This window comes from Impatiens glandulifera, chromosome 6 (assembly GCF_907164915.1).
Source record: "Impatiens glandulifera chromosome 6, dImpGla2.1, whole genome shotgun sequence".
Lineage (NCBI taxonomy): Eukaryota > Viridiplantae > Streptophyta > Magnoliopsida > Ericales > Balsaminaceae > Impatiens > Impatiens glandulifera.
Window position 1 is genome coordinate 42,124,332 of NC_061867.1, and position 72,089 is coordinate 42,196,420.

At 31.4% G+C, this 72,089-nt stretch overlaps 2 protein-coding genes across 3 annotated transcripts; both read right to left on the reverse strand.

The window, feature by feature from the left end:
- Positions 1 to 26,030: 26,030 nt before the first annotated feature.
- On the reverse strand, positions 26,031 to 29,186 carry LOC124942180. Its single transcript, XM_047482638.1, has 2 exons — positions 29,022 to 29,186; positions 26,031 to 27,848 (listed from the first exon to the last, which is right to left on the reverse strand). Exon 2 carries the CDS (start codon positions 27,787 to 27,789, stop codon positions 26,158 to 26,160), a length of 1,632 nt encoding a protein of 543 aa, XP_047338594.1. The 5' UTR covers positions 27,790 to 27,848; positions 29,022 to 29,186; the 3' UTR covers positions 26,031 to 26,157.
- Positions 29,187 to 46,776: 17,590 nt separating this feature from the next.
- On the reverse strand, positions 46,777 to 58,726 carry LOC124941475 (diacylglycerol kinase 1). 2 transcript variants are annotated; one of them, XM_047481811.1, is made up of 8 exons: positions 58,597 to 58,726; positions 57,301 to 58,473; positions 55,716 to 56,082; positions 54,220 to 54,296; positions 52,981 to 53,100; positions 51,564 to 51,728; positions 49,537 to 49,674; positions 46,777 to 47,274 (listed from the first exon to the last, which is right to left on the reverse strand). In XM_047481811.1, the coding sequence occupies exons 2-8, from the start codon at positions 58,462 to 58,464 to the stop codon at positions 47,125 to 47,127; spliced, it is 2,181 nt and encodes a 726-aa protein (XP_047337767.1). In that variant the 5' UTR covers positions 58,465 to 58,473; positions 58,597 to 58,726; the 3' UTR covers positions 46,777 to 47,124. The 2 variants fall into 2 exon arrangements, with proteins under 2 accessions (XP_047337767.1, XP_047337768.1); XM_047481812.1 differs by lacking the exon at positions 46,777 to 47,274 and having other exon boundaries at positions 49,576 to 49,674; positions 51,559 to 51,728.
- Positions 58,727 to 72,089: the final 13,363 nt, after the last annotated feature.

The window sequence follows — 72,089 nt, forward strand, 5'->3', positions numbered from 1 at the left end:
ATATCTAATAGAGGAATGCTTTATGCTAACATGTAATTTCTTATAAGACATTGTGTTAAACATAAATGAAATTGGGTCATTTCAAATGAAATAAATGAAATCTAGTCATTTCAAAATAATTTTGTTGAAATCTGGTAAATTTTGGGGGAAATATAGTAATTATGCATGTGTTCGATTGAGATTTTGAAACTAATTAACAATTCAAAAGATTAAAGCAAAAGAGTTAAACTAATTGTCAATAATTAATATATATATATATATATATATATATATATATATATATATATATATATATATATATATATATATATATATATAAACAATGAAACTAGAGATGAACTAACAAATATTATTAAATTTGTTAATATATATAAATATAATACATTTTATAATATTTATAACCGATTCCCCGGTCTATGTCATGTTTCATAGTTTATCACGTGTTTGTGAGACACATGGCAATATAGAAAGACTACCGCGAGGCAGTTCAAGTTTTGATGATTTCAACCTTGAGTTGCGTGCCAGACATCTTTTAAAATAAAACATTTAGTTTTTAAAATATTTTGAAAATATCTAGAGCAGTAAGAAATAAATTATGTAAAATAATTAATCTTTTGTTCAAACATTAATAATCTAGGAGGCTAAATAACAATTTAACCTGACCCGATTTAAATCAATTAAATATAATCAATTTAAAGATTATTTATTTGAAAATTAAAATCGCCAAGAGATTTTATGAAAATCAATAAAATGATACGTGTACAAACGTATTTATACCAGAGTTTCTGAAAAAGGTGTTTCGTTGTCTATTTACGCTCGGGAAAGGGCTTTCACGCTATGTCCTCTATGCCCGCCTAAGAACGGTTTTCAAAATCCTTCTAAAATAAACAAAGTCTGGCTTCTATAAATCTAATTATAACATTCTTTATCTTTAATTAGTAGTTCAGGGGTCCTAAATGAGGATGGACTTTAAATAATTGTATAAAATTATTTAAAGAAGGTGGGTACCTGTTGCGTTGATGTTCAGATAACAAAAAACCTGAAAATATCAAAGAAAAAGTGTTAGAGAGTATAACCAAACAAGGCCTTAGCAAAAAAATTACTTTGGGAAACATCCCGGAAATTTTGAGAGTTGTTTTCTGACCTCGAGAATACTATTTTGAGAAAATGGGGTTTGGTTCCAAAATAGTTTTGGATATTTGAAAGTTGGAATCAAACTGACCTAAGGATTAAATTCTAGGTTCGAGTCTGATCTTGTCAATCTAGGCTTAGTAGGGTCTGAGAGGTTCAATCTTGAGTAAGGGTTCGGACTTAGGCCTAGGGCTGGGGTTAGGCGTAACGGTCTTAGGCTAAGTGGGGGGTTTGATTCTAGGCTAAGGCTAGGGTTTGGCTTTCTCGGTCCTAGGCTAAGATGAGGCTAGGCTTAATTGTCGATCCTAGGTTAGGTGTCAAGGTCAATCCTAGGTCAAGTGGCAAGGTAAGTCCTATGTTAATTTGCTCTAGGATAGTTTTGTCGGTCCTAAGCCAATTCCCTCGGTCCTATGTTCACACTCCTGGGCAGATTCCCCCGGTCCTAGGTCAAGTTCCTAGGTCCTTAGGCAAAATTTCAAGACCGGGTGTTCTTGTTTTGGTCCAAAACTTTAAATGCCTATAACTTTTGATTGGGATGTCCAAATTACAATCCATAATCTGCAGTAGGTTCATATGATCATGAAGAACAAAATACATAACATAAATCACGATTTTGAAGATCTTAAGAGGATCAATTTCAAAACACCATTTCTAGGTCAAATTTTGGGATCTTTTAAATTAGGCCATTTTAAGGCCTGATTTTTTTTTTTTTCATTAGCTTTGAAATGATGAATATAGTTAATCCATACCAAAACAAGAACATCATTACATAATTAAAATGGTTTTTGAAGATTAATTCAAAATCCAACTTTTTTTCAAAAATAAATTTGATCAAACATGATCAAAAGAGTGAAACAGTCACTTGAGATTCATCCATACATGTTAACAAACATGTATAACTACTAATTGAATTAACAAATACAATTTAGAAGCAAGAACACAAAATTTCAAAAATCCAGTTTTTTAAACTTTTTTTCAAAATTTCAATTTGATCAAACATGATCAAAACATGATTACAATCAATTAGAAATCATCCAAACATGTTTATAAACATGTAATACAACTAATTGAACCAACAAAATCATATTAAAAGCAAGAACATAGAATTTTGAAAATCCAATTTTTCAAGATTTTTTCTCAAATTTCCGTTTGATCAAACATGATCAAAATTTGATTAAAGTTGTATATAAATCATTCAAACATGTATACAAACATGTATATCAACTATTTGGACCCACAAATCCATATTTAAACCAAGAACACAACATTTAAAAAAAAATTAATTTCAAACTAATTTTTGCAAAATCTTGAGTCAAGATGATTTGATCGGTTTTCTTTCAACAAAAAACTCACACATGATGTAAATCATGGTTCTTAACAAAGAAATTGTACAATCAAGCACAAGAACACGATCAAACAATAAAATTTGAAGAAATTCAAAATTTTCAATTACAAATCAAAATTCAAGGCTTATGGAATCATACCAACAACTGGAAAATATTCATGGACAGTGTTGGAAACGATCCAGAAGCCTGGATCGAAGCTTGGATCACTGGAGAAAGTTTTGAAAAAAACTACTTTTCACCGGAAATTGAAGGTTTTCGATCGGGGCGATTTGAGGTGTAATTTGTGGTTATTGTTTGATGGATTGGTAGTAGAGGGGTAGGGGGTATTTATATTTGGGGGAAGGTCGGCTGAGGAGGGTTAATTTGAGACGAAATTGACCTCCGACGAGCTTATCCCTAAAATCATATCCGATAGTTGACAGCCTTACCTACAGCGTGATAGGGCTGGAGGATAAGGGGGGAAACGTAGGCGCTGACGATAGGAACGTGTAGGCAAAGAAATCAACGGATTTGATCACCTGTGGTCGAAGCTAGAGCTTTTGGAAGATTGAACGCCGACGATGATCGCGAATCCGGCGACCCCTACATCCCAGCGAAGAAGACGAACAAAACGGTGTCTTTTTGTGTAACAGGACGCCGAGTCCCGTTTGGTTCTGTCAGCGGTCAGCCTGGTTGACTAACGGGGTTAGTATATCCCGTTAGTTGATCCGGTACAGGCGCGCTTGCGTGGTTTTGCTACAACTGGGTGTCTAGCACGCTCTGGGCTATTAGATGAGATCTGGGCACTCATCTGATGGTCCAGGATCCTGCTGCAAAGTTTTAAACATAAAATTAGCTACACAGGATTATGCCATTATATTTTTATTTAAAAGGTTTATTGAAAATCGAATTTAATTCTTTTTAAATCTATTTTTATGCCAAAAAATTCAAAACAAATATTTCTAAAATCATAATTACAATTATGATCATATTTTATTTTTTGAGATTTTTTGAAAATTTTGGGGTATTTTATTTAATTGGTTTAAGTCATGAATTAAACATAAATCATGAATAAATCCTAATTAAATATTTTTTAACCCCTTCTTTACTCTAATTTGGGTAAAATATATACAAATATTTTATCCTCAAATTATTTTTGGGAATTTTGGAAAGTTTCATTAATTAAGGTTTAATTATGACAATAGTTAATCCTTAATTAGGTTTTAATTCCTTCTTTGAAGTTATTTTGAATATAAAAATACAAAATACTATTTTAATATTATTAAACATAATAATATTATTTTTTAAATAGGGTAAGTCAAATTTTCATGTTTACAGAAGGCCCCTCTCGAACCGATTTTGAATAAAACAATATTAGTTTTTAGAGAATGTGGATTCGAGATTTGATCATAAAAATTTCCACCATAACCTACAGTGAGGTAGAAGGATAAAACCTGGATGGTAGTGGCTGCTAGTGGACAGTGATCACAATAACTCGTGGTTGGGGAGATTACATGATCTTCTTTTGCATGTTGTCTTCTGTCGAGGATAGACTATCACAATAGTTTTATCACGCATCGGGAAAATGCTAGGGTGTTGATGGGGGATGAGTCATGATAATGACTCATTCTCTTTTTTGTTGAATCTTGTATAGGATAGACTATGACAATAGTCTTATCCTGTTGGAGGAGTAAACGTGACTCCAATTGGGGATTTAACACTCAGGGAAATTTCCCATAGAGTTTCCTCCTTTGGCCTTGTAAAGTGTCCTTCACAGTTGGGTGAAATTGTCGACTCTTTGGGGAGGAATGGTTTAGTAGAAACTTTTATCCCTTTGGATTTACAAAGTGTTTTTCATAACTTGGTTGACACATTAACCAATTGTTTTATCACTCTGTAAGGTGGGAAGCTTTAACAAAAGCTATTTGGAGAACGAACAATTCCCAATTTTATTTCAAACAAGGTTTAAAAGCAGAAGAAACCTTGGTCTTACCTATGTAATAGGCTGACTTAGATTCAAAACGTGTTCTGGGCTAAGACACGAGCATTCCTGTGTTGAAAGGGATTGTCTCGTTTCTGAAAGATCCTGAGCTCCTTATTCTCCTATGTGAAGATATGGATGATAAATTCGATCTCGTGCAGACGATTATCCAAGATGTTAGCTTGCGGGGAAGATGACCATGAGAATCATATTCAGTTATATTTTTGGTTGTTTTTTCCGTGGGCCGCAATTCTTCGAAAGTTCGACTTTTCTGAGTATCATCACAGAAAGAATTTCAACTTTCCGATTGGGGAAAATTTCTCTTTTTTATATCTAGTGGAATCGATACGTTTTGCTCTTGCGATAGTTATCGGGACAACCGCCCGAGTGAGCATAAACGATAACTTCAACACCTCAACCTACACGGGAGTGTTTTCTATTTTATTTTTTGGGGTCCCTGAGGGTATCGGGAGGACGACACTCTCTACTCTTGTGATAGTCATCGGGGAAGCTGCCCGAGTGAGTATGAACAATGACTTCACCTCAACCTATAGAGGATTTTTGTATATATATATATATTTTGAGCTTGAGTTTAGTTCTCTATTCTCTTATATAAAGGGGAATGAGACGTCCTTTCTCAAATTGCGGCTTTGGCTTGGGTTTTGGGAGTTTATTCCATTTCTTTTTCAAAAGTCTTCCCTTGAGAGTTAGTTTTCTGGTTAATCGCGTAGCACGAAAACAAGCTTATTAAGGATATCCATCAATATGAGTTTTCTAGAAACTTGGGGTTTTGATTAGTGGGATCAATCGTAATTTGATTAAAGGAGATGCCCTTGACTTTTGCCCTTACTTGTTTCCTAAAATCCTTATCACTAGTTGGTGAAAAGATCTAAGGTTCCCACTGTCCTAAGACTCTATGGAGATAAAAGTAGAAATAGTTCATTTATTTTGAGTTTGAGCATCTTGAGCTCATTGAGCTTACTGAGCTCATTGAGCTTACTGAGCTCATTGAGCTTACTGAGCTCATTGAGCCTACTGAGCTCATTGAGCCTACTGAGCTCATTGAGCTTACTGAGCTTCTTGAGCTTACTGAGCTTCTTGAGCTTACTGAGCTCATTAAGCTTACTAAGCTCATTGAGCTTACTGAGCTCATTAAGCTTACTAAGCTCATTGAGCTTACTGAGCTCATTGAGCTTCCTGAGCTTACTGAGCTCCCTAAGCTTCTTGAGCTTACTGAGCTTCTTTAGCTTATTGAGCTCATTGAGCTTACTGAGCTTCTTGAGCTAACTGAGCTCATTGAGCTTACTGAGCTTCTTGAGTTTACTAAGCTTCTTGAGCTTATTAAGTTCATTGAGCTTGTTGAGACCGGACTTGTACAAAGGCTGCCTACATATCTTCCTTTTGTTCTTGATATATTTTTTTAATTTCTTTGGAAGAATCAGGTCTCACGTAGTTCTCCCATTGTTGATGATGACATAGTTGTACAAAACTAGAGGTCAACTAGTCCACCCGAAGTTCAGGACTAGTTGAGGATTTCCAACATAGTAATACAATACTAGAGGTTGATTAGTCCACTCTCAGTTGGGGACTAACTGTTGGGGAAATGCCTTACAATGCTAGATCTTCGATTAGTCCACTCCTGATTAAGGACTGGCTCTGAGAAGGTATGACATAGTCGTACAATGCTAGAGGTTGATTATTCCACTACTAATTAGGGACTAACTCTAGGGATTGTAATATGGTCCTAAAAGACCAATGGTTCGATTAATCCTTTAGAGGCTGGGGACTAATCCTTGTGAATGTTGACATAGTCGTACAAGACTAGAGGCCAATTAGTCCGCTCTTATCTAGGGACTAACTGATGGGAGTTATGACATAGACATACACCATTGGAGGTTGATTAGTCCAAGAGGACTTAATTCTGGTAAGGCTGGATCAGGAGTCGTCGTGATCCTGTTAAGGCTAAATTAGAGTCGTGGTAATCCTACTAAGGCTAGATTAGAGCCATAGTAATCCTTCTAAGGCTAGATTAGAGCAATTGTAATCCTGCTAAGGCTAGATTAGAGTCGTGATAATCCTGTTAAGGCTAGATTAAAGTCGTGATAATCCTGCTAAGGCTAGATTAGATCCATAGTAATCCTGCTAAGGCTAGATTAGAGCTGTGGTAATCCTACTAAGATTAGATTAGAGTTGTTGTAATTCTAATAAGGCTAGATTAGAGCCGTGGTAATCCTGCGAAGGCTAGATTAGAGCCATTGTAATCCTGCTAAGGCTAGATTAAAGCCATGGTAATCCTGCTAAGGCTAGATTAGAGTTGTGATAATCTTGCTAAGGTTAGATTAGAGCCGTGGTAATCCTGCTAAGGCTAGATTAAAGTCGTGGTAATCCTACTAAGGCTAGATTAGAGACATTGTAATCCTTCTAAGGTTATATTAGAGCCGTTGTGGCGAAATGATATTAGACATAATATCATTTTAGGGTGTCTACATTGCTTGGAGAAATAAATTCTCTGCCTTCAACTGTCGAAAGGTGAACTTCCCCTCTAGAGAGGATTTTCTTGATGAGGAAGGAACATTCTCATCGTGGTCGGAACTTTCCCCTAGGGTCTAACAGTTCATAGGTTACTTTAAGCACCAAGTCACCTTCTTTTAGGCTTCTGGGTTTGACCTTTCTATTAAAGGTATCGGCCATACATTTCTGGTAAGCTTGGGTTTTGCATAACGCATCTAACCTATGGTCTTCCATCAACGTCAACTGGTCGTATTGAGCTTTTACCCAATGTTCTTCAATGACGTGAGATTCCAACAAGACTCTCAGCATGGGAATTTCAATCTCGATGGGTTGTACGTCATCCATACCATATACTAGAGTGTTTCTTCCAATACAATGCTAAAAGGATTGTCGTTTGCTGGCCTGATGAAGTAGTGAGCAAGCAGGATAGACATCGTGAATATGGATGATCCTGCTTTTATCGGGACTTCTTTGTCCTTGATCTCTAGTTCGGCCCAAACCGGAAAGTTGATGCTCATGTCGTAGATGATGGTATTAGAGGTTTCTTTGGAGTAGTGGTACTCTTTTTGTAGAAGTCTTCCGATAGATATAGAATCTAGGAATGGCTTTAGATGTATTATTTATCATTAGAATAGCCCGAAATTCTTCTATGGTGGGGCACATGATCCTGTTACTGAGGATGTAGGCTCTTTGATCAAGATTCCACATTTGTTGCATTTCCATCATGAAGTTAGGGTTGACTTCGTATTTCAGAAACTTCAGGATGGATTTGAGACTATAGTCTTCAAATACCACCGGTTTTCACGAAAGTGCTTCGTCCAAGGGAGTAGCTCCGCATCCGTCAACATAGACATCGTGGATGACTGTGACAGTGGAAGAGAATGTATTACAAATATAGCCACAAAAGAAAATGCATATTCAAATAACATGACATATAGATAAACATCTCGTAAAGTTTTATACATATTTGCTTTCAAAAGAAAGAACTTCCGATGCTACATTTCAAAATTTCGGAGTTCTTTAGGGTTTGTCTAGTTGACTATACTAGGCTTCTAAGTTTGTGGTCGCCTTGTAAAAAAAGAGTGAAACTTAGGGCTCCACTTCAGGGGGAGCGAGTTCGACTACAGCAAGTGGAGGTAACAGAGCCTTCACTTTCTTCTTCTTCTTGTTGGAGGTGGAATTCGTCCATTATCTGGTCAATGTAGTCCTTGCGATCCTTGTGGATTCCCATTTTGACGCAATCATTCCAAAGATCCAGATAGTCTGAAAAGTGATTGTGCTGGATTGGCCTGTCTATGGAAACCACAGTCATGATAAGGGGCATGTAGTCACGTCTGAACTGTTTAAACAGTTCATTAGTGTAGTACATAGTAATCCACTCGAGGCCCATGAGTCTGATGATGGGTTGGTCACTCATCAGATGGACCATCTTCTTGATTCCATACCATGGCAGAAACTTTTGAATGGGATTTTCGTCATGGATAGGGAGCTCTGGTTTGATATTCCTGAAGCGTCGATTCTGGAGGGCAGTACCCATCATGTTTCCAAGAAGTGGAGGAGGATTGCGCTCCATCTTTTATAGGAGCCAGATTTAGAGGATGATAGGGGCTCCTCTTTGATTGAGAGTAGAAATAGTATGTTTCGTTGAGACCCATTAGTGTCTCTACCAGAATGATCCTAGTAGGATCCTTATTTCCACCTCTAAGATTATAGACCACCTCTAGGATCCTCGCAGATGAAGGGTGATTGCTCGAGGTGAGCTACCATAATGGACATGGTGAGCAAAGAAGCGCCAAAGATTAGTGAAGGGATTTATCCGTTTTGGGTCGCCACTTTGACCTAGCGGGGATTTTTTTCCATGGTTTTTGTGTATTCAAGCTCATCTTGGAGGAGTTGTATGAGAGACATGGATTCAGTGAAGGGTTTGAGTCTCAAGATGTTTTTGCTCTTGATCATCATGATGGACTTGAACTCTTCAATGATAGGGAAAATATGGCGATCCCCTAGCATAAAGGTGTGGTGCACCGGATCCCATCTGTGTTGCATATCCATCATGAAGCCATGGTGGAGGTGGTGATTAGTGTAGTTGAGAGCGGTGTTGATCCCGAAGGTGTCATAGTACCACAAATACTCATTGAAGTGGTGAGTCCACATAGAGAGGTCCTCGTTGTCTAACAAGGCCATTCTGCAAGCATAATCAACTTTGACAAACATGTCGAGTGATTTTGATGAAAGAAAACATGCTTAGAGATGTTTAGTATATCTATTATAAATGTATGCAAGTATAATAAATAAGCACGTACTGAGTTGACTTGTCGGGGCCTTGTTGTTTGGGCACGTCCAAACAACGGTTGGATAAAGTAATCAGGTTTTGTGTGCTAAGGTTTTTTGTCGAGGTTTGGGTGGGAATCTCTCCCCACCATCGCTAAGATCGCATCCCGAAGGATGTATCAAAGCCGATAGGAGGGATCCACTTTGGGTTCCTAGTTTTTCCTCACGCAACATCGCTCGGTCATAGACTAGAATGATCGATCTTCACATAATTGTAGGAGTACAGAATTTCGATCTGGTACTCCTTCACGTAAGTCTGGATGATGTACCCATCCGAGGCAAGTATTAGGGTAAAACTTATGTACAGGGTAAAACCTAAGTACCTATTGGGATGATGAACCCCATGAGGTGGACTATTGTGAGAGTGGAACGTTATAAATGTCAATTTATAAATAGTCAGGGTTTTGTTTATTTTATTCATTTTGTAATAACAAATGGTCCACAGCAGAGTCGCCAAGAAAGCTGTAACCGACCCCCCCCCAGTTTATGTCTTGTTCGATAGTTTATCACGTGTTTGTGAGACACATGGCAATATGGAAGACTATCGCGAGACGACTCGAGGTTCGATGATTTCAACCTTGATTTGCGTGCTAGGAATCTTTTAAAATAAAACATTTAGTTTTTAAAAGATTTTGAAAATACCTGGAGTAGTAAGAAATTAATTATGTAAAATAATTAATCATTTGTTCAAACAATAATAATCTAGGAGGCTAAATGACAATTTAATCGGGCCCAATTTAAATCAATTTAAAGATTATTTATTTGAAAATCAGAGTCGCTAAGAGATTTTATGAAAATCAATAAAATGATACGTGTACAAACATATTTATACTAGAGTTTCTGAAAAAGGTGGTTCGTTGTCTATTTACGCTCGGGAAAAAGCTTCTGCAATATGTCCTCTACTCCCGCCTAAGGACGGTTTTCAAAATCTTTCTAAAATAAAAAAGTTTGGATTCTATAAATTTAATTATAACATTCCTTATCTTTAATTAGTAGTTTAGGGGTCCTAAATGAGGATAGACTTTAAATAATTGTACAAAATTATTTAAAGAAGGTGTGTACCTGTTGCGTTAATGTTTAAATTTTACAAAACCTGAAAATATCAAAGAAAGGTGTTAGAGAGTATAACCAAATAAGGTCTTAGAAAAAACATTTGCTTTGGAAAACATCCCAGAAATTTTGAGAGTTGTTTTCTGACCTCAGGAATACCATTTTTAGAAAATGGGGTTTGGTTCCAAAATAGTTTTGGATTTTTGAATGTTGGAATCAAACTAGCCTAAGAATTAAATTCTAGTTCGAGTCCGATCTTGACAATCTGAGCTTAATAGGGTCTGAGAGGTTCAATCTTGAGTGAGGGTTCGGACTTAGTCCTAGGGCTGGGGTTAGGCGTAACTATCTTAGGCTAAGTTGGGGTTTGATCCTAGGTTAGGGCTAGGGCTTGGTTTTGTCGCTCCTAGGCTAAGATGAGGCTAGGCTTAATCGTCGGTCTTAGGTTAGGTGTCAAGGTCTATCCTAGGTCAAGTGGCAAGGTCAGTCCTAAGTTAATTTGGTCTAGGTTAGTTTGGTCAGTCCTAAGCCAATTGTCTCGGTCCTAGGCTCACGGTCCTGGGCAGATTCCCTCGGTCCTAGGTCAAGTTTCTCGGTCCTAAGGCAAAATTTCAGGACCGGGTGTTCTTGTTTTGGTCCAAAACTTTAGATGCCTATAACTTTTGATTGGAATGTCCAAATCACAATCCGTAAGTTGTAGTAGGTTCATATGATCATGAAAAACAAACGACCTAACATAAATCAAGATTTTGAAGATCTTAAGAGGATCAATTTCAAAACACCATTTGTAGGTCAAATTTTGGGATCTTGTAAATTATACAATTTCAAGGCCTGATTTTTGTTCCAATAGCTTTGAAATGATGAATATAGTTAATCCATACCAAAACAAAAACATCATTACATCATTAAAATGGTTTTTGAAGATTGAATCAAAACCTAACTTTTTCAAAACCCAAATTTGATCAAATATGATCAAAAGGGTGAAACAGTCACTTGGGATTCAACCCTACATGTTAACAAACATATATAACTACTAATTGAATCAACAAATTCAACTTAGAAGTAAGAACACAAATTTTCAAAACTCTAGTTTTTGAAAAAAAAATTCAAAATTTCAATTTGATCAAACATGATTATAGTCATTTAGAAATCATCCAAACATGTTTATAAACATGTAATACAACTAATTGAACCAACAAAATCAGATTAAAAAGAAAAACACAAAATTTTTAAAATCCAAATTTTCAAGTTTTTTTCTCAAATTTCAGTTTGATCAAACATGATCAAAACTTGATTACAATTCTATGGAAATCATTTAAATATGCATACAAACATGTATAGTAACTATCTGGACCCACAAATCCAGATTTAAACCAAGAATACAACATTTCAAAAAAATCAGTTTTCAAACTAATTTTTTCAAAATCTTGATTCAAGATGATTTGATCGGTTTTCTTTCAAGAAAAATCTCACACATGATGTAAATAATGGTTCTTAACAAAGAAATCGTACAATCAAGCACAAGAACACGATCAAACTGATCAAATAATAAAATTTGAAGAAATTCATTATTTTCAATTACAAATCAAAATTCAAGGCTTCTGGAATCATACCAACAACTGGAAAATATTCTTGGGCAGTGTTGAAAGCGATCCAGAAGCCTAGATCGAAGCTTGGATCACTAAAGAAAGTTTTGAAAAAAACTGTTCTTCGTCGGAAATTGCAGGTTTTCGATCAGGGCGATTTGAGGTGTAATTTGTGGTTATTGTTTGATGGATTAGTAGTAGAGGGGTAGGGGTATTTATATTATGGAAAGGTCGGTTAAGGAGGGTTAATTTAAGAAGAAATTGACCTCTGGGGAGCTTATCCCTAAAATCCTATTCGGCTGCTAGCAGCCTTATCTACAGCGGGATAGGGATGGAGGATAAGAGGGAAACGTAGGCGCTAATGATAGGAACGTGTAGGTCAAGAAATCAATGGATTTGATCACCTATGGCCAAAGCTAAAGCTTCTAGAAGATTGGATGTTGGCGATGAACGTGAATCCAGCGACCCCTGCATCCCAGCGAAGAAGACGAACAAAACGACGTCGTTTTGTGTAACGGGACGCCGAGTTCCGTTTGGTTCCGTCAGGGGTCAGTCTGGTTGACTAACGGGGTTAGTCTGTCCCGTTAGTTGATCCGGTGCAGACGCGCGCGCGTGGTTCCGCTACAGTTGGGTGTCTGGCGCGCTCTGGGCTATCGAATGAGATCTGGACACTCATCTGATGGTCCAGGATCCTGCTGCAAAGTTTTAAACATAAAATCAGCTACATAGAATTATGCCATTATATTTTTATTAAAAATCGAATTTAATTCCTTTTAAATCTATTTTTTCGCCAAAAAATTCACAAAACATATTTCTAGAATCATAATAATAATTATGATCATATTTTATTTTATTTTGGAATTTTGGGGTATTTTATTTAATTGGTTTAAGTCATAAATTAAACATAAATCATGAATAAATTCTACTTAAATATTTTTTAACACCTTTCTTAGTCTAATTTGAGTAAAATATATATACAAATATTTTATCTTCAAATTATTTTTGGGAATTTTGGAAAATTTCCTTAATTAAAGTTTATTTATGACAATAATTAATACTTAATTAGGTTTTAATTCCTTCTTTAAAGTTATTTTGAATATAAAAATCCAAAATACTATTTTAATATTATTAAACATAATAATATTATTTTTCAAATAAGGTAAGTCAAATTTTCATGTTTACAATATTATTTTATATAAATCAACACATATTATAAAAAAATATATATATTTTAAAATAAATTAAAAAATAATTGTCCAAAAACCAGACGTTTTCAAACAGTGCAAATAATTTTAAAGATTGTTGTGAATGACAAAACCGAGAGGTGGGATGTTGTTGCTATGACGACTGTGAAATATAGAATCATACAAATGCGGATGATGATTAAACGAAATGTATCAAAATGTGACCGACATATGACACCTTTTTAAAAATGAATGTCAAGTGATTGAGCATGCCACTGAATTATGTGATATGATGGATTTAATTTACAATTGGGATTTGTCGTTTGAAATGGGTTTAATTTAATTGGACTCAATTCTTATACATAAAAATAAATAGATCTTTGATTCTAGTGACCAATAATGCCGTGGTCGGTTCACGTTACTCATTTCTCTCGATTTTTCACATAATATTTCATTCTAAAGGTCATAACAAAAAAGATACAAACTTTTTGTTCCAAAAAAGGTCAAATAAAACTAAAATTATGCAGATACTTTAACTCCCATAAAAACAAACTTCGAGATGTCCAAACCTTTATCCGACCATTGAAAATGTAGAGGAATAAGTTACCAACCTCTCGACAAAATCTCAGCACAATTGAACTCCGTTTGAATCTCCGATCGTCATTTTGATGAACCCCGCGCGGCTGTAGTCGAAAATCAACTACTAGATTTTCTCTACCTCTCTTTTAATTTGACTACTTAAATAACCGTTTCCAAAGAAAAATTTCTCCAAACTCATTTTATCCGAGAATTTCTTCAAGTCAAAGCCCTCGACATAGTGAAATAATGTCACTCATGTATGCTAAGACAACAATCGTTTATAATAAAACCTACAACTAATTTTCAACAAGCATGAAGATATATCGTTTGTTCTTAACATTCTTCTAGCTAAATCCTGCATAAAAAATCTAACAAACCATGTATATGATTAGTGCACCCTCAACTCATACCCTAGAAATTATCATTCTTGGTAGAACACTTGAGGCATCAGCACCCAGTTGACAACTTCGCATCAGCACTTATTGGAGATTACCAATCAAAACCTACTCACAAGGTTTGATGCAAATCCAAATTCGGCCCTTATACATACATATCAAACTACACTCTTGCAAACAAATATTAAAGACACCCGCTTTAATTAAAAAACCATTTACATGTTGCAACAATTGTCTTCCATAATCTGCAACATCGAATAAGCACTCCACCTTCTTTTTCAACTCCAATTTTCAATCTACACATTGACGAATATCAAATCTCTTAGTAGATAAATCACAAATCTTCATCTTTGAGAAATTCAAGTCAAACAAGGCTCAATACAAATTCAAGATCAAAGCATAAAAAGCATTGAGAATTTGATTAAAATCAAAACAGGCATTAATTGTGAAAATTGGAATCAAATAAGTATTAAACCTATTTTATGAAATCAAACGAGACTTAAGGAAAAAGTCTTAATTGAAAAAGTCTTAGTTGTTGACCGCTTCAAAGATTCTTGGCTCCTTCTCAATATATATTATATTATATCATAATATAATATCTATATATATATATATGTATATATATGGAATATATATGGAGATATATATGGAAATATATATTTTTTTCTTTTTTATATTTTAATAGAACATATGTCCCAAATTAAAATAAGTAAAAAATTACATAATCTTCTTTATTATGGTGTCGCTGCCTACACGAAGACTTTTTGTCACATGACCCATTGGCGCCTTCGAGAAGAACAAAAAACTCATTGTCTTCTTCTCTCTTCTTTTCAAGAGAGCGTCACTCAAAACTAAGAAATAGTTTAACGACAATTGACATCTCCTTAGCAATGGACATCTCAAATCTTCACAGTGGCTAATTCTTCTGCAACCAATGTCGTTTTCTCAAATAGCCAACAATCTTTAACAAAAACACAAATTTGCAACAACTTCTTCAATGGTGGTTAGAGTTTCTATCATATCTTCACAAATATATTAAGATAAATATTCTCAAAATATGCTCTTATACCACTTGTTGAGAAAAGATCTAATCTAAACACACGATAAAATAATATATAAAGATAAAGTGGTAAATTGGTAAAGAATAATAAAGAACACAAAATATAACGAGGTTTGACCAGCAATGCCTACATCCTCGGAGAGTCGTCCATTCTATTGATTTTCCATGAAATAATGGTCCAAGTAACTCTAGGTTACAATGTCTCTATTTATAGAAGTACATCAAAAGTTAAAAGATTAAACTACTACTCATAAGCCCAATAAAAGTTTAAAGTTCAATTACAATATATAACTCTAATAAAATATGAGTCCAAAACCCAACAACAAAGAGAAGGAGAATAGGGCTCTCAGTTGGTTAAGAAATAAGCCTATAGCATGCATCGAATTCCTTTTGTATCTGTCATGATGGGAAGCGAATGAAAGGGAGAGTATATCGTTAAGGAAGGGAACGAGAGGAGGAATGGAAGTGAGGCTGAAGTTTCACTTTCTAAGATATGTAGAGAGAGATAAAAAAAAAAGGGAGAGACGGTCGAGAGTAAGAGGAAAGATAGGGAAAAATATAATAATTTTACCGAGAGCGTATCCAATTGCTCTCGATAATAATAATTATCATTGAGGGCAACTCCTTTCTCTCGGAAATATTAATAACTATCACCGAGGGCAACCATTTTCTCTCGGTGATATTATTATTACCGAGAGTATTTGTTTGCTCTCAGAGATCTTTCTCGGTAATTATATATTTTTATTAGTGGTTGTTTGTTTAGAAAGTAAATGGAGAGTCTCTAGTTTGTCTTTGTACAGATATAGGAGGCGAGTTTACCTCACAAAAGTATGATGCTTTTTATAATGAAAATGGAATAAATAGACAATTCACTACAGTTTACACATCCTAACAAAATGAAGTGGCGGAGAGAAAAAACGGAACTATGATGAATTCTATAAGGAGCATGTTGTCTAGTAGACAAGTTCTAAAAGAGATTATGCTAGAGTAGTGTCATGGTTCATTCATGTGTTAAATATAAGTATCACAAGATCTTTTTTAGAAAAGACGCTAGAGGTAATGTAGAGGAATGTAGATTTTATAAGACACTTGAGGATCTTTGGTTGCATAGCATATGTACTGATCTAAAAATCGTAAAGAAAGAAATTGGATGAGAGAAGTTGTGTTTGTATATTTTTTGGAGTAAACAAGGAATCTAAAGCCTATAGGCTTTATGATTCAGTCTCGGTGAAAATTATCATCAGCAATGATGTTTACATTGAATTGAATAAATGTTGGAATTGGGAAGTTGGAATAATAAATACAAACAAATAATTAATGTGTAAAAATGGTGTCTCTTGAAGAAAAAGTTGACACTTAATTAAGGTGAGAACATTGTTGAATTAGACTAACCTTTTGTGAATGAAGTGCCTGAAGAAGTTGAACATATGGAGAGTATTGTACATATAGAAAGTTCTTCAATTCAACATACTACTCTAGAAAGAAGAATTTGGAGAGCCCACATGAATGTAGTTCTGTAACTCTATATGTCCATGTGGATCCGATTTCTTTTGAAGAATCTTTTCTAAATGAAACCTAGAAGGAGACCATGAAACATGAAATACTTTTCATAAAAAGAATGAAACCTGAAAATTGATCGAGGAGAAGATAGAAGGGATTTTGTTTGTATCAAGTAATATGACATGTGAAATTAAATTAAAATAATTAATTTTCACGTCATTGAAAACAGTCGTACTAAAACGTTCATTTCTGAAAAAGCCTCAAATGATCAAATGTTTGATACTTTGAGCCTCAAATGGCTAAACTCAAAGTTTGATACCTATTTAGTAAAATTGTCTCAAGTTCGAACCCTAAATAGTTATTGGGCCATTAAGAAAATATCACAAAACATTGCACCCAATGAGGTTTTTTTTGAGGGAAAAAAAAGCTTTCACAATTAGGGTTTGAAAATTAATTTGGGATCCTAATTCCTAACGGCTCTCTTCTATGAAAGGACCATGTTGTTTATTGAATCCAGTCAATTGTAGGTTCTTTTGTTTTCTGTATATTATTTCTCTTTTTGTCTCAAAATAATAAAAAAAACAAATGCTTAATTGATGTAGTTAGTATTTGATGCTAAACAAGTGATATAGAAGTTATCTCATAATATAGTAAATTAAAGGAATTGTAAGATTACAATGGACATGAGTCTTAGGTCTTGTTCGGTATAGGTTATTTAAATCATCATTCTCCCTCCTCCATTACATCATTTAATTCATTACCCAAAATATTGAAATATTCTCTATTTTAAATTATTATTTTTTATTTTATTATATATTAATGCATTTTAATTCATTTTACCAAAATATAACCACCTCAAAATCATCGCCGGTCATTTAAATAACTCGAATCCGAACACCATATAATGCCAATAATTTGTAAGTCTAGCTCATTATTATGATTATTATAATTCCTTTTCTTATTGATTTTAGTTTGATCAAGTTTGAAAATAATTTGGACAATAATTATTTTCTTTTCTTATTTTCCTTCCCAGTTTTCTAACATTTTCTTTCTTCATAATCGTTTTAAAAGTTCCTATAATCAGAACAAACAATTGGTATCAAAGTACGTTGCTCTCTGGTGCTTACGAACTCCACAACGATTTGTCGGTTCTCGACACATTCATGGATGAAGTGGAACTGAGTGTCGATGTGTTCGCTACGTCTATGAAACACCAGATTCTTCATTAATGTTATTGCGGACTTGTTGTCGACATAAATGGTTACCGGCCTTAGTTCGCATCCAACCACCTCACTCAACAAGTTTCTTAGCCATAGTCTTTGACATGACGCTGTAGTAGCTGACATAAACTTCGTCTCACATTAAGATAAAGCGATAGTTAGCTGCTTTTGAGATTACCAGGTGATCAAATTCCCGTTGAAATTAAACACCATCCCTCTGGTGCTTTTTCTATCGTCTGTGTCATCGGCTAAGTCGTTGTCAGTAAAAGCAATGAGTTCTTCAACTTCTCGTTCTCTTCTTAAGTGAATTATATAGCCCAGCGTTCCCTTCACATAACGAAGAATGTGTTTTACTACTTATTGGTGTAGAGTGGTAGGTTGCTCCATGTATCGACTCACTATGCCAATTGTATAAGAGATATCGGATCGAGTGTGCATCAAGTACCTAAGATACCCGATCATATCCCTATACTCCTTCAGATCCACTAAGCTTCCTTTCACATCTTTTCCGAGTTGAGAGCCTATCTAAAGAATATGTCGTTAAAATTAACTAGAGATGCGGTGACAATGAAGATTGGAAGAGAAGGGAACGTGACACTCTCCTATATGTTACTCACGAAGAGTAACTACTTGGTGTGGGCGTTGAAGTTGTGGATAAACTTACAAGAACAATGAGTGTGGGAAGCCATGATGTTCGACAAGGTCAACAAACAGAAGGATAAAATGGTTCTTGTCGCCATCTATCAAGTGCTACCCGAGGACATCCTTCTCATGGTGGCCGAGAGGGATTCTACCAAGCTAGCATGGAGACATTAAAGACAATGCATGTTGGAGTGTAGAGAGTCAAGGAGGAAAAAGTGAAAACCTTGAAGACACAATTAGAGGCGATTCGCATGAAGAATGGGAAATCGGTGGATTATTTCACCATGAAATTGACATCCATCGTGACTGGTATTCGCTCATTATGAGAGAAAGTGGAGGAGATCTCCGTCGTCAAGAAATTCCTTAGAGACGTACCACAAATATACATGCAGATTATTACAACGATCAAGCAATTTGGTTACCTCAAAAATATGACGGTCGAGGAGAGACTTCGCGACTACAGAGACCTAGAGGAGGAGCACAGATTGCTCATGCATGATGAATGGATGTCACAAATGAAGAAAAATGGAGAAGTCGTTTTTCTTATAGATTGTCGAGTTGCAGCGACAGCGGTGGAGATAAACAAGGTTGTGTCAAAGGGCGAGCTGGAGGTCGAGGTCGAGGTCGTGGAGAAAGATCACCTCAACAAGAAGACACCAAGCCCCGCAAAGACAAGAGCATTGTGAAGTGTTACGCTCATTAAAATTACAGGCACTACGCGTCTCAATGCCCTAACAAAAGGTCTGACGATGAGGCAAACCTCACTAGATTCTATGACGAGGAGCCAACATTAATGTTTGTTGAGGTAATGACGAATGCTTTGCTCGAAGACAATGAGGAAAACCTCACTAGCTTTTATGACGAAGAGTCAGTATTAATGTTTAGTTAGGGAGTGACAAATGCTTTTCCCAGAGACAAGGAGACAAACCTTGAAGAGTTTGTGCAAGAACCGTCCAAGGAGGAACAAGAGGTGGTGTTGCTCAATAAAAAGAAAGTCATGGAGAAACTCATCGCAAGTGGAGATGAATGTAATCACACAGATATGTTGTTCCTTGAAAATAAAGCAAGAAACCATATGACGGGCCATCGAGAGAAGCTCGACGAGAAAATTATCAAAAATGTGAAATTTGAAGACGAAAGCAAGGTTTCTTGATCCAGCTTATGGGAAAATTTGTGTGAGTAGAGATACCATGTTCAAGTAGGAGAAGAAGTGGGAGTGGTGCAACGACAACAATAAGCTCGTCGAAAATTCCGTGGAGTTTGGGATCCTACGAGATGTCTATGCGGAGGCACCAATAGTAGAGAGGGATCGTGATGAATTTTTGTTGCTCACCATCGACGAGCCAACAACATATCACGAGGCGGCAGTCAAAGTCGTGATGAGTCCATGAAGAAAGAGCTCGAGACCATTAGGAAGAACAAGACATGGGAGCTCACCGACTTACAACCCGATCACAAGACCATCGGGTTAAAGTGGGTTTTCAAGTTGAAAAGAGACAGCAAAGAAAAATTCTCAAACACAAAGCTAGATTGGTAGCAAAAGGCTATGTGTATAAGAAAGGCGTTGACTTTGAGGAGATCTTTGCACTAGTGGAGAAACTTGACGCAATCAGGCTAATTTTTACCATCGTAGCTCACCATGGATGGGAGATCCACCACTTGGATGTCAAATCAGTATTTTTCAATGGTGATATCAAAGAAGTCTATGTTTCTCAACCTTAAGGCTTCATAATAAAAAAAAATAACTCAAGGTGTACAAATTATACAAAGCTCTCTACGGACTACGTCAAGAACCAAGGGCGTGGAACACTTGCCTCGAAAAGAGAATGATGAGTCTCGGCTTAATAAAATGTTCTCAAGAGTAGGCTGTGTACACGAGAAACCATGGAGAAGAAGTACTCATTGTTGGCGTTTATGTCGACGACTTAATCGTGATAGGATCAAGCATCTAGGGTGTTAAGGAGTTCAAAAAACAAATTATGAAGGAGTTCGAGATGACTGATCTCTGGCTACACTCATACTATCTTGGTATCGAGGTGGACTAGAAGAAATATAGTATCGAGGTGAAGTAGGAAGTTTATGCGAAGAAGGTATTGAAACAGTTTGTAATGGAGGATTGCAACCCGAGCAAATATCAGATGGAAGCAAAGTTACAGCTCGGAAAGGATAAGGAAGGAAGCTTGGTGGATCCGAAGGAGTATAGACGTATCATCGGGTGTCTCAGGTACTTGACGCACACTCGACCCAATATCTCTTATGCAGTGGGCATAGTGAGTCAATACATGGAACAACCTACCACTCTACACCAATAAGTAGTAAAACACATTCTTTGTTACGTGAAAGGAACGACGAGCTATGTGATTCAGTTAAGAAGAGAACAAGAAGTTGAAGAACTCGTTAGTTTTACTAACAACGACCTAGCCGGTGACACAGACGATAGAAAAAGCACCGGAGGGATAATGTTTTATCTCAACAGGAATTTGATCACCTAACAATCTCAAAAGAAGTGAACTGTTACTTTATCTTCATGTGAGGTGGAGTTTATGGCAACAACTACAGCGTCGTGTCAAGGACTATGGTTGAGAAACTTGTTGAGCGAGGTGGTCGGATGGGGGTCGAGGTCAGTAACCATTTATGTCAACAACAAGTCCACAATAGCATTAATGAAGAATCTGGTATTTCATGGACGCACAAACACATCGACATTCGGTTTCACTTCATTTGTGAATGTGTCGAGAACCGACAGATCGCTGTAGAGTTCGTAACTTTAGAGAGCAAAATGCAGACATTCTCACCAAGGCACTAGCAATAGTCAAATTCGCGGAGATGTGAGAGCTGTTCGGCATGAATAATCTCGAACCAAATCAAGTTTATAAGGGAGATTGTGAGTTTAAACATTGATTATCAACAAATTGAAAGTTGTTTGTCTTTATTGTCTTTTATGAAATTAGGGCTTATTTATTTATTAATGGGTTTAGACCTATATCTATAAGTAATTTAGAGTTTTTAGGATAATTTACTCTTTTATAAGGGTTGTTTGTAAAGGTTGATATACAACACTTAAATCTCTCAAAAACAAAATCTTTAACAAATCTTATTGCACTTCCCAAACCAACAAATTTAATTTAGATAAGGGCAAATTACATGTGCGGCCCTTTAATTACTTTGATCGCTCACTTTTAGCCCTCAAATTAATTTTTGAAATAAATCGCTTTTCCAACTTTTAAATAGGTCACCAATTGCCCTTCCGTCAACTTTTTAGTTAAATATAACGGCTTAAACTTAAAATATTATTTTTTATATATATTATCTTTAATCATAATTTTTATATTTATATATATAATTATTAAATCGCTTATATATATATTATTTATATATATATATATTTATATCTATAAAATAAAGATTAAAAATAATTTATATATATTATTTTTAATTATTAATTATATATATTTATATAATATATATTTTAAAAAATAATATGAGGGTTAAAAGTAATGGTAACCTTCCAATTATATACTTAATTACTTTTAAATCTTAAATTATTTTTTTAAATATATATTATATATAAATTAATGAATAAAGATAATATATATAAATTATATATATTATAAATTATTTTAAACTTTATTTTTTATAGATATAGATAAAAATAAATAATATATATTATATAAAAGATTTAATAATTATATAAATATAAAAATTAATATTATATATATAATATTATATATAAGCGATTTAATAATTATATATATAAATATAAAAATTAAGATTAAAGATAATATATAAAAAGAAATTAATATTTTAAGTTTAATCCGTTATATTTAATTAAAAAGTTGACGGGGCATTGGTTACCTTTCTAAAAGTTAAACGATTTGTTTCAAAATTTTGTTTAAGGGTTAAAAGTGAGCGAGGCCGCCTAAGTAATTTGCCTATAGATAAAGAATATTAATTATGTTTAGATATTTGAAATTTGGTTTAATTTTGTGTTATCTAGTTCAATAACACTCTTCATACTAAATGTAAATAAAATTATTATCATTTTTACTTCTATAATTTTTTAAAGTAATTGTGATTATTATTTTTTCAAAATCATCGTCCCTTATGTGGGAAATTTGATAATATAACCCTCAAAAGACTCTAATTTTGATATTTAACCTCCATAAAAAAAACATTTTGATTTTTAACCTTTTTTTTTAAAAAAAAATCCAATTTTACCCCTAATAACTTTTTTACTTTTTTTTTCTTTTTTCTTTTCTTTTTCTTCCTTTTCTTTTCTTTTCTTTTTCTTCTTCCCCGCTTTCCCTTTCCCCCCGACCGTTACACTTCTTCTTCCCCCGCTTTCTCCCCATCCGGTTTCTCCCCCGTCCAGCCCTAGACGCCAAGCCCGAACTCCGCCAACCACCATCCCCGACGTTCTCCAAGAAGCCCAACCCCTCGAGCCCCGACGAGATAGCCAAGACGCTTCCAGACAGCCTCTTCGACGATCGCCAAGCCTCGGACGCTTCTAGCCCGACGATCTGAGGTTAGTTTAGGTTTATTGTTTAGGTAATCTCTATGGATTGGGGGTAATGAATGATGAGAATGATATAGGATTTTAGTTTAGGTTTATTGTTTGATATAGTTTGAAATGCTGAGAATGTTTGTGAATGGTTTGTGAATATTTGGTATATGTTTTGCTTATTATGAATGCTGAGAATGGTATATTTGCATGTTGTGTAAAAGTAAGAAATGTTTTAAGGTTTTAGTTTAGGTTTAGGGCTTGGTCGTGTGACGTGGGGGTTGGGCGTGGGGCGTGGAAGGTGGGAGTGGGGGTTGGGCGTTGGGAGTGGGGGTTGGGCGTGGGGCGTGGGGGTTGGGCGTGGGGGGTGGGGCGTAGGTCTTGGGCGTGGAGCGTGGGCTTGGGCGTGGGGCGTAGGTCTTGGGCGTGGAGCGTGGGCTTGGGCGTACCACGCAATATGTAAAACTAATTTAATAAGATTATTAATAAGTGTGCATAGCTTAGTTGGGAGATTGTCAAGCTGAAGTTCTGAAGGTCAGATGTTTGATCCACCTTCACCGCAAAAGTTTTTTTTCTATTGGAAATTTTAAACAAAGTGATGATATATATAAGCATTGAAATGATTTTGATAAAGTTTTTTTTTTATTGGAAAATTTAAACAGAGTGATGATATATATAAGCATTGAAATGATTTTGATATGTATGAATTATTCTTTCAAAAGGTTGTGTGTGCAATTTTTCTTGGGCCAATACTCTAGAATTGTTTACGCTTATACTTATTTCGATAATATTGTGTCTCATGGTGGTTGGGATGATTGGGACCACATCAGTAACAAGAACAAGTATGCATCTTAAATATACAAATCTTAAAAATTCATGTACTTTTGATGCATACTATATTAATTGTTGAATTTTCTATATAGGACTGCCTTTTTCGGGGTGTACAAGTGTTATGGGTCTGGGGTAAAAGCGGTCCGTGGAGTGTCTTTGGCTAGAGAATTGGACTATGAGTTGGCTCATCCATTTCTGGCCAAGAGCTTTGTCAATGGAAGGCACTGGATTGCACCTTTAGATGCTTAATATAGCAAATAATTAATTCAATTTCATTATTTATTGTGTAGTCATTTATTTGTTTCATTGATTCTTTCATAGATGTTGAATTAGTATAAATAGAAATGAATGGTGTTTGTGTGACTTATAAAAATTACATTATAATCTTCTCAAAGTCATTCAAATAGAAAGTTATTAAACAAGCCATTTAATAAATTTGATTCTTGGTTTTAGCATTTTTGGGATATTCTTTATTGGCAAAAGAGCTTTAGGGACAAGGTGAAATGTCTCTAGTTTTGAAGTTTTTAACATCAATATTGAGAGGATGAATAATTAGTTTCTATGTTTCAAACCTATTTCTTCTGTCTATGTTTTGGTTAATGATGAATTTTGTTTATGTTACGCACTTATTGTTTTCCTTTGGGCAAAAAAACAACTTATTTGTTGCTTTGTGCTCTCAATAATTTCTAAGTAAACAATCTTTATATATATACAAAAAATACAAGATTTATAAGATATAAACAAAAGAATTGAGATTCCTTTACATGAATAAGAATGTATGTATATGATTTGCACAATCCCATCAGTGGATTCAATTTACAAATTGTTGAGAGAAAAAGACAACTGAGAAAATAAGAACATGACTTACTTATAATCCCACCTTCCATTACACACTGGAGGCTTTTCTCAAGTGCAGCATATAGTACAACATATATATTACACAACAACTAGTAATTTGTTCAAATTTCTACTTCATAAAACTCCAATTTGTGCTGCAAGTACAACAACAAAGCTTCAGAATCATAACTGACCCTCAATTGCACATTGTAATGCCTCTTTCTTTTTGTCAAAACCAGAAGACTTTGTACATGTGCTGTTGTTACATAGATATGTATAATAAAAGTTGTTATAGTCGATTAATGGGTATTTTTCTCATTTTCAATTCTAATTTTGTAAATGGATCGAACACCTGACCTTCAGATCTTCAGCTTGACAATCTCCCAACTGAGCTATCCACATTTATTAATAAACTTATTAAATTAGTTTTACATATTGTGTGGTACGCCAAGCCCACGCTCCACGCCCATGCTCCACGCCCAAGCCCCACGGCCCACCCCCCACGCCCAACCCCCACTCCCAACTCCCAAGCCCCACGCCCACCTTCCACGCCCCACGCCCAAGCCCCATGCCCAACCCCCACGCCCAACCCCCACGCCCCACGCCCAACCCCCACGCCCCACGCCCAACCCCCACGCCACACGCCACACGCCACACGCCACACGCCACACGCCACACGCCACACGCCACACGCCACACGCCACACGACCAAGCCCTAAACCTAAACTAAAACCCTAAAACATTTATTACTCTTACTCAACATGCAAATATACCAATCTCAACATTCATAATAAGCAAAACATATACCAAATATTCACAAACCATTCACAAACATTCTCAGCATTTCAAACTATATCAAACAATAAACCTAAACTAAAACCCTATATCATTCTCATCATTCATTACCCTCAATCCATAGAGATTACCTAAACAATAAACCTAAACTAACCTCAAATCGTCGGGTTAGAAGCGTCCGAGGCTTGGCGATCGTCGAAGAGGCTGGCTGGCTGGAAGCGTCTTGGCTATCTCGTCGGGGCTCGAGGGGTTGGGCTTCTTGGCGAACGTCGGGGATGGTGGTTGGCGGAGTTCGGGCTTGGCGTCTAGGGCTGGACGGGGGAGAAACCGGATGGGGAGAAAGTCGGGGAAGAAGAAGTGTAACGGTCGGGGGGAAAGGGAAAGCGGGGAAGAAGAAAAAGAAAAGAAAAAAGAAAAAAAAAAGAAGTAAAAAGGTTATTAAGGGTAAAATTGAAAAATAATTTAAAAAAAGGTTAAAAATCAAAATATTTTTTATAGAGAGTCTTTTAAGGGTTATATTATCAAATTTCCCCTTATTATTAATGTGTGATTGAATTAGGATTCATGTTGATAGGACAATCTCATTAACAGTTTCATGAGTTTATCTAAGTAAGATATAAAGAACAATGAAGAATATCAATTTCTTTAAAGTTAACAAAGGGGAATGGGGATTGGTAGAGAAACCCAGGTTAGATAATGATTTAAGAAGAATTTACAGTTGCCAATGGCTTGGTATCTTGAAGGGAGATAACAGATTCAAAAGCACCAACTAGAGCCTTGACCTTGCTCTTCCTTGATTCAACAAGCTTGTTAGCTCTTTCTTCAATTACATTATTAATCAAACTCTGAGAATCTTTTTTTCCTTCTACAAGTCGGTGTTTAAGAACGACTTGCTCACGATTTTTCTCGTTTACACCATAATCCAACTTATCAATATCTTTACTTTTTAACCCACTTATTCTCGTATGAACCTTTGTGTTTTGACAGTCAACTATAACTCTGGATAGCTTAAACATAAGTCTCATTGGACTAATATTCTGAGGCTGGTTGTTGTCAATGATCTTACCTTTCTTGAAGATGAGCTTCCTTGATGAATCAACTTTATCTTTCTCTTCATCAATATTGGATAGATTTTGAGCTCCTTTTTCATTTACTTCTTCTTCTTCTCCATTTTTCTCAATAATTTGCTTGGGTTGTTGTTCTTCAGTGTCTGACCTATCCAATTCATCTGTCACAGATTTATTCAAGCTGCAACTTATCATATTGCTATTTTCATATCCATTCTCAACCAATATTTCAGTAGGATTAAACATAATCTCACTTGGACTAGTATTAATTTTTGTTGGGGAATTAACAACAAGCTTTCCTCTCTTGGAGTTTAGTTTCCTGGTTGAGTCACCTGTTTTAATAACTCTGGCCCTTCCAGTGCTGCTTCTGCCTTTCGCATTTGAGTTTGACGTTTGGATAAGAGTTTTATCATATTTCATGTTTCCTTTATGAAGAGGAGATTGTTGAGTGAAACAATTTCCACATGGGGCATTGATATTCCTACGCTTCTTTTCTTCCTCTTTTTGACTGTTTTCCTTGGACTTGACCTTCGTAGATGAGACATTTCGATCAGAACGTTTGATGAACTCATCTGACTTTCTAGTAATTTTCTGATTTTTTGGAAGCATTCCAGTAACTGCTCCTACAAAACTCTTTACAGACGAAGCAACTTTCTTTACTGGTTGCAGTGGTTTAACAACAGTTGTGTGACTTTTACTCCTGATTGCGAATCTCAGTTTTGTGGGCACCGGCTTTGTTAAGTCACCAGAAATATTTGGTCTCTTTTTTATTGGCATTGGGTCTTTTTGTAAAAGAACAACTAACTTGAGTGGTGATGGAAGAACTTCTTGACGGATCTTCTTTTGGTGCTTATCTTTTGAATTAGGAAAAGATTTTGGACTGTTGACAATTTCCTTCATTTTTGGGTCAAGATCACTGGTTTTGTGTTGATTTCGCATTTCAGCCAATCTGATTCTTATTATTCTTGATAAGGGAATCCGTGGTTCTTCCTCGGAATTGTGCTTGTGTCCAAATTTGCACAAATCATGACATGAGGCCAATGAAGAAGCTCTGAGATAACGGGATAGAACTTTTGCCTCACTTTTTGGAGTAGTTGAATATTCGGTAGTTATATCCGTCCTCTTTTCATGACTGTCATCATTAACAACATCTAATTGCTTTGATCTTTGGGGAGGTGGTTTTATATCGATTATTGTCTCCCTATCCATAGGGATATCGATTATATCCTTATCCACTGGAATATCAACCACCTCCTCAGCCATCATAAATCTTGAGATTGTTATGATAGACTTGTGTAATAAGCCCCAAGTGTTTTGCTAATTTTCTGCAACAATGAAGCATACACAATGCAATTAGAGAAAATGTAATGTTGTTAGATGGTAAATAAGAAGCAGGAATATGGTTGATTAAATCCCTTGAAAATAATGAAAGCATCAAGAATGACCACCTCAAGAACATATTAATGTAAAGATATGAACTTTTACAATTTAATCTGTAACCAAATAAAAGTTTGGGTTATACATTCAAAGCAGGATTTAAGGGACATCTATCATCAAATAAGAATGCATCAACATGATATTCAAAAGACAACATCCATAACTCATGAAGGGCTCTATGAGTTTGTGGGTTATGCCATTTGGATTGACAAATGTTCCATCAACCTTTCAAGTTCTTATAAATGCAACTTTTAAGCATTATTTGCAGAAGCTTGTGGTGATTTCTCATAAAATATTCTGATCTATAGTTTCCACACCAGAAAATCATTGGGAGCACCTAAGAATTATCTTTTAGCTACTAAGTGGTCATGAACTGCTACTTAAGAAAAGTAAATGCATTCTGGCATATGATATCAAATCAAGGATGAGTTGTTGAAATGAGAATATAGTGGTGCAGTTAACCTAAAAATACTTCCCTTCATTATTAGAACTGATCATGAACCACTAAACATCTATTGGAACAAAGGATTCATCACCCCAATCTTTATCTTGATCCTTACAGGCCTCTTGAAGACCAAGAAAAATGATTTCACAAGTTGCTGAGGTTTTCTTGCATAAAATGGGGAAGAAAAACAAAATGGCTGATGCACTATCAAGACTACCAAATACTCAAGGTTATGCAATTTCCATCTTCAATTCACCACTGATTCAAGAGTTTAAAATAAATTCTATATATCAGTAACTTCTGTTTCTTTAAGCATTTAGACATATTAGCATCCTTTTTTCGAGAAAAAAAACATGTATATTTTGCCTAAATTGTCTGTCAAAGGAGACGTGGTTTCCAAAATTTGAATTTTATCATGTTTCTTGAGCTCTTTTACAAGTTATAGGAATTTTATCCACGGGCATAGCAATTTATCAAGTTTATTGACATCCTTACGAATTCAAGAAATTTGTCTATGGAAATAGCAATCAATAAAAGATTGGGAATTAAAGAAGATGGTTATCAAAATATTTGCAATTGAAAACCAAAATGAAAATCCATGGGTTATAAGACTTACTGAAATGATGTCTTTGACTTGAAGATCAAAAACTAGAGAAGGTGACATGATGTTTCCACTATCAGTATTTCTTGTTTCATCAGATTCCTTCAAGAAGAAAAAAAAACAATAAACTCATTAGTGATCATTTGAGTTTTACAATTCTTTATAAGCAAGATAAAGAGAATCCCTATATAAGTTAGATGCAGGAATTATTTAATCTTTTCTTTAACAATCAGAGATCTCTTGCCAGAAATTAAAAAGGAGAACTACACAGCAACACCAATTTACAACAATCACAAAAAAAAGGCATATTTAGAATTTGAAGAAATCGATCATATGCATGTTGTATCAAAACCAAATAGGATGAATTAACAAAGATCAATCATTTGTAATAAGTTAATAATATGCATGATAACCCATAAGAAATAGTTCATGGTTGAATAATCTTTTTTACTCAGTTTCATTTCCTACTATCATATTTCAACTTACAAACAAATGGGAGGAATTCATAAAAGAAAATGCAACAATCCAATGAAAGAAAAACGAAAACCAGAGATAATAAAAATTCAATACATACAATGTAGAATCAAAATTGAGAGTAGGAAGCCAGGATATTCATTACCTGTTTGTGGGTTATTAAAGAAGAAATCAAAGAGGGAAAAAATGGAAGTTCCCGGGAAAAATCCCAATCCCCACAATGATTTAAGTTGTAGCGAAGAAGAAGAAAGGAGTCTTCATTGAGAGAGGGAAAGAAACGTAGAGATAAAAACGGTCAGCCAGATAAAAATATACATTTACCCTTAAACTATGGATAAATATTCAAATAAGTCCTTAAACTATAAATGTTATGAATTCTCTTTAAAATATACATAGTTACGAAGTAAGTATTTTTTTTAGTAATGATATAGAGAGCGACGCTGGGGCAGCGACTCCCCTGCGACCCTCCACCTGGCAGCCACGTGGATAAAATATGTCACGGTGGAAAAAATAAATAAATAAATAAAGCGCACACTCTTCTTCAGTTTTGATCAAATCATAGTCTTCTTCTATCGAAAAGATCTCAAAAATATGAGTTTTAGATTTCTTATTCAATGAGAAACTATAATCGAAGCAGACGATGACCTAGAATACGACTACTATGAAGAAGACCACCGAGAAGAAGACCGTTGTGAAGACCATTACGAATAAGACGACCACCGAACTAAACTGTAATGTTATTTTTAACTTAAATTGTAATGTATGAATTATAATGTTTTTTTAAGGTGAAGTGTAATGTCTAAACTTTAATGTTATTTTTAGAAATAAAGTGTAATGTCTTATAAACTAAGGTGAAATATTGGTAATATTGGTCTATTGGGGCCGAAATGTGTGAGTGTAAGCATTGATTGTTAGTAAATTTAAAGTTAGTCTTTATTGTTTCTTTATGAAATTAGGGTTTATTCAATTATTAATGGGTTGGGGATTTATGTATAAGTAATTTAGGTTTCTAGGCTAATTATTCATTTATAAAGGTTGTTTGTAAAGTTTTTATATACAATACTTGAGACTCTTAAGACTTTTTCTATTTAACAAATATTATTGTCCTTCTCAGTATTTTTTAGAGTTTCATTTCTTCATAATGGTTTTTATAAGATCCAATAATCAGAACCAACAAAATGGTCCAGAACATGTCCATGTTGGGGCCGAATTAGTCTAGAACATTTCCATGTTGGGGCCGAAATGGTCCAGAATATGTCCATGTTGGGGCCGAAATAGTCCAGAACATGTCTATGTTGGGGCCAAAATGGTCTAGAACATGTCCAAGTTGGGACCGAAATGGTCCAGAACGTGTCCATGTTGGGGACCATTTCGTCCCCAACATGGTCATGTTGAGAACTATTTTGTTCCCAACATGGTCATGTTCTAGACCATTTCGTCCCCAACATTGACATGTTCGGGATGAAATTGTGTAATTTTTATTCATTATTCTTTTGTTAATACATTTTCCTTTTTATTCTTTAGCTCGTGGATCCCAAAGTTTAAATACACGATATTCAAATCCCCGGTATTGGAATGACTTTTCCTTCCGAAAATAAGATTTACGAATATTATAATGCCTAAGCCCAATCAAAGGATTTTGGCATTTCTAAGCTAGGAGCAAAGAACGGTCCAGATGGCAAATAAAAGTGGTTCTCCATTGCTTGTGCCATAAGTGGTGCATGTTCTACAAAGGGGAAAAACATTTTACAATTTAAACATTCCACCAAGACGAATTGTAAGGTTAAGATAAATGTTACAATTCAGAATAAAGATGTTGTTGAATTAACTAGTGTCTTCCATAACCATAAACATATCTTGAGTCCTTGAAAGTTGGGTCATCTTAGATCTCACAAGGTTAGATCCAAGTGCGAAGAGAATATTAGATTTAAACGATAAAGCTGGAGTTACTTTGTCAAAACATATCAATCACTTATAGTTGAAACTAGTGGATATGATAATATGACTTTTGATGAGAGAAGCTGCAGAAACAATATTTTAGAAGCTATGCGGTTACGGTTAGGAAATGGTGATGTCAAAGTGCTATGTCAATATTTCTACCGAATGAAAGGAGATGTTTAATTTTTTATGTATATGATGTGGACGAGGAAAACCATATAACGAATGTCTTTTAGGACGATGGAAGGTACATCTTGGATGTCATCACATTTGACACAACATATTTGACAAACCACTATGATATGCCATTTTCTCCTTTTGTTGGTGTTAATCATCATGGACAATCAATTTTGTTAGGATGTGGCTTGCTGTCTAATGAGGAATTTGAGTCATTTATCTGGTTTTTCAAATCATGTTTGACAAAGGCAATAATCACTGACCAATGTCGATCAATGGTCATTGCAATTGAAAAGGTATTTCCGAACACCCATTATCGTTTTTGTCTTTCGCATATAATGAAGAAACTCCCCACTAAATTGTCTACACATACTCATTATGAAAGTATATAAAAAATATATTTAAGAACATTGTCTATAACTCAATCACAATTGAGTAGTGTGAAGATAGTTGACTGAAAATGATAGATGAGTTTCAGTTGTATGACAATTATTGGATGAACTCCTTACATGTAGAACGTGCAAAATAGATTCATGTATATGTTAAATGTCACTTCTGGGAAGACATGTCAACATCTCAAAGAAATGAATCTATGAATGCTTTTTTGATGACTTTGTTCATTCTAAAACATCCCTAAAACAATTTGTAGAGCGGTATGAAATGGCCCTTAAGAGAACAGAGAATGAAAAAAAAAAAATGGATTTTCATTTTTATAATTCGACTATTCAAATTATGAGTGGGTATTCATTGGGAAAGCAATTTTAGAGTGTATATATTAACGATATTTTTAAGTTGTTTCAGAATGAGGTGAAAAAGTTGATGTTCTGCGACACCTCCATACTTAAAAACAATGGGACAATAATTACATTTGGAGTGGTGGAGACCATACAAGATCATGATGGAGAACATTGGAGAGATATTTATGTAAAGGTAAACTTCACCCCGACGGAGACTTCTGTAAACTGTCAATGTTAAATGTCACTTTTGGGAAGACATGTCAACATCTCAAAGAAATGAATCTATGAAATGCTTGTTTGATGACTTTGTTCATTCTAAAACATCCCTAAAACAATTTATAGAGCGGTATGAAATGGCCCTTAGGAGAACAGAGAATGAAAAAAAATGGATTTTCATTTTTATAATTCGACTATTCAAATTATGAGTGGGTATTCATTAGAAAAGCAATTTCAGAGTGTATATATTAACGACATTTTTAAGTTGTTTTAGAATGAGGTGAAAGAGTTGATGTTCTGCGACAGACGAATTCTCAAACTAACATTGTTTCTCGTTCAACTTTCCAAACTAACCTACTTTGTTCATTCATTCCCAAACTAACCTACTTTAATATTCAAACTCAGTTTTCTTATTTATTTTTATTTTTTTAATTTGTTTATATTTAAACATATATATATATATAAATTATTATTTTATTAAAATATTTAAATTATTATTTTTATAAATTTTCTTATTTATATTTTAATATATATTTAAATTATTGTTTTTATAAATTTGATTATTTATGTTTTAATATATATTTACTTTTAATTATTATTTTATATAACATTTAGTTTCTATTTTAAAAAGTTTAATTCAATATTAAATAAATGAGAATTATTTAAATATAATGACAAAAACATTATAAAAAAACTATTATTCAAAGTATCACCAAATAAAGTGGAAAATAACGAGATTAAACATTTAAGTAGTTAATAAAATTGTCAATAATTTAATAAAGAATAATTGTAATTATTTTTTAAAATTATTAAATTTTTATATATGATTATGGTTAAAATATTTAAATATATCAGTATTTATCAATTATTTATGAGGATGGTAAAATAAATATTTTTATATTATATGAATAATAATTTGAATGTAAGTATATATATTAAAATTAAAATTTATAAAAATAATAATTTAAAATATATATATATCAATCAAAATATAAATAATAATGTAAATATATATATCAAAATATAAATAATCTAATTTATAAAAATAATAATTTAAATATATATATTTAATAAGTTTAAATATAATAAATGAAATAAATTAAATTAAATTAAAATATGAAAACTGAGTTTAAATAGTAAATGAGGTTAGTTTTGAATGAATGAACAAGGTTAGTTTGGGAATTGGTTCTTTTGCGACACCTCCATACTTGAAAACAATGGGACAATAATTACATTTGGAGTGGTGGAGACCATACAAGATCATGATGGAGAACATTGGAGAGATATTTATGTAAAGGTAAACTTCACCCCGACGGAGACTTTTATAAACTGTCAATGTCAATTGTTTGACTTCAAAAGACTCCTATGTAGACATATTTTGGCGGTTTTGAGAAGAATGAAGGTGGATATGGTGCCGTCTAATTATATCTTGGACCGTTTGCGCAAATATTTGATAAGAGGCTATCAAAGTATCAATAACATTTATGATTCTGATATGGGTGGCATTGAAAGAAATCGATATAACTATCTTACTTCAATGATGCAAGAGTTCCAACAAATTACAGCATAATCTGATCATAATACCTCTTTTTTAGCTGAAGTGGTGAAAGAAGTGAAGGAAAATTTTATTGTATTTTTGACAATATTCGCTTCTACACCAACAACTTTTGCACATACACTTTATGCACAAACACAATTGATCCACTCTCCAATGAGAATAAGGGCTAGAGAAGTTGAGCCTAAGGGAAAGCTTAAGTACAAAGCTCTAAGCTACTAAACAACTAATTGCGGTCCGATAAGAGATTTTTTGTAGATTACCGAGAGTCGGTACCGAACTATCCGAAATGTATATGTGGGAATTTAAAACCCAATTTCCTCCTTAAATTCTCCGATCCAAATGGCAGAGAAGTTGAGCCTAAGGAATTTTCTTTCATTTGTTATGTCTTACAAAGAATAGAAAATTCCACCAGCGGTAGAGACACTGGGGGACCGGAACTGGTCCACCCGATGCCAATCCACCATGACTAGAAGATGTCTCTAATGATTGTTTTCTCACTCTTCTCGTGGAGATTCGCTTGTTTCTTGCTTGAGACTGATGAGATGGAGGTACAACATTTGCTACACTATTAATTTATAAGTCTGCTCTCCTAGTCAGGATTGCAACTTTGTAGGTTTCCAATAAAAGGAAGGTATACGTTAAAATGTTCTTTTGTTTACGCCGATATGGCCCAAACAAAAGTGAAAAGGCTTTTAGTAAGACCAGATACTTTTACAGCTGCGGATATGGTTATTATATTCCTCGAACAAGCTTATTGCAAAGTTCCTCTGAAAGGTGGCTTACTCAATAGTGAATTGAAAGGTTCGGGTCGATTCCATGTAAGTCATAAAGCCTCACGTGGATGGCAAAGGGTTGACAGCAGACACATGCTTCCAAAAGTAAGTGGGAGGTAGTGGTTGATCATAAAGAATGACGGTAAGAATACCATATTGGCTCAAGGAAACAACAAAAATACATTAAATTCGTTAAATAAAAATAAGCCTTAGCCACTAGGTTAAGCTCGAGGTATTAGTCCCCGTGCATTATAGTATTAGTAAAGTAATAGCTTCTGAGCATATAAAATGAGATGAATGAGACCCCAAACCATTTGTAAGTAAAGCTATATTCTTGGACCTAACTAAGAAAATAAGATTTGGAAATTAGTTTAAGATAACTTTGGCCATATTTATAAATCTATATAACTTTGGACAGATTTGCAAATTAGTTTAAGATTCTCCACTATAACTCAGATTTGTTAATATTAAGATTTAAGAGTTACTATCATTAACATGTAATTACCAAAACAAACACCTAAATTGCTTAAAATGTATACCACAATATCATTAATATCAATAGGTTTATTCTAATATACGAATATAGTTAGAATGCCTTAGATGTGTAATGTGTGAGAATAATTAAAAATTTTGATATTTTAATTTTACAAATATAGTAAATCATTTAAAAAATTTATGTTAAAGTAAGAAAATCAGCATTTATTTGTTAGAAAGTCTTAAACAATTAAAATTGTGATAATAAAAGTCTTATACATTACAATTTCAAATTTGAACCTATTTTTTTTTATAAAAAAAAAATTGACCAAATTCAAAAACCAAATAATAATTGGCCTTCTTCCATTATTATATATTTTTTTCAAAAGTCTTCATTTTCTCTTATTAACCATTAATTCACTAATATATAGTCTTATTATTCTCTTTATTTTTAATTGAATTATATTTTTATTACTAGTTAAATCATATTATTGATTTAATTTTGTTTTCCTTGTCTAATTAAAAAGAATTATTATTTTTTAAATAAATAAAAATTCAACTTTTATTTTTATTCTTTTCAAATAAAAATTTTATTTTTAAAAACACAAATTATGAGTATAATAAAAAATATATAAATAATTGAGGAGAGAGGGTAAAAAGAAGGTGGAGAGAAGAGAGATGAGATAAAACAAGAAAAGAGACATGAAATGAAAGATAATTTATTTACATTATTTAATATAATTAAGTTTATTTATTTGAAGAGAAAAAAAAATGACATTGATAGTCACGTTGAACTAAAAATAAATAAATTATTAATAATTTGTTTTTAATTTATTTAATCTCTCCATTCCATTTCTTCCCTAGTCTCTTCATTTTCGATTTCTAGGTTTATGTTTTTCTTCCTTATTCCATGACTTCAGTTTTCATCTTTCTTCTTCATTGACTTCGAACTTCAATGACTTCTTTCTTTCGAGTATCATTTTCAACAATTTCGAAAATAGTAAGCCTTCAATGACGAACAACAATGTTACCGAACAACTCAAACCCTAAAATGATCAATACTCAACAATACTTTTACTTATTATGAAACAGGTTCTTTCAACTACATCTAAGTCTAACACTAACCGAAGGTAAATTCCGAACATGATCGTTATGTAGTTAGGGTTATTCCGAACATGTCCATATTTAGGAACTTGATTTAATGTTTGGAAACTTTTTTTTATTTTTGTTTTTAGTTTCTAGATCTGTATCTATTTACAAAACCTTAGTCACACATCTAGAAACAAAAACCTAAATATTAGAATAGACCTACTGATTCTACACATTTTAAGTAAGTTAGGTTTCTGGATTTGTCTCCATTTATAAAACTTTAGTCGAAGGGCAACTGAAACTACTTTTAGTCACAAAAACAAAAACCTAACAATTTTGAATGCGTATATCTAAAAAAAATACTTTATTTAAAATATAAATACGTCTAATTGGTAGACCGCACCGTACAGAAAGTTATGTCGTTATGAGGTTCTTTACAAAATAAATATAAAATCTATCTCTATTTAAATTTTTTTAAATACTTACTTAGATTATAAAAAAATTTTAGACACTCAAACTAATTTCGTCAAATTAGAATGCTTAAATTTTGAAAACAATACTCAATTTTAAAAATTTACGTTCAAAACTTATCTAAATGTCATTTCATATAAAAATATGACAAATTAATTAGAAAACAAAAATAATATGCTAAAATAAATAACAGACATCTTGTCTATTTTGAAAAATCTCAATTACTAAAAAATTTATAATTCAGGTCTATAGGACAAAATTATAAATTCGAGACTCAAATATCAATTTGATAAATATGGAAGAAAATATATATACACTAAAAAAATCATGAAAACATAATTATTTGTATATATATAATGTAAAATATATAATTAATGATGAATAAATAAAATTGATATTAAGAGATTATTTATAGAATAAGTAAAATAAAAAGAAGTTGTTAAAAAAAGAGAAATAGAAAAAGGTAAAAAAAAATTATAATTTTCTTTTATATTTTATGTTAAAATGTTGATGACATTTCATATTATATGATCCTAAGTCTTAAATATTTAAGATATGAAGAAGATACTTTTAATCATTTTTTTTTGTGCTCTTATAAAAGGTTTAGGATTTAAGATTTGGGGTTTAAGATTTATAATTTAGAGTTTAGAGTTTAAGGTTTAGGGTTGAACTCTATTACGAAGGCCATAGAAGAGAATGGTCACAGAAAATCCTTCTCATTAGGATGGTAATTGGGCGGTTCGGAGCAGGAAATGCATTTATCATTTCTGTCCCATTTTTATTTCGAATATATTTTTAATATCATCCCTGTTTCATTCGGTTTTATTCGGTTTCAGGGAATCCCCATGGAGCAACATTAATAAAATATATTTTTAAAAAAATATATATAATGAAATTATATAAAAGAATTTTATTATATAATATATATTGTAATATATTGAAATTTTATATTATTATAAAGAAAATAAATTTACAATTTTTATAAAATATAATTAATAAATAAATATATTAGTGATTTAATATATTTAGTTATGTTTATAGTGTTCGGGGTGAAATCGAGACAAATCAGGGTAGGGGACATAAATACCATCCACACTAATCCAGGTTCGATTAAGAGAAAAACTGTCCCAAACATGACCATTTGGTTCGTTTTGGTGGCCATTTCAAATTAACACCCTTACTTCTCAAGCAAGATGAAGGTTGTTTGATTTGGTAATAAAAAAATGCTAAGTTCAAATTATATTATATGAATAAAAAAGCTTAGACATGATGGCAGGTGTACCATCTGCCCAAAAATTAGAATACCATATTTATTTAAATTAAAAATAATAATAACATGTTGAGCTCTATCTAACTTTTTATTATTGTGTTTTGCCTCACAAATTACTGCATTAATTTTTTTAAATATTATTTAAATATATATTTTAATTAAAATAATAAGTCATAAAATATTTTGAAATTATTATTTTATTTTGAATTTTAATAATTTTAATATATATATATATAATTTATTTATAATTATAAAAATTAATGATTATTTAAAATAGAGTATTTTTAAACAAAAATTAAAAACTCTATATAAAAATAATATTTTATTTAAAATAACTATCAAATAAATAAAAAACAAACACTTAAGTAAAATAAATTTTTTTAATAAATTAACAATTTTACTTTTTATATATAATTTTATTTATAATATATTATTATTTAAAATATTGAAATTCTTTTTTCCGAGGAATAACCTTATAATACTAAAAAAACTTATTATATATTTAATAATATTTTGGATATTTTTAATAAAATTAATAATTTTAATTTATATATATAATTCTATTTATAATATATTGTTATTTAATATATATAATTCCTTTTTTATTACAATAAGTTTAAAATAATAAAAAATATATATCATCTTAAAATATTTAATGGTTTATTTTGATATTTATTTAATAATAAAAAATTGTTATTTAATTACTGTTAACAATGAAAAGATGTTGTAGGGAAAGGATTTGACCTGTGATATGAAGAGAGGAACCAAAATTAATCTAATAAAGAAATAAGGATTAGATATGCCTTTTGTAAAAATAGAATAGCTCAGTTGGTTGGTAGAGCATGAGACTTTTAACACCATATGCTTCATGTGTCATGATGGTTAAGACTCAGAAAATATCAGATCAGATCTTCTGCTACCGAATTGGGTGTTCCCCTGTTGCGGACCAATCAAAACTCAGCATTATTATTATATTAATATATTAAAATTGGGTTGAAAGGAAGAAAGAGAACCCGAAACCCGTATTTTATTCCGGGTTCAGCAGAAATAGAAATGAGTGAAGCTTCCTTCGCTTCACTCTGTTTTACATGACCATTGAAGAGACAGTCTACACTGTTTTACATAAAGTTGTCCATGTAAAACTGATTGATATATATTCACTCAGGTGAATATAAAATACATTCATGTAAAAGCAGTTTATATGATAGAAGTGAAGCAAACTTCACTTGATATTAAATTTGTAAGATATTTAAATGAATTTACTTTAATTATTTTATATGATTATATATTAAATATATATATATATATATATATATATATATATAAAAACATGTTCAATTTTTTTTTTTGTAATATATTTAAATAAATTTGTAAAACAAAATATTTTAAAATTTATTTGTAAAATATTTTTAAAAAAATATTTAAATTATTTTATATTTTATATAATTATATATTAAATATATATAAATTTTCATGTAAAACCATTAACACATTTATGTAAAAATATTTATATGTTAATGTAAAAGCATTTATGTCTTCATTAAAGTCTGCAATAGAATAAAAAAACAAGCGCTACCAGGTGAAGATTGCTTCACCTGGGTATTTACAGCTCTCAAATGAGTGAAACAAGCACCACCAGGTGAAGCTTGCTTCACTCAATATTTACAGCACTGATAGAAGTGAAGTAAACTTCACTTGATATTTACATTTGTAAGATATTTAAATTAATTTATTTTATATGATTATATAATAAATATATATATATATATATATATATATAACATGTTCAAAAATTTTGTAATATATTTAAATAAATTTGTAAAACAAAATATTTTTAAATTTATTTGTAAGATATTTAAAAAAATTATTTAAATTATTTTATATTTTATATAATTATATATTAAATATATATAAATGTTTATGTAAAATCATTAACACATTTATGTAAAAACATTTATATGTTCATGTAAAAGCATTTATACCTTCATGTAAGTCTGCAAAAAAAAAAACAAGCCCTACCAGGTGAAGCAAGCACATGGGGATTTACAATGCTCAAATGAGTGAAACAAGCACTACCAGGTGAAGATTGCTTCACTCAATATTTACAGCGCTGATAGAAGTGAAACAAACTTCACTTGATATTAAATTTGCAAGATATTTAAATAAATTTACTTTAATTATTTTATATGATTATATATTAAATATTTATATATAAAACAACATGTTCAAATTTTTTTTTAATATATTTAAATAAATTTGTAAAACATAATATTTTAAAATTTATTTGTAAGATATTTTTTAAAAAATATTTAAATTATTTTATATTTTATATAATTATATATTAAATATATGTAAATGTTCATGTAAAACCACTAACACATTTATGTAAAAACATTTATACGTTCATGTAAAAGCATTTATGCCTTCATGTAAATCTGCAAAAGAATAAAAAAACAAGCGCTACCAAGTGAAGCTAGCTTCACCTGGATATTTACAGCGCTCAAATGAGTGAAACAAGCACTACCAGGTGAAGATTGCTTCACTCAATATTTACAGCGTTGATAGAAGTGAAGCAAACTTCACTTGATATTAAATTTGTAAAATATTTAAATTATTTTGTAAAAATATTTAAATGAATTTGTAAAACTAAATATTTAATTTTTTAATATATTTAAATAAATTTGTAAAACAAAATATTTTAAAATTTATTTTTAAGATATTTAGAAAATATATATATTTAAATTATTTTATATTGTATATAATTATATATTAAATATATATAAATGTTCATGTAAAACCACTAACATATTTATGTAAAAACATTTATACGTTCATGTAAAAACATTTACGCCTTCATGTAAATCTGCAAAAAGAATAAAAAAAAACAAGCGCTATCAGGTGAAGCAAACTTCACCTGGTATCTTGTTTTTATTTTTTTATTCTTTTAAAGACTTACATGAAGACATAAATACTTTTACATGAACATATAAATGTTTTTACGTAAATGTGTTAATGGTTTTACATAAACATTTATATATATTTAATATTTAATATATAATTATATACAATATAAAATATTTATATATATATTTTTAAATATCTTAAAAATAAATTTTAAAATATTTTGTTTTACAAATTTATTTAAATATATTAATTTTTTTTGAACATGTTGTTATATATATATATATATATATATATATATATATTTAATATATAATCATATAAAATAATTAAAATAAATTAATTTAAATATCTTACAAATGTTAATATCAAGTGAAGTTTGCTTCACTTCTATCAACGCTGTAAATATTGAGTGAAGCAAGCTTCACCTGGTAGTGCTTGTTTCACTCATTTGAGCACTGTAAATACCCAGGTGAAGCAAGCTTCACCTAATAGTGCTTGTTTTTTTTTTATATATTTTGCAGACTTACATGAAGTCATAACTGTTTTTACATTAACGTATAAATGTTTTTACATAAATGTGTTAATGGTTTTACATGAACATTTACATATATTTAATATATAATTATATAAAATATAAAATAATTTAAATATTTTTTTTAAAATATCTTACAAATAAATTTTAAAATATTTTATTTTACAAATTTATTTAAATATATTACAAAAAAATTTAAACATGTTGTTTTATATATATTTAATATATAAACATATAAAATAATTAAAGTAAATTCATTTAAATATCTTACAAATTTAATATCAAGTGAAGTTTGCTTCACTTCTATCAACGCTGTAAATATTGAGTGAAGCAATCTTCACCTGGTAGTGCTTGTTTCACTCATTTGAGCGTTGTAAATACCCAGGTGAAGCTAGCTTCACCTGGTAGCGCTTGTTTTTTTATTCTTTTGCAGATTTACATGAAGTTATAAATGCTTTTACATGAACGTATAAATGTTTTTACATAAATGTGTTAGTGGGTTTACATGAACATTTACATATATTTAATATATAATTATATAAAATATAAAATAATTTAAATATTTTTTTAAAAATATCTTACAAATAAATTTTAAAATATTTTGTTTTACAAATTTATTTAAATATATTACAAAAAAATTTGAACATGTTGTTTTATATATAAATATTTAATATATAATCATATAAAATAATTAAAGTAAATCTATTTAAATATCTTGCAAATTTAATATCAAGTGAAGTTTGTTTCACTTCTATCAGCGCTGTAAATATTGAGTGAAGCAATCTTCACTTGGTAGTGTTTGTTTCACTCATTTAAGCACTGTAAATCCCCAGGTGAAGCAAGCTTCACCTGGTAGTGCTTGTTTTTTTTTGTTTTTTGCAGACTTACATGAAGGTATAAATGCTTTTACATGAACATATAAATGTTTTTACATAAATGTGTTAATGATTTTACATGAACATTTATATATATATTTAATATATAATTATATAAAATATAAAATCATTTAAATAATTTTTTTAAATATCTTACAAATAAATTTTAAAATATTTTGTTTTACAAATTTATTTAAATATATTACAAAAAATTTTGAACATGTTGTTTTATATATAAATATTTAATATATAATCATATAAAATAATTAAAGTAAATTTATTTAAATATCTTGCAAATTTAATATCAAGTGAAGTTTATTTCACTTCTATCAGCGCTGTAAATATTGAGTGAAGCAATCTTCACCTGGTAGTGCTTGTTTCATTAATTTGAGCACTGTAAATCCCCAGGTGAAGCAAGCTTCACCTGGTAGTGCTTGTTTTTTTTTTTGTTTTTTTGTAGACTTATATGAAGGTATAAATGTTTTTACATAAATGTGTTAATGATTTTACATGAACATTTATATATATTTAATATATAATTATATAAAATATAAAATAATTTAAATAATTTTTTTAAATATCTTACAAATAAATTTAAAAATATTTTGTTTTACAAATTTATTTAAATATATTACAAAATTTTTTGAACATGTTATATATATATATATATATATATATATATATATATATATTTATTATATAATCATATAAAATAAATTAATTTAAATATTTACAAATGTAAATATCAAGTGAAATTTACTTCACTTCTATCAGTGCTGTAAATATTGAGTGAAGCAAGCTTCACCTGGTGGTGCTTGTTTCACTCATTTGAGCGATGTAAATACCTAGGTGAAGCAAGCTTCACCTGGTAGCGCTTGTTTTTTTTAATTCTATTGCAGACTTACATGAAGACATAAATGTTTTTACATGAACATATAAATATTTTTACATAAATGTGTTAATGGTTTTACATGAACATTTATATATATTTAATATATAATTATATAAAATAATTTAAATAATTTTTTTTAAATATCTTAAAAATAAATTTTAAAATATTTTGTTTTACAAATTTATTTAAATATATTACAAATTTTTTTGAATATATTGTTATATATATATATATATTTAATATATAATCATATAAAATAATTAAAATAAACTAATTTAAATATCTTACAAATGTAAATATCAAGTGAAGTTTGCTTCACTTTTATCAGCGCTGTAAATATTGAGTGAAGCAAACTTCACTTGGTAGTGCTTGTTTCACTCATTTGAGCGCTGATAATACCCAGGTGAAGCTAGCTTCACCTGGTAGCGCTTATTTTTTTTTATATTTTTTGCAGACTTAAATGAAGGCATAAATGATTTTACATTAACGTATAAATGTTTTTACATAAATGTGTTAGTAGTTTTACATGAACATTTACATATATTTAATATATAATTATATAAAATATAAAATAATTTAAATATTTTTTTTAAAAATATTTTACAAATAAATTTTAAAATATTTTGTTTTACAAATTTATTTAAATATATTACAAAAAAATTTGAACATGTTTATATATATATATATATATTTAATATATAATCATATAAAATAATTAAAGTAAATTCATTTAAATATCTTACAAATTTAATATCAAGTGAAGTTTGCTTCACTTCTATCATATAAACTGCTTTTACATGAATGTATTTTATATTCACCTGAGTGAATATATATCAATCAGTTTTATATGGACAACCTTATGTAAAACAGTGTAAACTGTCTCTTCAATGGTCATGTAAAACAGAGTGAAGCGAAAGAAGCTTCACTCATTTCTGTTTCTACTGAACCCGGAATAAAATACGGGTTCCGGGTTCTCTTTCTTTCCTTTCAACCCAATTTTAATTTATTAATATAATAATAATGCTGAGTTTTGATTGGTCCGCAACAGGGGAACACCCAATTCGGTAGCAGAAGATCTGATCTGAGAAAATATATATTAGACTTCATATGTATTCAAAAACTTTGAAGAATGGATATTATAGTAATTTTTTAAACAAATGTATTATATATATTAAACTTTTTAATTAAAATAAAAACTTTGTTTAAAATTATTATTGATTTTATTAATTAAAGTAGATTATATATAAATTAAATTATTATACTTCTAAAAAATTAAAATTAAATATTAATTTTAAATTATTTTTTAAATTATTATTTTAAATATAATTATTAAGTGAAAATATAAAATATATGTTTTAAACCAGTAATTTGTAAGAAAATGATTTGTTGCTTTATTTGTAAAAATATGGTATTCTTGATTTTTATTTGGGGGATTGACTTCATGAACATACAAGCAAAACCTGCTTTAGAACTGTAAATCACCTTCACATTTCATCTCAATTCTCAAACACAAGTATTTGGACTACTAGGTTTACAATGATATTTTTGATCAAGTGAAACTGAAATTAGATATTTTCTAACCCTATCACAATTGTCATCAAGTTGATCAACAAAGACCTAATCATAAAAATATGGCAATTTTCATTTATTGAACGACGCCTCACTTTATCTTGAATGGATATCTCCTCCGTGTCGTGCAGGAAGGGCTAGGTTGTCACCTAGAGTCCCTCTCACACGGGCATTCCAAAAAAAATTAAAAAATCATAGCACTTACGAGATCCGATCCTTAAGTAAAGTATGTGTTAATAATACCAATTAAAAAATTATTTTGGTTAAAAATATAAAACTAAATATATTTATTTAGTAAAACATAAAATATAACTTCTGAATTAAAAAAAAAATAAGAATAATTTTGTAGTGTTTAGAATACCCTAAGGTAATCCATCTTTACTTTTGTCTGGTATGAACACGAGAATTGGTACTAAACAGTTTGATTCAAGAGCATGATTTAAAATTATCTTCAGAAGATGTTTGTGTGCTTTCTCCACTGTTATTCATGGTTAAGCTTTGTTTCCACGAGCTTACACTAGGGTAGTGTTTGTTAGGAGAGTTTAAACTATAGATATAATATAATAATACTAATAGTAAATTTAATTAAGTGTTTTGTTGAATATCTTATATAAATAATATTTACAAGTTATATAATTTATAATTCAAACTAGGTATAAACTTGTACCTAGTTGAACCAGTTACAAACTTGTATAAAAATATATCTTCCATATTTATTTATATTTTCATTTATGTTTTTACATTGAAAGTTTATTTTCATATTTATCCTTACATTTTGATTATGTTTTTTTTAGCCCTCCATGTTATCTTAATTACAAACTTTTTTTTTTAGTTATACTTTCCTTTTCCTGAATGTATATAAGAAGTTAATTTTATTGCTCATTTATTCCCACAATTCTAGAAATGTTAAAATTATTAAAAAATTTATATTAGAACTAGATTCTATTTAAATATATATAATATTAAATATTAAATAAATAAAAATTTAAATAAGTTGTTGGTTCTATAAAATATATAAGATAATTTAATATATTATAAAATATATAAGATAATTTAATATATTGTGGTAAAATTTAATAGGACAATCTTATTAATTATGTGAGTCATGAGTAACTTGATTGTCAATCATTTTCTTTATCAATTAAATATATTCTTAAATAAGGTAAAAAAAATACTTATTACTAAAGTCATAATAGTATGAAATTTGATTCTTAAATAAGATCTAAAGAATTTAAATTTTTTTCATAAACAAATAAGTAAAATAATAAAAAAACTACATGTGAAAAGTAAAATTTTAATATTCAACATGAACAAAGATTTACATTTGTTAACCAAATTTTATAACATAACATAGAATGTGTTTACAAATTACAAGCAATAATTAAAAAACACGTGAATGAAGAGAAATAAAATAAACAAAATTAAATAAATATTAATTTAGCAATTAAATTAAATTTATATAAATATAAATGATAAAAATGTTTTTTACATTTTATACAACATTTTTATAATATCAACCAAACATAAAATTATAAAATTTATACAATTTATGACTCTCTTATACTTTCAACCAAATACAAATAATATATATAACTTATACCTCTTAATACCCCTTTACAATTTATACTCCTTATAATTAATACCTATATAAGTAATATCATACAACAAACGCCACCTAGATATGGATTTAAATTACTCCCAAAATTAAATATATCTAAACCTTTTGAGACTGAATTTTGTTTTAAAAAAGACAATATGGTTCTCACTTGATCAAAGTATTTTAATTAGGAATATTTTCATTAGGAATAAAACAGAAACTCATCATCAATTTAATTCAAGACTCTTACTATTTGAACTATCATCAACCATAATAAACTTTAGAATACATTCTTGAAAATTGAAAAGATAACACAAAATTTATCATTCATGATAAACTTCAGACTTTAGAATACATACTTGAAAAATGAAAAGATAACACAATTTCTCGATACTCAAAATTGATCAAGGTACATATTCCACACGCATATTTGGTAAGAAGGCATCATGTTGAAGTATACACAACAATGGATGAAATAACAACTACAGAAGCCGATCGAAACACAAGGCAGGTCTAGAAGAGAGATACCCGAGAGTCTCGCAAGCTATACAACAAACAAGCAAGCAAACAAACTAAGAAAGCTTCAAAGCCATTTCTTGGAGAAGATGTCGCTTTTGTGATGCATCAATCACGTGACTGCTTTCAGCACTTTCTAGTACATCAGCAATTATAGCAGCTGCATGGCCCAAAGGTTCCTCTGCTACTCTCTTCAACATGAATGCCTACAGAAATGAGCCAGAATCATCAGAAGGCATTATATCACTAGATAAAAAGACAAATAAAAATAGCACCAAAACAAAAGACAGCATATTGGTACTATAAAGACTGCAAAAGTAAAAAATAAAAAAAGACAACAATTATGTATTAGTGAACAATCCATATCAATTTTTTTTGGTGGGGCATGAATTGCAGTATTTTGACCAAGAAAGCACATTAGGGTATTTGTGTGGTTAATTTTGTCATAACTGGGGAATCAATGTCTCACATCCCCAGCCATAAGGTAAGGCTACATATGCTTAAAAAAAAATATATATATATATATATATATATTAAAAAAACTTAAATATAAGGTCGCTAAAGAACAGATAGCTGCATAAATTGATCAAAAAGTTCACACTTAGAGAGAATGAATAAAACCTTGTGTAGATTGGCCAAGCTCCTAAGTCCTACCTAACACTAGAAAATCCATACAACATTTAACAACTTCTAAATAGTTAACCATTTAAACAACAAAACTAAGGGCTTTATAAATATATTCATTTCATTCATCTGGTTAAAAAATAGTGTAGTAAGATGGCATGTTCAATTGCTCAATGATTAACAGTAGAAGACAATATTATAGAGAATTATCAATGCAATACTTCTTCATTCACTAGTTATATAGGTGTATGCGTAAGGATATGTATATATATTGTTACAATACTCGGAATATGGAAATAAATAAAATTGATACATAATCAAATTTGAGCAAAGATGCCAACCAAGCCCATGACCTTTATCAATTCCCAGATAATGTTTTAGGAAACATATTTGCAGGTTGATCACCAATGTGAACATATTTAGTAATAGTAGCGATGATGCCTTCATGTTTTTTGCAAAAGAAATGACAGTCTACTTAGATATGTTTTGTTCAACTTTCCAGTAACTCTAGATAAATATTGGATTTTTCTTTAATTGAATAGTGTATCGCAAGATTCAAAAAAAATATCTTGTGAGTTGTATGAGAATGCAGAATTTATTTCATGATGGCAACTTGGTTATCATACCACTCTTTATCCAAATGTCAAATGAACCATAGGTCGATACTCGCTTTTGCGCTTGATAATGCAACTACTACAATAAGTTTCTTACTCTTCCAAGAAGTCAAATTACATCCCCCAAAGACATAGTATTGTGTAGTTGACATCACATAACCTCTGTACTTCTTGATGACTCACATTTTTATGCACAATTCTTTGTCCGGGTCTTTTAAGATACTTAAGATTGTGCACAACTCTTCTCAATGCGTTGTTAAAGGACGCCATGAATTGGCGTACAACACTAACTGGATAAGCAAGAGCATTAAGATAGTTTGCTATGAGTCATTAAGATAAGAAGCGACATTCTCATTCCGGTAAAAACTAGCCTATCTCACGTTCCTTGATCAGTAGCTCCTAATAATATTAATGGCGTGCCAATGCTTAGAACGGACATTTGCATGTTGTTAAGAGCTAACGCAAACTGTTAGGAGTTAACATAAAGATCAAAATAAAGACTAGGACAGGAGTTTCTTGGAAAATAAAAACCTTTAGCATAAGCGGTGACTTATGTGAGTCTCTTCTATGAGACAACGCATAGAGATTTAATATTGTCAACAATTTTTCTAATAGAGCTATAATATCCTTAGAATTTAGGTTGGATAAGAGATATACTTGAAACCTCTTTCCGAAACAATAGCTCATAGTCTAGCCATATCAATCTCATTTATAAGAAAAAAGCATCTTAAACAGAGAAACAGAGTAATTGATCCTTGGGACATGAACAAAAACTTGAAATGGGTGTGAGCTATCGATTCAATGGTAGTTGACAAGGTGGGTGTAGAAAGTAAAAGCTCACAGGTGAAGCACAAAAGGAATATTTGTCCACTGTAGCATACCATAAACGTTGCTTTCTACATACATGGTTAGATAGGTTCGAAAAAAGCTCAGAGTTAGACTAACTTTCTAATTAATTGACATTCATGATGGGTTACTAGATTCCACTCATGATCATTCTATTATTAATTGTTAATAAATACTGCCAACATAAATCGGAAACCTCACTAGTAACGCACAAAAGGAATATCCGTCTACTGTAGCGTCCATAATCCTAATATTTCTAACTTACCTCGAATATACTTCAACACAACCTTTTTGCAAGTCTCTTAAGGCAACCATTTGTAAATATGAAAATGAAGTTTATATATCAAATATGCATTCAGAAATAAATACATTCAGAAGTAGAACCTGGCCATGATGTGTTATAGTCAATGTACATGGTTGTTGAATCCAAGGTTCTCCATCCACTTGGACAGGTAATGTGGCACATAGTTGGATCTTAATAGATTGACCTTGTGCTAACCTTCGGGCACGAGAAAGCCCAACCTGTGCAAAAGAAAGTACAAGATTAATAAATTGATTGGTGAAAAGTTAGTGTCACCGTTATATCAAAAGACAATATCTAGTAATAAGCCAGATACAATTAGAATATCGTATTATTGTTTAGCATCACGTTCTTAGCACGTGTCATTGTGTGCATATGATCTTATTGAATTGTTTATATAACTTTTTGAAATTATTAATATTGAATAGTTTATTTATTTTTTCAAAGCCTTGCAAGGGCCTATCACAAGCCCATCTCCTTTATATCTAGTTATGATTATAGTAAATCCAGTGGAGGTTGGAAACTATTGTAGATAATGACCAAGCCACCACATTTACTGTAGTAAGAAGAAGCCTTGTGGTTCCTTCAACAATAACAATAACGTTTGCCAAAATATGAGAATTAGAAAATGTTGTCATTCTGAATCTTGGTTTCCAAGCCTTTAATATGAGCTCTTACTATTAATACATTGGTAAACTATGAGTCTATGACCATCTTATACAACTCTAATTTAGCATTCCTCCCCTTTCAATTTCCTCTTTTCTTTATCTGAATTTGCAAAATTAAAGTTTACTAATCTAAGACAAATTGTGAATCTTTTTGGTTAGGATTTTTTTGTCAGTGTTGTTTTTGGGAGTGGACTACATCCAACCAATCTAGCCGAGGAATCAAACTAGAAACTCTTTAAATTAATAATGTCGGGATCGGATAAATTTATTAATTTAAAGAGTTATTAATTTATTGATTAATTATTAATTTAAATAGTTTTTAATTGATTCAAGTATTCAACGTATAATTCATATATCCGTATAAAATAAGTAATTATTCATACCAAACGAAAAGGAAAATTAGTCTATGCCTCTTAGAATTACGTTGCAGCGAACATTGGGACTCCAAGCTTAACACTATTAATGATTTTTGAAGTACTAAATGACTTTTGAAGTACTACTGTAAATGTAAACAAGAGGAACAAATGTGAATGTATTATTAAGCAAGTTTGGCATACAGTATATAAATTACATGAATGTGTTAGAGTATTCAAATCATATCTCACAAGATGGCTTCTCATCTAAAAGGGGTTGTAAAATCAACTATGTCAAATCAAATACGGAGTTGTATGAGTACAACAGAGATAATCCTGCAAGCACACAAAAAGACTTGCAAAGATGACTTGAGGAAAAATTTCAGTTAAAAGTTAGTCAAGGAACAATATCAATCTAATGAACCTCGAGACTATGATCAATCGATGTGACTATCGTAATAAGATTGATATCAACAATTTAATGAACTACCCAAGTGAAAATGAAGCATGTTCGGTGGTTCAGAGTTTAGAAGATATTGTGGGTACTATCATTGAGAACAATGCAGAGGATGACAGCGGCGAAGATGATGCGGTGTTTTTGGAAGCACTTATGGCGTTGAATGTGATATAATACAAAAATACAACACCTGAGCTATTTGATGCAATAAGAAAAGTTAGAGATGAGCTCCAAATAGACTTAAACTTTAAAGGAAACCCTACAACTATTGAATCATATTTCAATAGAGTGTAATATATGTGTTTTTAGTTTCTATGAATTATTAATTTATGAATTTTTTGGAACCGAAAATTATAAAGGGATCACCCAAAAAAATATTATCTTATTATTTTATCGAGTTTTTTAATTTTTTACATTGGCCTAAGTCGGGACCGGACAAATTTATTATTTTAGAGAGTTTATTAATTTACCGAATATTATTTTAAAGAGTTTCTACCATATATCACTTTCTTTATGTCACTCTTCAAAGACTTTGTAATGATTAGATTCAATGTACATGAAGATCAAATTTTCATGTATTCCAATTCCAAAATATGGATAAGGTTCAAAAGATCTTTAAGGATTCACCTTACCTGAAGTGTTCCAAGATGCCATGTTCCAGATATGCTCACAACTTCCAAAATCTTATCGTGCATAGACTGTGCATCAAAGTTGTCTGATGTTTCATCCTCATTCTGCCACAAGTCAACACCACCCATGTAGCTTCCAATATTAGCAACAAGAACACCTTCAGAATCCTGAAAAATCCAACAAAATATATTTTAAACCTGAAATTGCATTTCATTACACGTCTTAATTGCCAAAAAAACATTTTCTGACAAGCCAGCTTCTTAACTTCAAACATGCCACAATTGCACAGCGTTTTAATCAAAGATAAGAAGGATCTATTGGTGAAGCCTGAGAGTAAAGATGAACATATCAGACAACATTTCATTGCTTAATATGTACACTATATTAGAACAACCATACCATAACAAACAAAGACCTAAGGTAGGAACACGATACTTGAATTATTGAACATCAATATGTTACGAAAGGAATTGAGAATTAGGGCGGTAAGCTCTAGAATAAACTGCCGGGTATAATCGTCGGCAGTTATTTTACAAATAAGCTGTTTTAACAGAAAGTCTTTTATATAGTAGTAAATAAAAGGTGGGAAAATAAGTTGGGTTGGACAGCTGTAATTGGTTTTGGAGGGAAAAGAAGTTGGGTTGGACAGCTGTAATTGGTTTTGGCGGGAAAAGAAGTTACCGCAATTGAATGATTAAGAAGGCAGAGAATGGAATTCATTCAACCAATATTTCAATCTAAGGTTAGTCATAACTCTCTCTCCTCAATTTCCTATTCTCCTCTACAATTCTAATCCCATCTATCTGATTGCAGAATCTGTAATCACAATTCTCTTCTTATCTCTTCTCATCCTATTCAACTTCAAGCTCTTACTAAGGTATTGTCCTGCCCTAGATCTAAACATTACTGAATCATAATTCATAGCTTATCACAATACTACTTCAATTTTATTAGATAACTTTCTATAAAACAATTGTTCCATTTTATTGGTTACTTGCCACTTCCAATGTTAAAATCTCAAAATTATCCTTAATTATTTTTTGTTGGAAAGAGGTCATCAACTTTTTCATTAGAATAAAAATGAACGCAAAAAGCGTTCCATAATTACATAGTGGTGAAAGGGAAAGAAAAATACAAAATAACAAAAGAAGTGAAACAAGGGAAAACAATGGCACAAGAGAGCTAAATGCCAATAGGATTAAAATCATCCTTAATAACTTTGTATTCTCTTCAATAAAAAAAATAATATATTATCTCCACCCTATGATTTGTACCACGCATAGAAATATGAAATATATAGTCTAACAGAACAAATAAATAAATAGTAAATAACAATTAGGGTATGGATTAGGTGGTAACACACCAGAAAACTAACAGTTCTCAGTTCAACACAACAGTTGAGCTGTAATTAGCACTCACCTCTGGGACCTCTACCTCTACATCATCCACCTGAACCCGAACTTGCCATGGAAAATCCGCAAGTGTTCTATCCATAATGCTTTTGGCACCCTCTCTAGCATAAAGTACTTTATTCATAAACTGCAAAAAGTTACCAATAATTTAGGGATCAGAAATGCTCACTGATGTGATTAAATTTAAGAAATAACAAAGTTCACTCCAATGAAAATGCCAAAATATGATCAAACATAGAATTTGCAAGTAAACAAGTATGTAGAAACATTCATCTCTTTCAGTTAGGCAGGATGTCTTCCCTGCCTCAATTAAATTCCAGAAAACATTAATTTTTTGTGGGAACCAGTAACATTCCAAACCTAGAGATCTTATTAAACATTTAGATAAAAACCACTATTTTTAAAAGGTGATTGTCTTCAAAGCCACTATTTTTTTGTTGAATCAAGATCTTCATGGTCTCCTTGTTTATGTTGAAATTTACCACCTAGTTTGAGGGGAGTGTGGAGATATCAACCTAGGCTCATTCCAAGCTAGGTAATAATATGAATGTTGTTACACAGTTTATTCCCAACTTTCTGGCGTGGGTTAAAAGGCCTTGTCAACTTATTTAAGGGTTAGTTTACCTAACCCTCATATTTCTCTTGTAACAGAACTCTACACTTTGCAAATCAAATTTATGTTCAAGCATTTAGAAATGCTTTTGGTCTAATAAATTTAAGTACATGCTCAAATTATAATTTTTATATTTTCAAGTCCTAAATGCATTTATTTCCTTTATTCACACTAATCTCAAGTCCTAAACGTTTGTCACCTCATATCAAGGTGGACTTAGCAATGTCCCATCTCTTTGGCTAGAACCGTTGAAAGTGTAAGCCATCCCAATAGCATGGCCGTATTTCTTGAAAACATAGCTAACAATAAGGAGATGTTCATACACCAAGTTGCTAGGAACTTCTTACAAACTTTGGAACTTTGAAGAAGTTGGAAAGGAACAAGAAAAAAAATCACAAAAAATATGAACTTTTTCATGAAAATACAAGTTGAGTTTATAGTCATTAAATGTGTTCTATGGAATAGAACTTGTAAAATGTTTTTTTACCAAAATACCTAAGCTGAGAACCTAAAAGAAAATCCAGGAAGTAGCAAAATCCAAGTCATAGAGGAGTTGGAATCTCATTAATATGTGCATAAAATTTTAACAGAGAATTCACTATAAGTCTATAATTCTGGAAGAAGATCAAGCACCTGGTTATAAAATTTCTCAGGGTTCTCTTCCCTTAGGTTATGGATTTCCAATGCAACCTTTGCATCAATGCCAACACCTGAAGCAAAAGTAATTAAAATCTTAAGGAGATAAAGAAAAGAAGCTTTGGTACAACACATACAATTAGATAAATGGTCAAACAGTTCCATATGGCATGTCATACTTCCAATCATTCAATGAATGTATTACTGAACACACAGTTGCACCAGGCCACAGTGAATTCGGTACTTTAGAGCATAACACAGCCCAAAGCCCCAGGCTGCTCCACTGTGCCTAGTTAGCAACCCCATGTGTGCAGGGTTTAGTTAATTATTCATAATAAAAAAATTATTTATGAATAATTAACTAAAAATAACAAATCACGAAACATTTTTAATTGTCAATCAAAAATTGGTTGATAATTATGTAAGTCATATTTCACAACAAAAACTAAACTCTTAAGGGCTGCCCCAAAATTTGGAATTAGGATTTTGTTCTACCCAAAGATTTGTATGCAACATGCCAATTTTGGTGCCCATAGGGGCCATATCACACCAGTCCACGGACTTCAGGCATATATAAAAATGAAAAAATGCAATACTTATGGTATGCATGAGATCCCTAACTCCAGGTCCACCAAAGTCCAACATCCAATGAACATATAGCAATTTTCTCCAACACTGACATAAATATAATGTTTGGACACACCAGAACTAAAACATATTTAAGGACAATATATTTTGTTACACGTCGCAATTAACCCAAGGAAGCATTTTTCTCACCTTTTGAAATAGGCTGTTTGTGAACCTTATATCTTCACAGACCTACTTAGTGACTATATTCTGACTACTAGTTCTAGTTTTTAATAACATCAATATTCATTTTTAATTATATTCATTTGATTTAAATATTGTTTTCTAGTAGCACAACAATCTAACCTGTACCACATGACACTTCTCATACCTAAGCTTTTATATTTCCCTTCTCTTCCCTCAAATTATTTACTTTATATAAAAGTTAAAGCCATGTCTGAGTGTTGAACAGATTGCTTTTATTGCAAACATCCCTACTTATCATCATTAAATATAGCTATAAAAGTTGTGCATCCTTACTCTCCACAACAACTACCATTTGGTCTAGGAGATTTGTGATAAGAATCAAATCTTGTGAGTTCTTGAGAAGAGCAGAGACTTAGAGAAATTGATAGAGATTCTAGACTTCAATCCAAAAATTGTTTCTACATACATTTTGTGTATATATTACATCTCTGTCATGACCAAATCATGCATAAAGAAAGAATGAGACAGCCTCAAATTATGGGCTGAGTTATGTATTTTCTGCATGCACCCACTACAAATAACTAAAATGAAACTGCGAGTATCAAGCCCTAAAAAGCATTAAGGTAGGAAACATTTGCTAATAAGCCACATATGGGCTGCTCCTCTACATGTGTGGTTATAAGTATACACTAAAAGTTCTGATGAATAGCTTATCTCACCAAGGTAGTTATTCATGAACTTCATAGATTGAATATGCTTTCCCTGTTGATCTTGAATCTCTACCTTCCATCTATCCAGAATAGTAACTGCTGCACATTCAATGTGACGAAGAACAGTGCACAAGCCTCCCTGCCTCTCCATGGATCCCAAGCCACTACCCCAACCTAGAACTCGAGCCAAGTCATTTCCTGTTCCAGCAGGAAGAATTGCAACAGGAGGAGGAGAAATAAAGTTTTGTTTGTCTATCGCATCCAAAACCCAGCCAACAGAACCATCTCCTCCACATACAAGAACTCTGAAGTGAGCAACATTCCTAAATAAATGAAGGCCCTCCTCTGGTCCCTGTGTGGAGCTAAGCTCAACAACCTACAGAGGTAGATATTGGTTAAATACACAACAAGCCAACAAAGAAAATTATGTGCATTTTTAAGAGAAGCCAAGTGTGATACATGAAGAATACTACCCATTTTATCAAATGGTAGTTATAGAATATGTAAAAACAACCAGATTAACACCTACTTCTCACTAAAACTGGCCTATTAGATGGCTAATTTGCAGCAATAGAACAGCAAGGTTCTTACTCACAAGTCCGACATCCTTTCACAAGCATGTAAGAACACTTTTTGCATAAATTTCATGTATAAATAGCAAAGGTTTCAAAAGTAAATATAACTTAATATTTCTACAAAAGTACCATAGTCAATCAATTAACATTGTATAACAGGTATGTCTATGTTATCAATGCAGAAATATCCAGTAAAACCAGGGAGCTCAATTAAGAATTATATTATTGCTCAAAAAGCCTTTTTAATCAGACATCACATGACAATGATTTCTACAAAACCTAAATATAAACTTCTTGTTTTTGTTATGATCCATACAGCCTATAGGGATGCCTAATAATTTGTATGAATATTAAATAAATAGTTAGTAATAAGAGATTAAAAGTAGTTAGATGTAGTTAGGCTAGTAGGTATAAGTGGTTATGTAATTCCCTATTCAAGTAGTAGGATTTAATTCATTTAGATATGTTGAATTATTATTGAATAAACTTGAATAGTTCAGGTTCTCTTCTCAATAGGCCTTTGGGCTGGCCGTTCTTCTGATCTTCTTCTATCCTCTCTCTATGGCTATGTCAATTCTATTAATTATAATTGATCTCGTTTCAGTTTCACTCAATGTGCAGCAAAGATAACCTAAATTAAAGGCTTAAGTAGAGAAGTGAGACTTTAAAGATTACCCATCAAGAACCTGGTGATGGATGGATTGGTATCATTAAGAAATATAGGTCAGAAAAAGAAAAGGCTAAAAACTGGCAGCTCATAATACCAGTTGACTGGTCCTAGTTAAGTCAAATAAAAAAACTGTCAACCTTCTATGCTTACAACATGAACCAAATAACAACGAATCCCCTTTTCCTAGTATCACAAATCCAAAGGTTCAAAGATTGGTTTCAGCCTAACATGAGCTATATCCTAATACATAATATGAATTTCTTCTTTGACCTTCTCTGCTCCGACCCTTCCACTTGTTTCTTCTGCCTTCCTTTTGATAAATGAGCATGAATGCAAAAGGAACTAGTACCTGAATGGGATTCAAGAGAAGACGCAGTCGTTGCTTGAGTGAGTCTCCCCGTTGAGCTCCACTTTTTTTGTTGATGAAAACTAATAAAGGTCTTGAATCAGGTGGCAAGTCCATCAGTTCATATCTATGTTTCATCCCCACTATCTGAAATTCATCCTTGTCGATTGACGAACTCTTTTTGAAGCTTGGTTTGGAACCCAATCTTTTTAATTGCTCATGATGCTTGGCAGGAGAACCCGTTTCCGAAGTGCCATTACTGCTTTCTTCTACCATATGAGAACCATTAACTGTGTGGGAAATGTCAGTACTTTCAGAAGAAGTGTCTGCAATAATACAGCTATCACCTGTGTCATTGGAGACTTCAACTCCCTGCTTGTACTTTTTGCTATGACTCTTAATACTAGCACGAACAGAAGAAGCAATTTCAGTGGCTCCATGGGTAATAGAACTCAAGAATCCCCCCGAGGAACTCCGGTTAAGTTCCTTAACATATACTGGTGACACAATCAACCTTCTAAATGGCCCCAAATCACAAATATCACCTGTCTCATTGAACATGTTGTTATGACAGTCAACATGTACCAGCCTTTGACACCACAAGCAACACCATATGGGAGAACCCCCAAGGAATGACCCACTGCATGGCTCTTCACAGTAGGTACAGAAAGATGTTTCATCAGGTTGATCCATGACCTCTGCCCAACGAACAGCCCATTGATGGATCACATTGTCATACCCAACCATGGAAACACATTTGCAATCCTTCTGGGCATTTGATGAACAACTCAAATGAGCAGCTGCACCGCATAAATTGCAACGATGTATAGAATTTTCAGGAGCTGCCACAGTCCCCGAAGCCTGTGAAGGAGAAATTGACTTTAAGCAGACGCAGCAACTTACACTTTTCCCTCGAGAAGCAAATTCCAATACCCAAGTATGAGGATATACAGGAACTTTATTCCTTATTATAGGGTTTTTCTTTGATCTGGCTATGGCTTTCATCCAACTCAAGTTGATGTTTCTTCTCCATTGGAATGCCGTGTAAGCTATGGTCAGAATCCCAATTAACCCAGAAATAAAGCAACAGATAAAGAACAAATGGGACTCGCCTTCAGATGGACTTTTGCTGAACCAACCAGGAAGAAGAACTTCAGATTCATCCATAGCCTAAACCTGCAGTTATGCATTCTTTAATATAAACTATCTCGAAGCAGTCAAAGATCAACTTCAATAATTACTGTTTCATTTTATTTTTATATGCATATACTAGTTAAGTTTAGCCAGAAGAAAGCATACCTTTAACGTACCACCCATAAAACCAGTTGTCAAGTTAGTTACAGTGAGTTCTAGATGAACAGTTTTCAATTTGCCAGAAAAAAGTGGATCACCAGCAGAACTGAATAATGCAACAGAAGAGAATTAATATCCAAACAGCAAATGAAGAAAGAAGCAAATGTTGGAACACGTGTAAAATGAAACTTCATGTGGTTTGCCACATAATGGAACTTGATTTTTGTCATTTTGGAAACCAATTGATACAATTTTATTACCAAACATGTACAGATTTAAGAACAGTGTGCAACATCCCCAGTCATAAGCATAAGATACAAATGTAGAAACGTAATGACTAAAGCATAACTTCCTGGAGATGAACTTCCCCGCTTACATATATTGCTCTCACAAGGAAAGTTCTACTACGGTTCGCTAATTTCTACATAAATTTGAACAACTTAAAGACAGGAAACCTATCAGCCACTGTAAAATATCTTTTGCAGAATTATTAACACGACAACAAAAATACATCTCTCAAGGTACATGGACAAAGAACCACCCATCAATGCTCATCATCGCTTCCCCTACAACCCAAATTCACACACACACACACACACACATTGAAAGAGAATAAGAAGAGAAAGTACATGTATGCAAACAAGATCATCAATGAACACTACACCATAAAACTGAAACTCGAATCAATTAACTACTTTGAATGCAATGAGAAAGCTGTCCCAAAGGTATCAATACAAGTAATAAATCTTTCATTTAAACTGGAGTATACTGAATACTACTTATCTAACAAAAAAAATTCGATTAGTAACAAGGAACCAGAATAAGAAGAAAACTAAACCGATAGGTAAAAATCAGATAAAACTATCATTCTCTATGGATAAAAAACAGATTCATACTGGCGGAATTCATGACAAGAAAGCATTGACAACCCTTCATTCAAAATCTCGCCCTAAAGCCGATCAATATATTCTAATGAGAAATGAGGAATCACTTACAATACAGCACCCAGATACCCGATCGGAGCGTGAAGTAGAACACAGTAGACCGGGTTTATCACAGTGAACCCTAGAGAAAAAGGAGGAAAGAGAGAGAACAGAGATGGAGAATGGAAGCAAAGTTTAAGAAATACGAATCTCCATTTCTTGAGTTGAGGAAACGTGTGGTTAGCTGTTGACGATGTATTTCATTGAATCACTTTCTGATGATTCTCCGGTCACGGTGCCGGTTTGGACATGGAGATTCCCGGTGATCAGTCTATGAAGAGGCAGGACGACGGGAAGGTTTTAGAATCTTCTAAGTTTTTTTTTTTAGAAAAGATTCCGGCGTGGTTACACGTGTCTAAAGGAAAAGTGTCAACATATTAGTGGGCAGCATAGTTAATTTTACTTTTTGTTGTTTTCACATTAAAAGTTTTGAGATTTCAAAAATAATTAAATTATTTTTTTTTATGAATAGTTAATTTTTATTAATTTAAATAAAATTTTATGTATTAAAAATTAATTTATAAATAATAAGAAATAATATTTATAAAATTAAGATAATTAAATGTGAATTTAAGTGTTAAATATGAAAAATTTTAAAATAAAAATCATTAGAAAAGAAAAAAAAATATATTTTGTAATCTTTTAAGTGACTTTAAAATCTTATTTTTAAGTCGGTAATTATTGATAAAAAAAAATTATTTTAAGTGATAACTACTCATTTATGTATATTTATATTTTTAATATAATAAAAAAATTAATAAATTTTTACTGAATAAAAAAACTCCACATCTAACATTTTTTCTAAAAAAATATTACTAAAATAATTTGTGGATGTGAACCATAAATGAGACCAAATTCTTATAATATTATTGAAATTATAAAAATTCTAGATGAGATCTAGCTAAATATTAACTAAATATGTTATCCACAAAATTATAACACCAATTTAAATTTAAATTTAAATTAAGAAAAGAGAAACTGGTCAACTCCAAATTTTAACAAAGTTATAGAATCACGGAGGAAATTTCTTTTCAACTTTTTCTATCATTTTTTTTTAAGAAGGAAAGAAATGAAAATTATTTTCTTATTATTTTTCATTTTATACAAATATATGTATATATAAGACATTGGAATGACATTGGGATGGTATTGGGCTAATCCAAATGTAAATAACTTACATTCTTACTCTGTTTTGATTAGAATCAATTTGGGAAATTTAATTTAATTTTATTTAATATATTGGTGAGAAAATCTAAAAGTTCGTCCATTAATTAAAATTTTGTATAATCACAACGATAAAAGCATAATATGAAAAAGTTAGGTACAAATTGATACATTAGAATAATTAATTGACTCGAAAATCTTCAAGAAGAGCAATACCTCAACACGAATCCACAAGTTTTCCGAATCTAATCTCCGACATCGTCATGATAATTTCATTGTTAATAATCATTAACGGCCTACTTTCATTGTTAAAAGTTCTACGATTTCTTTTCAACCAAATAGTACACCATAAAATTATAGGGATAAAGACTCATCTTCTAAGTCTCGCATTTTTAGTCGCCCAATCCATGTCTCTCAATAGTCACTAACAGTTTACGGCATAACCCATTGTATTCCAGTCAAATTCCACAAAAAACTTCATATATTTGCAACAACGTGACAATGTAAAATTAAATGAGAAATTGTCTAACATCTTTGTAATACGACAACGATTCAAAACAATAATGCATTTTTTCATACATCTATCTTTAGTAAGAATTATGCCGTGAATAACATTCCAACCAAAAAAGAAGATCTTGGTAGGCATCTTAGACTCCCATAAATTTTCACAGCAAGGATCAATTGGGTTAACTTTATTGAACAAAGTGTAACAATGTCTTACATGAAAGTTATTCGGATCACGACAGCGCATATAATCCTAAGAAGATGGGTTTAACCCCTTATTTTTAACCATGAACAAAAGTCTATCATTCAACATGTTTTCTTCATTGTCCATTCTTCTTCTATACCTGATACGATTACCAAAACCACTAGACCAAATGTCAACATATATTTGACCGATGCATCTCTACAAATAGAAATAGAAGCAAGTTCGGGGAAAACTTTCACCAAACATTTATCATCACACCAAGTATCGTCTCAATAACTAATCGAACTTCCATCACTCATAATAAAAATTGAATGCTCCCGACAAACCTTCCACATGGCATAAATATCACCCCAAATGCTGCATCCAGTGCCGTTCCTAAGATTTTTTAGGCCTTAGGCGAAAGCACGAAATTGGGGCCCTACGCATAAACTTCACTTGTGTTTCACCGTTGATCTTCAATAACTTTCCAATATCTACAAAGATGCAACATAAATTGTCAACGAAAGTGACTTCTTCTTGCATTTTTAGATGCAAAATCATTGATAATTGTATTGTAATCAATATATTTCAAAAAATCTTTTTTAATACATAAAATAGCAAGTCCATTCAATCTATTTTGAGACATCGAAGATCTTAGATAATTTTTCAATAATTTTAACTTAGAAAAACTTATTTCAGCAGAAGCTACCGTAACAGGCAATGTTAGTAAAATTCGATATACAATAGAGACATTAGGATAGCAATCTATTGACATTACAAAATCAAGAATTTCAGCAGCGGGCATATCCAAACTAGGTAAAGCAACTTGTAGTATTTTTAGTTCAGAAAACAAATCACTCAAATTAACATCACACGTACCTTCATGAGAAAATACATTACAAAATGTGCTACACTTTTTTTTCAATTTGCTTTCATTCAATGCCTTCAACTTTCCAGAATTCATAAGGAACCCAAATAAGTCATTAAACTCATTCAATTGTTCAAACCTATGTTTTAGGGATGCAAGAGACATATCAACCAATACTAAAAAATAGTTGATCCTAAAAGATTCTTCTGGCGATTGTTGTTCAACATTAGAAGTATTATCATCAAAATATTTTCTAGGGATCTTCTTAACACGTTTAGTCGAAAAAACAGGATCTATGTCCATTTCACATGCAATAACATTTGCAATAATTAAACTAGAGACAAACCCATCTATTCGAAACTTCTCAAAAAATGCAATTAAGCTTTCCAATTGATTAATGGCAGAATCAATACACATAGATGAGGACTACATTTTCTTACTAACCATATTTATAGCCAACAAGATTTCATAACAAAGCATAAAAATAAATAACAATCAAACCCTGATGTTGAATTTTCACTTTTAATGGTTAAACCTTACCTCAAGGCTCAACCCAGCGAAACAGAGCCACCGTCGAAATTATTTTGTTGTTGGTTTCATTGTCGGTTTCGTTGTGAGTTTCGTTGTCGATTTCGTTGTCGATGTAGGATACAGAGACTGAGAGAGACAGACAGTAGGGTTTTCAATTTTTTGTTCTGATAGTGTTAGTTTGTTTATCTATTTGGGCTATAGAGCCATGGGCCAAAAAATCTAACATAATAAAAAAATTAAAGAATAAGAAACTAAAAATCCTTACTAATACCTAGCATATATAAAAAAATGGGCCCCTTTTTGGTCCTAGGCCCTAGGCCGTGGCCTAGGCTGCCTACCCCTCCGGGCCGGGCCTGGCTGCATCCCACAGGTCTATAAGAATTCTTGGTGAACTAACTAGACTTATCCTAATCATATTTACATTTAATCAATTTAGCCCAAATACACATTTGCTCAAATTTAAATCTACTACAACATTTGGATAATAAGACTTTATTAAAAGAAATAATATTGCATATTACCCCCTACTCTTTTATTAATTTAACCTTATCATAACGCATTAAATGAGAAAATGAGGAATCAGACGATCCCCATAAGAATTTACACATAATTTTCTCCATCTTCACGGTCACACACTTTGAGAGGACAAATAAAGACATCATATAAGTTAGCATTGAAGAAATAGTGTTCTTGATAAGGACTAAACGATCTCCCTTAAAAATTATCTTATTTTTCAAAATGGGAAGCTTTCACTCCATCTTACTGATGATCGGGTCCCAAGAAGCTTTGGAGCTAGCTTTAGCCCCTAGAGGGAGCCTGAGATACGTAGACGGAAAAATCTCAATTTTAAATCTCATAATACATGTCAATCTAGTCTTTCTCCTAGACGAACTGAATTAGAGAAGAATATATCAGACTTCCCAAGTCAACACGTAGTCCTGAACACGCTCCAAATAACTAAAGAATATCACGAAAGTGCTTGACATTTCTCTCAATAGCCTGAATCATGCAAAGAGTGTCATCTACAAATAATAAATGAGACATTGAGAATAGAGATTGTCTTGAACCGCACTTCACCCCACAAAACAAACCCTCATTTTTAGAAAATGACATCATTATAGAAAGGTCTTCCATAACAATAACAAATAAGAAAGGGGAAAGAGAGTCCCATTGTCTTAAACCCCCCCCCCTTGAACTCTCAAATAAACCATGAGAGCTCATATTCACGATAATAGAGAATTTCATCATCGATACGCAAAATCTAATCCATTCGATCCATTTCTCCTACATACCCATTATATCCATAATATAAAAAAGAAACTCCTAGTTAACATGTTCATATGCTTTCTCAATATCGAGTTTGACAAAAGCACATTTGTTGTCTTTAGAGTTAGCCGAATCAATACACTCATTGTTGATTAGTGTCGCGTCGAAAATTTGACAACCTCTGATGAAAGTTATCTGATTGTCAGAGATAATCGTGCCCAAAACTCCACGCATTTTATTTTTCAAACGTTTCAAGATAATCTTATAAAATGATGTAACCAAACGATGGGTCAAAATTTTTTCATGTCGATAGTTCTGGCTGCCTTACAAAATAGGAAAATCAATGTAAAATTTCAACTTTATTCAAAAGATGAAAATCGATAGAAATGATTCATAGCCATCATGATATCAGCCTTAAGGAACTTCCAAACATTTTTAAAACCCCCAAAGTAAAACCGTCACTCCCGGGGGACTTATCACTACCACAATCCATTATTGTCGCCTACACCTCCTCTTTAGAGAAAGGAGCTTCCAACATGTATTTCCCATTTACATTTATAGATGCAAATCTGATGTTATTTAGCTTTGGTCTAACCCGAAATGGTTTATGAAATAAATCTTTGTAAAATTGAATAATACTATTAGATATAGTTGGTTCGTTCTCATGCACGACATCAGCAATGGATATCGAGTTAATAACATTATTTCACGATTGTGCTTTAGAGATGCCATGAAAATACTTAGTGTTTTTATCATATTCCCGTACTAAATTGCTCTACTGCATTGTATTTTCCCAAAAAATTTCTCTTTACATAGTTCAAACAACTTAGTCACGGTGACATCTCCACCATATAACAAAGTAATATATTTGTTGAGGAATATTACTTCAAAATAAGGATATATTGGGAAGAAATGGTTGTATTGAGTCCACTTCCAAAATTTGAATGGGATGTAAGTGATTTGCTAAACTGTTATGGTTGTCGAGCGATTAGAAAATTTATTTACATCGATGAGAATGCAAAATTACTTCAGTTTTATCTTGGATTGAATGAGGCTTATAAAAACGTACATAAGGAATTCACTATAAACATTGAGAAAAATAGAGCGTTGACGCTTATTTATCATAATTCACATTCTACTATGAACATATAACTATGAAAGTCAACTCAAAAGGCATGTAGTGTTAACTATTCCAAATAGATAGCTATGAACAAAAAGAAAATGCGGTATGTACTCATTGTAACATTAAAGGTCACTTCAAGAACAACTGTTTCAAATTAGTTGGCTATTTTGAGTGGTGAAAATACCCGAAGGACAAAAGGAGGAATCCTGCACAAAGTCATGCACATGAAGCTATGCATGCTCCTATGGATCAAGATAAAAAAAAAAATCCATCAATAGAAGAATTCAACATATTGAAATCTTACTGGAAACTTTGAACTCTCCAAGTGTATAATAAAAACTCTAATTCAAATTATAAACTGTATAGTATGAATTTGAATAAATTAAATAACACTAAAAACAACATATGAATGGTGGATTCAAGTGCAAGTAGTCATATATGCTATAATAAAACATTGATGATGAATTTAATAAAACTTTACAATCATATTAAACTATATTTACCCGACAACTTTATCAAAATTATTCAAGAAACATGAACTATTTTATTAAATTCTGACATTATGTTAAGAGATGTATTATTTGCTTCAAATTTTAAATATAATTTGTTATTTGTAACTAAGTTGCTAAAAGATAGCAAAATTACATGTATATTTTATGAACACAAATGTTTATTATAGGACTTTAAACATGTGAAAATTCTAGCAACTAGTAGAGGAATTAACAACCCTTACCTGTTGGACCAATTTGAATTTCCTATTTTTTGAAAACTACAAATTGAGAGATTATTTATAGTTTAAATAATATCTCTTCTATTGAGATAAAAAAAATACTTGTATGGATGATTGTATGAAAACCCATACGAGTAAATCTCAATTTTCGAAATTAGGTCATCCACTTGAATATGTTATTAAAATTATCTTTCCTAATCTAAAACAAAATCTGTGAATATTACATATATGCAATTAGCAATGCATATGACACCATTTTAACTTAGTCTAAGTAGAGTTAAAAATGTTTTTGAACTTATACATGTAGACTTGTGGGACCCTATAAAGAATCTTGCATAATCAACCCACCATTCAGGTTAACTATCGAGGTGATCATAGTATATGTACATTACATGGACAAAAATATTGTAAGATAAAAAAAATGGTTCACTTTCAACTCAAATCATTTCTTAATCTAATAAAAAAATAATATAAAAAAGAGGTTAAATGTATTAGGTCTGATAATGACTATATTTGTAAATAGAATATGCTTTAATCTCTTTAATGACCTGAGATTGCACATAAAAAACTTGCACTTACACCTCAACAAAATGATAAAGTTGAATGAAAATATCGACATTTAACCGAAGTTGCTAGAAGTTTGATTACTCATTCTACAATGTTAAGAAAATTTTGGCAATTTGCACTCTTAACGACTATTTACCTAATAAATAGGACACATATAAAGTTACTAAACTATAACACACTATTCTAATGCTTAACAAATTATAATAATCTAAAAGTATTTGGGTCTTTATGCTATTTTACCAATTTTCTTTCTAACAAATTAAAAGTTTGATCCTAAAAGAAATGCATATTATTAAGATACCCATCTAACAAAAAAAGGATACACATTATTTGAAATAGAAACTAAAAAATTATATTTAATAGAGATGTTAGATTTTTTAAACATAGAATGGTTTTCAAAAATCAAAACACAAAATCTAAAATAAATGATCTAAATGTAGATATAAATGTAGATATTAAGAAGAAATTTAGAGAATGATCATATATATAGTAACTCCAAAATTTACGAAGAAAAACTCACATACAAAAGGTATAATTACTAAAATTTGTACTGAAACTCAAAAGACATTCGATCAAAATGATCACAATTTGAGCTAAAATTAAATGCAAAAAACAACATATTGTGAATCCAACTCACATATTCAAAATCACAATGATAATCAAGATAACTCAAAATAAAAAATATAAACAATTAGAAAAAGTAATAGACATAAAAATTGATGAATGATTATATATAAAAAATTATAAATAATGAAAAATTAAGATAACAAAATGTTACACCGAAAATATATTCATTTCAAAAATCAAAAGACAAAACATATTTAAACTTCTTATCAAACATTAAAATGCAATCTCATCCAAATAACTTTAAATAAACAAGTCAATATGAAATATGTAATGAATCAATAAATAAGGAACTACAAGCTTTATAATTGAATAACACTTGAGAATTGACAATACTATCTAAATATAAAAGATTAAGATGTAAATGGATTTACAAAACAAAATTACATCCCAATGGTTTTATAGAAAAATATAAAACTAGATTAGTGACAAAATGATACCATCAAATTGATTGTATTAATTTTCATGAGAGCTTTGCACTAGTGGTTGGTTAAGACAGTGTCAATTCGATTATTATTAACTTGACAACTTTAAAGGTTGGTTTCTACATTAAGTAGATATAAAATTTTACATGGACATATTGACAAATATGTTTATATGAAATCACCATTAAGATATGATCTAACTAAAATTGAACATGGCATAAAACAATCAGGTAGACAATGAGATTTAGAAAATTTTAAAACATTGATTGACCAAAAATGAAAAAATATGAGATTAATGCTTGTTTGTTAAATTAGAAAACAATAAAATTACAGGTAGACAACATGCTAATGGATGGAAATGTTTTGAACACAATAGATAGCTAGAGTAATGATTCATCTAAACACAAAGTTCTTAATAAAATATTTAAGGTAAGCAAAATACTTTTTTGAAATAAAAATTACAAATAATTCAAAAGCAGTATATATTAACCAAAGAAAGTATATTCTAGACATTACTAATGGTGTTGGATTAATGGGAAATACAAGGGTTCAAAACTGAAGTAGTAGCTAATAAAGAATTAGCCGAATCTAAGACATTTAAAAGGGTTCAAAACTGAAGTAGTAGCTAATAAAGAATTAGCCGAACCTAAGACATTTAAAAGATTAATAGGTCGATTACTATCTCTAAATTTAGCTAGACCTTATATAAATTTATGTGTTCAAAAATTGTCATAGTACATGCTCAAACCAACAAAGAATCAAATGAAAGCTGATATCCAAATTGTAAAGTATCTTAAAAGCTGGGAGTGTTTTATGAATATATAGTAGTATACATATAAAGGGATACTCAAATTCTGATTGAGTAACATGCACATTAAACAATATGTCAATTACTATTACTAGTTTTTTCTTGGAAATTCTCCAATATTATGGAAAATTAAAAAACAAGTAACAATTTTGAGATCATAGTCTGAAGCCGAATACAAAAGTTTTATAGTGTTTACGAATTACAATGGATATCGTACATTCTCAAGGATTTCAAAATTGAAATTCAATTATCAATACAAGTGTAGTGTGATAACCAAGTTACAATACACATCACACAAAATTCAATATTTCTTAAAAAATATGGACAAATTCAGGATTCAGAGTTGGGGTGGGTTTACAAAAATAACGAGAAAAAATTGGATAAAGGTAAATTTTGCCATATTTTTAATAATTAGATAAAAAAAACATTAATTTTATTGAATTTTTTTAAAGAAATTATGGAATAATGTCACATTTTTACCGTAAAATATTTTTTTCGGGGTGGACTACATAGATCCGTCCCTGATGAAAAACTAAACACATAGATATTGCTTGTCATGTTTTACGAAATCAATATAAGATTGGATTTATCAATTTAAATTATATTCAAACGGAATGTCAAATCATGAACAGTTTCATGAAATCTACTAAAAAAACTCATATATTTAACCTCATAAAAGGCTTAAACTTGTAACATTATCGATAATATTGAGGAGGGATATAAAAAAATAAATCAAGAATCAAATAAAAATTGATCACATCAGTTAATAGGAAAAAAGTTATGAAATTTATAGCTTAGATAAAATGGTATAATATGAGAAAAATGTTAAGGACTTGTTTGTATTCATCTATATAAACGACAAAATGTCCTAATAAGACATAGAGCTTTTTCCCGATTAGAAATCGTTTTCAATTCCTTGCTTTGTTCTTTTACCAATTGCATTTCTTTTTTCGACGAAGTTTCGATCATCAACGAAGAGTAGATCCCTTTGTTGTTCAATCAGGTCATTATTTAGGTCACCAACCCTTAATGGGTTTCGACCCGACAACCTACCCGCGACCTCAAGGTGTTGCATACTATTTGGTCCCTAATGACCATATGACCGAGGCTATTAGAATCGCAAGGTGGTAAATTTTCCAATTGGATATAAATGGGAACCACATGTTATAGCGTCCGCAATCAGAAACTAGAGTAAAATACTATTGTTTTTTATAATTATCCCCTAAATAGTCTTACAAAACGAAAAAGTCAACAAAGTTCAAGATCTATTGAAATAAAATTAATTTTTTCATAAGATAATCATAATATTATCTTAGTAATAAATATAAAATTGATTTAATTTTTCATATAATCTTTAAATAAATATATATTTGGATTATAAAAACATTTATTCTATTTATTTATTTTTAATAAAGAATTATTTCTTATTTAATTAAAAATGCATATAAGAAATTAATTAATAAAAAATAAAAAATAACACTAATAAATAATTGATGATCTAGATTTCAGTATAAATAATTTACAACAAAATTAAAATTTTCAATAGACAAGATTCAACTATTATGTAATTTGTCTAGGATTATTTTAAAGATGAACTCATTTGAGTTCCTAAATAGTGAATATTGAAGTAGAGTAAGTCGAACAAACTAATAAAATAATGTCGAAAAAATATATACAAAATATTATAAATGGTGCTATAAATACTCAAATTTTGCTTACCCAATTTATAAATATTAAAATAATTATTTTTGAATAAATAAATTCAAAATAATTACAACAAAGATTAAACAATTAATTGAATTAATGGTCCTATTAATTAAATTCAAATTAACTAAAACAAAGGCCAAGAAAATAAAATAAATTTATTTAAGATAAATGTGGTATTCATTTTATCCCAAATTAATATTAATGGCTCAAATAAATTAAATAAATAATTTAAGATGATTGTTGTATCAATTTAAATCCCAAATTAATTATTTATAAAGCCCAAAAATGTAAAAATAAAATAAAAATAAATAGCAAACATAAATATTTATATTTATTTAAACATTTTGTGTATTTTGTAGTTTGAAAATAAAACCAAAAGAAGTAAAGAAAAATTAATTTCAAATAAGCTCCAAGGCTAAAAATGGTTGGGCTCTAGTATAGTTGAAAATAGAAGGAATGACTGCAACATCTAACGGACATCAGCAAACCGCGTCGCCCACTGCAATGGAAGGAAAGCACTTCCGCGCAACACTGAATCAACTAATGCGCGCCTCAACGCCTTTAGCCCAAACATAGTTGGAGCGCCCAACACTGACGGAACGCGGTTAGAACACCTAGGTGTCCGTGCATTAGCCCAAAATGGCACCGTTTTCAACATTGGATCGTCTTTTTCATCGTGACGATCATGATAATGATTAGCCATAATCTTTAATTTTTCAAAAATAGAACTCCGTTGATACTCAACCAAATGGGCTGATTCAAAAGCTGAAATAATCACTATGATCATAAGCTTGATCATTGCCTAAACAGATAAAGTTGATCTAGAACAAACAAAATCCATTAATGACCTTTTGTTTGAAATTCGACTCACTTGCATCCACAACCGACTTATGAAGGCTATAAATAGCCTTCTCTGGCCAAGACGAATCCAATAATCATAACCTTAAGCCTCCAATCCAAACTTCATAAAAAACGCCATTAAAATTTCTCAAACTTTTGAAATTTTCAAAATTTTGTGTTAAGACTGTAAGCTTCATTTATGAATCATTATAAAACTTCATAAAGAGTTCATGAGTGTTCTCCAACTCACAATAAGTCTTAATTCGCATTGTAATTCGAATTACAAATACAAATTTAAATTTTTACATTTCAGTTCGACCAATCTTGTATAGTGCTTGATTATTTGTTTTCTTAATTTGAAATTTTCCGTTGAATTCAATTTGAACGAATCAAGTTAAATAAAAAACAATTTTAATTTTGAAAATCTCAAAATTGAGTTTTTATTCTTGAGTTGTAGCTAAGGAATTATGGTTTGAATATCTTCCTAACATCTTTTAAAGGATGTTAGAAGTAGTTTTGAATCAATTTCAATCAGTTTTAAACATGTCTGCATAAAAACTAAAAATTTCAAAATTTCGAAAAAAATTCGGCTCTTTAATTGGTCAAAACGGATAGTTAGTGTTCATGTTTTGGTTATATTAGATCTTAATATGTATAAGAAAACTATTGGGGAGCTCCTTAAATCCAATTAAATCTTAAAAACTAAAATCCCGTTTTTTCCCAAAAAATTGTTCAAATCAAATGAAACGTCTTTTCGATCGATTGATATATCGGGACGATGTTAAAAATGATTATTATGATTAGATGAAGATTCCAATTCGTTCAGATCGAAGGATGAAAGCTTCAATCAAAATCCTTAAACTTGTAGTCGGTGTTCTTGATGTCCGACCGAGGAATCTAGGCATCCGACTGAGCATTTTGCTTGGGTATGGTTTTCGACAGAGAAAACCAGCCCTCATCTACACTCAATTAAGAAATCTCGCATCCGACCGAGAAATCTTGACTTCGACTGAAGAATTTCGTGTCTGACCAAGGATTATTGCGCGCGATCAAAGCTTAGCCTCAGTGTTTACCGGACCTCATACCCATTGACTTCGGGTTAAAATCGACCTAAACTCACATATTTAACCTAATTCGCGACCGAACACCTTCCTATGGACCTGTTTGTTTAAAGT

Coding starts and splice junctions, on each gene's coding strand:
- LOC124942180 (XM_047482638.1), bottom strand. CDS start 27,789: ATGATGGCTGAGGAGGTGGTTGATATTCCAGTGGATAAGGATATAATC.
- LOC124941475 (XM_047481811.1), bottom strand. CDS start 58,464: ATGGATGAATCTGAAGTTCTTCTTCCTGGTTGGTTCAGCAAAAGTCCA. Junction 54,297..55,715: donor GTTCATGAATAACTACCTTG/GTGAGATAAGCT, acceptor CTTTTGCTTCAG/GTGTTGGCATTGATGCAAAG. Junction 49,675..51,563: donor GGCATCTTGGAACACTTCAG/GTAAGGTGAATC, acceptor TCTTTTGCACAG/GTTGGGCTTTCTCGTGCCCG.